Source organism: Piliocolobus tephrosceles, chromosome 15 (genome assembly GCF_002776525.5).
Source record: "Piliocolobus tephrosceles isolate RC106 chromosome 15, ASM277652v3, whole genome shotgun sequence".
Classification (NCBI taxonomy): domain Eukaryota; kingdom Metazoa; phylum Chordata; class Mammalia; order Primates; family Cercopithecidae; genus Piliocolobus; species Piliocolobus tephrosceles.
The window spans coordinates 79,723,838-79,791,816 of NC_045448.1; the positions used below are offsets into that span (position 1 = coordinate 79,723,838).

General features: G+C 40.1%; 1 protein-coding gene across 1 annotated transcript; it reads left to right on the top strand.

Annotated features, from left to right (window-relative positions):
• Positions 1-33,270: 33,270 nt before the first annotated feature.
• On the top strand, positions 33,271-45,288 carry LOC111523437 (regenerating islet-derived protein 3-gamma-like). The gene is made up of 6 exons (XM_023188037.1): positions 33,271-33,291; positions 42,460-42,642; positions 43,180-43,298; positions 43,501-43,639; positions 44,278-44,404; positions 44,993-45,288. Exons 1-5 carry the CDS (start codon positions 33,271-33,273, stop codon positions 44,302-44,304), a joined length of 489 nt encoding a protein of 162 aa, XP_023043805.1. The 3' UTR covers positions 44,305-44,404; positions 44,993-45,288.
• The last annotated feature ends 22,691 nt before the right edge of the window (positions 45,289-67,979 follow it).

The window sequence follows — 67,979 nt, forward strand, 5'->3', positions numbered from 1 at the left end:
AAGAAAGAAAGAAAGAAAGAAAGAAAGAAAGAAAGAAAGAAAGAAAGGAAGGAAGGAAGGAAGGAAGGAAGGAAGGAAGGAAGGAAGGAAGGAAGGAAGGAAGGAAGGACTGTGGCTTCAGCTACGTCTGCTGCAGAAGCCAGCTGATGAAAATTAACCCACCTCTTTAATCACAATCTTGCATCCCAGAATTTTCAGCTGACAGAAATGATAATCATTTGGTTCATTGATTCTGGGATTAATCACTGAAGTTAATCTTGGCATGTATTGATTCCATTTCTGCTGGCTGTAACTAAAGTGTTCAAATTACTTATTCCAGCTCTGACAAGAATAGGTTCCCAAAACAAAGGAAGTCAAAGATGAGCTATTACACCTGACAACTCTGCACAGCACCTAGTGACAGCACTGACTACCCACCCTTCGGCAAGATGGGCCCCTAATAGGGAAGAATCAAGCACCTGTTCTTGCTACTATACACTGGTGTTTTATAAAGTTGATCCATCAATGTCTAGAAGAAATGCAAGTAGTTTTATCTCAAAGAATCTGAACTCAAAATCTGGCTGCACAGACAAGCAAATTATGTAGGCAACACAGTAGAACAGGCCGATTTCACCAACTTGACTTTTATCAGAAAACACCAGCATTTGTTACCTTGCAATCCTCCAGAGTTTCATGGTGCTGACCATTCGCCAGCATAAGCTTCATAGCAAAAGCAAAATTTACAAAATAACATTTTGCATTCACCCCTTCCTTAACCTGTGAACTTCTGGCATGATAGTTACAATGAAATATCTTTTATTGAGCATACTTTTGTATGGCATGCTAAAAGAGACAGAGGAGACTCCTACCTTGGTGTTATAGCTGACTAGGTGTTCTAAGTGGCCCTGTCACTATAGTACACCTAAAGCTTAGGAAGGATAACGACTGGATTTGTAGCATGGCTGGTTTTACAGAATGTAGGGAAAGCTTCAAAGCCTGTAAATAGTAAACAGGGACTAGGAGGGTAAAAACATTGGGTGTGTGAGTGGGGGATTTAACAATACAGGACAGGACTGAAATACTGGCAAGAAGACTATGTAAATAAGGAAGGAGAAACATTCTAAGTGACTGATATTAATACAAATGGGGGATTCAGTTCTTGTTTAACTTACATTTTCTCAACCTTGCACTAATGAAATTTGGAGCTTGCCCACTCTTTGTTGTGAGGGACTGCCCTGCGCACTGTAGGATGTTTAACAGGATTTCTGTCCTCTATCCACTACATGGAAGTTGCAGAAAAATGTTTCCATACATTACCCAACATACCTTGGGGACAAAATCACCACCCCCAGTTAAGATGACTAATTTAATTTGACACTTTTTAAGCTAAACATATATGGTAACATTTCAAAGATAATCAATCAAAGAAATATCCTATACACATTCCATACAAATTGAGAGAAAATGATATAAAGTAAGAAACGAAAAAACAACAAAAACAAATCTTAACCCAAATAAGGCAAAATGCATACAAAAATGGAACAATTATGTATCAGAAAGATGGCAGAAAGCAAGTTCAAATATATCCAGCATAATAATCGAGTTCCACTTCCAAAAAGGTGACATGCAGACCTCTATGGACTCACTTTCCAGCAAAGCAGTCATAGCTGGGGAAATTTACATAATGAAAAACATTTTAAGTCTCTGAAAACTGCACTATGAGCATACAGCAAATAAGAACCACTTTAAACAAAATCTACTAAATCAGAGTAAAAATAAAAATAAGATCTGTGGCACTTGAATCATGATCTGCTTCCTCCCTCACCCCCACGCTACAGCTCAGCATGATGGAATCAGAGGGAACTGGAAAATGTGTCATATAACACCTTGAGGATGCAATTGGCCAAATCAAGAATAGCAGAAATTTACAGAACAAATGGCTTTATTTCTTCAACATATAAATGGCAAGAAAAAAAGAGGAAGGAAACACCCTGATTTCCCTTCCTTGCCAATATTGTTGCAAGAAATGTGATTCCATTCTCAACTGCCAGGAAAGAATACTGAACTTTGGCTAAGCCAGTCCACCCAATCCTTTCTCCTCGCCCCTATGAGGGGTCCACAGGTGATCATATGATCCAAGGCTTCCAAACAAATAGAACAAAAATCAATTTCAAATCTTCTTCTGGAAAATGTAAGTCAATGGTACACTCTATTCAGTCGGACATTTCAGCACACACATGTAAGAGTTCAAACTGCTGAAAACGTTTTAACCATAATAAAAATAAACCTGAGAGATAAGCTAATAAGCATAGAAAAGCGGACAGAGCAACAGCTTCACAAAATAAAGGAGCTAAGATTTTGAACAAACTGTTCCAAAGCCCTATAACATAACTCTTTATAGCTCAGTTAGCTAATATTTTCCTTTTATTTCAAAGCCAATTTGACTGGAGTTGTTCTATAACTTGCAGAAATCTCACCACAGCATTTTAACATAGCTAGTTTCTGGAAGCAAAGGCAGTGGGCTTTAAATTGTTAGGCAATGCCACCTCTTCAAGAAATAGATCAAGAATGAAAGGTCTCTGTCAGAATCTGCTTCATAGAAAAAAAAGAAAAGAATGAAGAGTCAAGTACACCACTTATCAGACACCAGTGTTCCTAACTGATTAAGTCACCCATTATTTTTAAGGGAGAAGAAAATAACAAGCATTCAAAGGCATGAAAACATAACTAAGAGTTAAAACAGTTGTCAGGTGAATTTCATTTAATTTTAACAAATGTACGTGTTTGATAACTTTTAGGTCTTTTGTACTCCTTATGACTGTTAAGTTATTGTTCACACTTTTCTGGTAGGTTTTTATTCCTGTTTTCAGATTAATTCAACTCTTCGAGTCAGTGAATAGATATTGCTTTCCTATTGTGAGGAAGTCAGCACTGCTCAAAAGTGCTGATGGCTCAAAAACAAACATGACTGGTCTCTTCCCTAAGGAACTCATGGGTTAGAAGAGCACACAGACACCATATCAAAATCACCCTCAAACTGTATTCTAACTTCCATGAAAGAGTTACATACAGAGCAGAAGAGTTGGAGATCCTGACTATGATACATCACTCAAGACTCATAGTTTACGCAATTATTTTTCCATAAATTGAGCCATCAGCCTATCCCAACAAAAAGCAGTAGGAAAAAAATATGACACAGATTACATGCCACTTTCCATTTGGACAAGGGAAGCCTGCCTGTACTTCTCGTGTTAGACATTAATTTGTCAAAACATTTATTTTAAAAGAGGGGAGTAAAAGAAGAGACAGCAACACAAAAATTTGCCTGCATGTCCAAGTTTCCTCTTATCAATAGCCTCTGACAATTTGGACCCAATTTTTATGCTTGCCTCAAACCCTGCCATATTTTCAGTTTCTAAGTCTTGGTTTTGGTTTCTAGTCTCCTCAGATCAGAAGATATCTCATTCTTATATTTTCATGTGCTCTAGTAATAATACTAAACCCCATGCCATCTTCTGACAAAGAGCTGGACTTGGTATGTATTTCAATTCCTCTTATTTGCCTCTTCAAGATATTTCTCAACGATCAATTAATAATCTATTTTGCAGAGTGTATTAGTCCATTTTCACGCTGCTGATGAAGATATACCTGAGACTGGGAAGAAAAAGAGGTTTAATTGGACTTACAGTTCCACATGACAGGGGAGACCTCAGAATCATGGCGTGAGGGGAAAGACACTTCTTACATGGTGGCAGCAAGAGAAAACTGAGGAAGCAGCAAAACCGGAAACCCCTGATAAACCCATCAGATCTCGCGAGGCTTATTCAGTACCACCAGAATAGCATGGGAAAGACCTGTCGGGTCCCCATGATTCAATTACCTCCCCCGGGTCCCTCCCACAACACGTGGGAATTCTGGGAGATACAATTCAAGTTGAGATTTAACTGGGGACACAGCCAAACTATATCACAGAGCTTGATCAGTTGATTCATTGTTAAGATTTGCTAATAATTCGATTTTGTGTGTACTTTATACTTTCCTATTCCACCTAAGTGTTCTCTCCCTAATATATTCTAAAATATATTTGCCGCCTTATTCAATGTTTTAAAATTCTGGTTGCAAACCACCAAACTGATTTCTCCACCCATAATGTTCGAACAACACAGCTCTAAAGAGTTTAATGAACTATCTAATTGTGGAAATCTCTTCCAAGATTTTAGTTTCCAATTTCAACTTGGTTATTTCTATTCTTTAATTTTTTCTGTTATCAATAGGTATATGAGACATCCTCGAGTATTATCTAAGACCTCTCTCAAATAAAAGAATGATGTGATGCCATAGTATTGGGTCTTCCTTACGGTAAAACATTTAGATATACCCTATGCATATAACAAAATTTAGTTAATTCTATTAATTTTCTAGAAATGATTTTGATAATTTCCAGTTATTTGTTATTCCCAGTTTGTCACAATATTAATTCACTGCTCTTTGCTTTTTAATAATTAACATTGTTAGTTTTCTACTTGCTTTTCCTCAATGCCCACACATCTTTACTGATACGGATTTGGAATCCAGAGAGTGATCTTCATTTTCATAATTATCACCTGCAATCATAAAACATTGCTATCATAAATTTAATTTAAAAATATTTTAGAAATTCTCTAATCAACAAAGTAGCTGCCATTTTCTTTATAGTTTCATCAAATTAGATGTATATAGAGTCAATAAATCTGACAAAGTGCACACAATGAAATATTCATTAGAGACCCAAGTAGTATGCCAGGCTTTGGTTTGTAACCATATGGTCCATGATCTCTAAATTCTTTAGCATTGTAACCTTCATGCAAATTCTAATATTCTATCCAAAGAAATCTGCCAATCCATATCTAAACTAAATTTAAAAATGAATAAAATGCTTTCAGCCTTATTCCTGGCTCCTAGGCCTGCAAAATAAGCATCAGTCAAGCTGGCTTGCAGTGGATTGGCTAAGTACTGGTTCAAAGGCCTCTAGTAATCACTAGGAGTCTAACAGATCCTGACACCCTGGTGCCTAGAGAAGGCAGGAGAGCATGGAGCCTTTAGGAGCAGATTCAGGTAGCTCCATGTCAGTACTTCAGTAGTCCTTCCAGGGGTTGCTCTTTAGTTCTCAATAGCATCTTCCCAAAGATTTACCTTTTCCTTCCAGTCCCACCTGCCTTCTTTCAAAAATTCTCAGCAGATGATCTAGTTATAGATTTTACCACCTCTGCCGCCAGTAGCATGTATTAAGGGTTTCTTACAGAACCATGGACTGAATATTTGTGTCCCTCTGAAATTTGCATGCCAAAACCTAGTCTGTAATGTGATGATATTTGGAGACATGGACTTTGGGACATAATTATGTCATAAGGATGGAGCCCTCATGACAGGATTCATGCCTTAATAAGAAGAGACAAAACGGCCTGTTCCTCTCTCTATATACCATCTGAAAATACAACAAGAAGACAGCAATCTGCAGGCCAGGAAGAGTGCTCTCACCAGGCACTGGATCTGTCGGTGCCCCAATCTTAGACTTCTCAGCCTCCAGATCTGTGAAAAATAAATATTGCTTAAGCCACAAAACCTACGGTAATCAGTCATAGTAGCACAAATGGAAGAAGCATATGGCTAGGCTCAATTTTAATTAATTTACATGTATGAATTCACTTAGCATTCCTGACAATCCCAGGAAGTAGGAACTGTCAGTATCTCACCTTTAAAGATGAAGGTACTGAGTCACCTTAACGTTAAGCTGACTACTCACGATCACGCAGTCGTTTTGTGGAAAAACAAAGATATTAATCAGAAAATGTGACTCCGAAGGTGGAATTCTTGACAATTACATTAAAGTACAGGCTCTTGGGGAAAGGCTTCCTCGGTCTCTCTCTTCTTCACACCTACAGATATGTACACTGTACCACTGACCACATCCCACCTATGTGCCTAGCTAAGGTGACCTTTCAACTCGTGTTCTAGACTTGCCCCCCTCCTAGAGGCAACCATCCCCTTTGTCTAAACCTTTCCAATGATGTCTTCCTAGTCCTTCAGTGTAAAAACTAAAGCTAAAATTAACAAAACCTACATTCAACGCTATTTAGTCCTGAACTTAGAGATACGTCTTTCTTCCCTTTAGAGCTGAGCTTCTTGAAAAAGTGATCTATTCCTCAATCCTTAATGATTACCTTTATTTGTCTCAAATTTACTCAGTAATTTACTGAAAGCAATTTTGAAAGGCCCTTAAAGATCTCGCCATGTGGAATTCAGGGTTTGTTGTCCTGTTCTAACTTTTCCATATGGTCAGCAGAATCTGGCAGAGTTGAGTGCTTTCTTCTAGAGGCAGTTCCTTTCATTTCTACAGTCCTCTCCTGTTATTCCCTTCCTATCTCCCAGTGAGCTCATTATTGAGAGATTCCCATTGGGCTTTTTATTCTACCAGTTCCTTAACTGTATCAGTGGCCTCAACATCTTTACCTCGAGCTCTTCTCTTCTTCATTTGGATACTGCCCCATGGTCTCAATGATCACTCTTAGGCTTCTAACTGCAAGACATGCATTTTGCCCTGATTATTCATCTGAGCTCCAGCCTAAACTGCCTCAAATACCTCTGAAACAAATTCAAATGGATATGTTGCAGGCCGCTCAATCTCAAAGCTAAAATGAATCCCCCACCCCCACCATAGCTCTTTCTCCTAATTTTTCTATCTTGACAATGGGACCGCCATCCATCACTATCTACCTTAAGCCTGTAACCTCAGACTCTTCTACTTCTTTCTTTCCCTCATTTTCCCTCTTTTCTAGACAGACTTCACCTAACACTGTCTCTTCAATCAATCTCCTTTTCACCAGGAAACAAGTAAGCCAAAGTAAAGGAAGATGCTAAGAAAGACACTAGGTTTCCAACTCCAACTCTTAAGATCTTCCCCAACTCTACAACCTAGCATGGAGGTTCTTACCATGTGCCAAGCACTGCACTGACCACTTTATATATTTTATCTCATTCAATAATCCCAACTATTATTAACCTCATCTTAAAAAACAGAAGACTCAGGATAAAAGAAGTTAAATAAGTTGTCCAAAATCACACAGAATTAGAATTCCTACTGGGAGTTTATCTGACACCAAAACCATTCTCACAGTGACTCTCTCTCACAATGCTTGTTACAGCTTTCAGCCACTCTATCTGAAGCAGCATCCAAATGGCCCCCCTTCTGCCAGCCCCTGCTCTACCTGATCCTCAAATCCATTTTCATAGTGCCCTAAGATTTCACAAAAGAAATAAGTAACAAAGCCTAGCTGATTATGTCTTCCTAAAAAATCAACTGGTGTCCCCTGCCTTATAGAACAAAATGGAAACTCTGAGCCTGCAGTACAAAACCCCATGCATCTTTTGAACATTATCTCTCCATCTTTTGCTCCTGTCTTCTCTCTCACATTCCAAGTTCTAGCTCTAGTTAAATACATCCCATTATTGTACCTGTACCAACTACATTTTTTTTTTCTTTACTTTTCTGTGCTGCTCCCTTTCCCCTAACCTTTGCCCTGGCTCTAGTTGTTGTATTTACCCTTTAAACCCAATTAAAAGTGTCACTGCCTCTTTAAGACCAAGTTATACCTGCAAAGGTCAAATTATAATTCCCAGACAAACTAAAGTATCCATTTACACAGCTCCCACGACACCTGGCTTTATTTGTACATACCTTTACTCATTCATGTGTCACAACTTACTGCAATTGGTTTATAGATCTCTCTTCCTCATCGCCTTCAGTAGTTTTCTGATCTCAGCCCCTAATTCATGAGGAATAGAGAGTCTCCATGTTTTAAAAGTTAAAGAACAAATAACTGAAGTGATCCTAACTGAAGGAATTAGAATAGAAGGACCAAGATATTAAGCTGACACTAAAGCCTTCAAGGAAGACTGTCCTGATTCAAACTTTACAGAAAGTGAGAGAGAGAATAGAAACATGGCATTTGGCCAGTACAACACTATCTTATCTCTGCAGAGTGGATCTTTGCTTTCAGATTCTAAGGGGATGGATGTAGATAGGGAAAGAACTAACATTCAGAAAATTAGGAGTCTGTCCCATAGAGCATCACTGATAATGTGTATCTCCCTAAGAAAAAATCATTCATGGTAGGGATAGGCAATGATACCATCACCCACAGTCATTTTCACGTGCACCTGAGACGGCTACAGCTGGGGAACAGTCCAAGGGTCCCACATCATTAAAATGAGTAGAGCACCACCTTGCAAAGGAAGATAAACAACTACTGGATCAACACAAAAAGAGGATGTAGACCCAACTGGATCCCTTTCCTCCTCTCAGGGCTGAGTTTTCTCCAGTATCCCTTCTCATTTCAGTGCTGTGTTTTCAGTTGCAAGGGATGCTCCAGGGTCCAGGGATGAACTTCATTTTTTGTTTTTTTCATTTTCTTTTTCTTTTTCTTTTTTTTTTTGTTAGAGTCTCGCTCTGTCACCCAGGCTGGAGTGCAGTGGTGAAATCTCGGCTGACTGCAACCTCTGCCTCCTGGGTTCAAGCGATTCTCCTGCCTCACCCTCCTGAGTGGCTGGGATTACAGGCGTGCGACAGCACACTCGGCTAATTTTTGTATTTTTAGTAGAGATGGGGTTTCACTATGTTGGCCAGGTTGGTCTCGAACTTCTGACCTCAAATGATTCACCCACCTCGGCCTCCCAAACTACTGGGATCACAGGTGTGAGCCACCGCGCCTGGGCTGAACTTCATTTACAAAGTGTGCTAGAGAAAGGATGCACGTGCAGCCGTGGACTGCACTCCCCTTTGTATATTACATGTGATTTGGCCAAAGTTATTTGAGTGAAAGTGGTTGGTTAACCCTAGAAATTTAGTTAAAATGGCATTTGGGTAAGAAATAAAAGTCCTCACTCACTCGTTTTACAGATATGCAATTTGGGTGTAGATGGCGGTTTGGAGGTGGGATAGTTTTTGCAACTCATTCTACATATTTGGCTATTTTTCAACATGAATAAATCTTCTTTTTCTCATTTTGCTTGTCTTTCTTAAATTTCTAAATCATTTCAGCCAATATTCTGTTCTGCACAGTGCAAGATAGTTACAAGTGGGAACAGCTCATCCGAGCATGTTCCTGCAGTCCTGGAAACTGCTGGCGTTGTGGCAGGGGCGGTGGGCGGTTGTTGGGCAGGGCGGGCCTCTCCTGGCCCCTGGCCTTTCAACCTTGGGGGCAGGCAGGATGGTTGCCCTGGATCCTGCTTCAGACCAGCTTCCCTCTGCTATTTCCTTTCTCAGGTCTGCCTCTTTAGTCTTCTTTTTTTTTTTTTTTTTTCTTGAGAGAGTCTTGCTATGTCGCCCAGGCTGGAGTGCAGTGGTGTGATCTCAGCTTGCTGTAACCTCCATCTCCCGGGTTCAGGCGATTCTCCTGCCTCAGCCTCCTGATAGCTGGGATTACAGGCGCAAGCCCCCATGCCCGGCTTTTTGTATTTTTAGTAGAGACGGGGTTTCAACATGTTGGCCAGGCTAGTTTCGAACTCCTGACCTCAGGTGATCCACCCATCTCAGCCTCCCAAAATGCCGGGATTACAGGCGTGAGTCACCACTCCCAGCCAGTCTTCATCTCTTTAGTACTGTATCGTTGTTCTTTTTTCCATGTGCCTCCCAATCTCTTTCTAAAAAAGTTATTTGACTCTTTTAACATTTGAGCATTGGAATTACTTCTGCGCTTTACCAAACGGCCACCAGAGGGGGCCCTGAAACCCGGCGGTCCATTCTGTGGCTCTAAGTGCCCTGGAAGGACTCTGCTGCGCTTGACCAATTCTCTTCTGAATTCCCAAAGTTTCCATTCTCCGAGCCCCAAGAGTCTACCCTGTGCTTCTCCAAGCCCCGCCCCATATTCTGCTCCCCAGGTCCCCACTCTAAAGACCCTTTGTTTCCTTTCCGGCCCCATAGAACCCGCACCTCCGCAGGGCCAAAGGCACTGGTTTCCCCACTCTTCTTAGCCGCCGAGTCTAGCTAGCCTCTCGGTGTCAGCCACTACCTGCCGCAACTCACTAAGAAATGTCCCTGATGACTGTCAAGTCCATATCGGAGACTCCGAGGAGCCGAGTCTCCGCCCCGCAGCCCTCCACACCTTGTCACTTGAGCAAAATGCCTGCCCATCCCTTCCCAGGGAAGGCGGCCAAGGACCCACCTGCCTCCCCTCAGACGCGCTGCTGTTTACGCTGCCTTCCAGCTCACAGCCCTCCGCCGCCAGCTGTCACTCGAGACACCTGAGACAAGGGTCTCGGGTCCGCTCTCTGTCCTTCCGCAGAGGCGTGCGCTCCCCTCTGAGCTCCCTGCGCCCTTCTCCGCGCCTCGGGGCTCCGGAACACCACCATCTCGTATGCCCAACACCGGCTCCAAAACTCCCTGTGATGTCGCATCTGTCCTAGGCCCCCTCGCGTACCGCCCGCTCTGCGTCTAGGTCCCTGGACAGGTCCGGTTGCTGGTCCGGAGCCCATGCTGCTAGGGGCTCATGGGGTGCGCTCCGCCTCCAGCCAACGTCTCCCCATCGGTGCCTTTTGCCATCGCCGGGGGATAGAGGAGCCTTGCTTTATCGGGTTCCAAGATCTACCTTTCCTCTCGTCCCTGACTCACACTGTGACCTATCTCAGGTGCACTCAGATGCTGTTCCCCAGCCCCATTCTCCCCTCTTCTCCGTAGTTTCAAGAACCCGGCTTCTCCCTGCTGCTTGCTCTCCCTGCTGTCTTCCAACTTTCTATTCTAAACCCCTCAGGGATGCTCTAACCTGCCCTTCCCAGGAGCCCTAATCCTGCTGTAGACGTCCGAGGGTCCTCAGTCTCTTGCCCTAGAGGAAAGTGTTATAGAGTCCTGTCTCTAATACAACGGGGTGAGCTGTTCTTGACCCCTGCCCGGCTCGCCCGCTTCTGGGGCTCCCCAGGGTTCCCTCTTGTCGACTCTTCTCGGGTGCTGGCGCCCGCGCCCTGAGCCCAGTCCCCACTGTAGCGCCCTCATTTGGGCCCTCCCTAGTTCTCTGGTAGCGCCAGCACAGGTCCCGGCCATCGTCGTCTGTCCCCAAACTTCGCTTTCTGACCCCATCCTGGAGGCGCCATCCTGAACTGCTGTTTCGACATCGTCACCTCTAGGAAGTCAATCCACTGACATCCTGGGATATCCGTGCGCTCACCTGTAAAATGCTATGCTAGTGCCTCCTTCCTTACAGGGCTGCTGGGAAGATGAAATGTAATTTTCATGAAAAGTTTACAACAACGCCTGACACATGAGAGGTGTGTGGCATGCGTTAGTCATTAGGATATATATCTTACCGTCCTAAAAACCTGAGTGACATACTTCTCTCATTCTCCTCTTCCAGCCTCAGGGGATGCCCTTCTCTGTCCACTTCCAGTTTTCGCCAAAGATACCAGCTCTTTTGGTCAATGCCTCCCTTGGCTTATAACATCCTAAATGCCCACCTGCAAGAACTCTTAATCCTCAGAACCAACTCCAGGGAAAATTGTGTGCTTCACTGAAAAACTAGAGCATGCCCTTCTGGTTCTCATTGAGAATCTAAGAGGGGTCTGTCTGCTCCTTCATAATCTTGGAGCCATTTTATAAATCTGTAAATAACCCTGTTTTTTTTTTCTTTCTTTCTTCTTTAAACCTCTTGTAATATCTTCCTCTCTCCCTTACTTAATGAGCTAGGTAAAATGTGAGACAAATTCATTTTGTGTCTGTACTCATGATTTTACCTGCTTAAAAAATATTCATTGACTAAACCTATGAGTCTATTACTATTGTTTTCCCCTTCTTGTGGAAGAGAAAATGAAAGCTACGATTTGATTTGAAAGGAAGCTCTACTTGGCTTATCCTACGGAGGTGCATGTCCTCTTAGCCTAGTTATGGCTAAAGAACCTCCAGTGAGGCCCCATGGAGCTGCTCTCCCAGCCACCAGGGGAAGGAAAGAGGCTGCAGGAGTCTCTTGTGCCTCACCCAGCCCCACAGAGCCTTGTCCATATCCCACAGGCTACTGTGCACCCTGGCTTCCTGGAATAAACTGTCTTTCTTTCCAGCGGCTTCTGTCCCAAGCCAAGCACCTCCAGCCCTTAGAGGACTGGGGATCTGGCCTCCAGAAGAGGGCCACCTAGACCACTGCTGTGAGGAGCCACCAACTGTTACAGCGTTCTCTTCTGTGGAAGCGCCCTGTCTGCAGTTCTGGGTCTCCCTCCTCCTTCCCAGCTGCTTTGACACCCACTCCACTTTCTGCTGTCATCTCAGAGCCAGTACCCTTCTCCTGGACATCATGTCTTGGTGCTTATCATTAAGCTCCATCTTCATTCTCTCCCCGCTTCCACTCCCATCTCCCAATTTGAAACCACATCTATTTGACTCCTCCTGTGTCCTTTTCTACTTGATGAAGTCTAAAACCTGGGGACTGATTAGTGGAATCCCTAAGATATTAAACAATAATGATAATGGTAATAGTAATAGAAAAATAAAGCTTAATGCTATCAGGGAGAGTGTAAAGGTAACACCAGAACACATTAATTGTTAGATAAAATCAAACAGTCTCAACTGTACAAATTTTACCGACATCCAAAAATTGTGTGCCTGTTTCACACTTTTGAACGGCGGTTGGTATTTCTCCCTCAATTAAAAAAATTTGAATATCTATTTTTGGAAAGTATAAGGAATCTATTCATAAGAATTATTCACATTTTAAAATATGTCTTAAGAAAACTATTCTTGCTGAGCACAGTGGCTCATGCCTGTAATCCCGCACTTTGGGAGTCTGAGACAGGTGGATCATGAGATCAGGACCAGCCTGGCTAACACGGTGAAACCCCATCTCTACTAAAAATGCAAAAAATTAGCCAGGCGTGGTGGCGGGCGCCTGTAGTCCCAGTGACTGGGGAGACTGAGGCAGGAGAATAGCTTGAACTGAGGAGGCAGAGGTTGCAGTGAGCTGAGATCGCGCTGCTGCACTCCAGCCTGGGCAACAGAGCGAGACTCTGTCAAAAAACAAACAAACAAAAAACGAAAACAACAACAAAACAACAACAACAACAACAAACTATTCTTATGTCCCTAGCCCTCTGCTGTCTCCACCCTTTGGTCTCTTAACTACACAAGGAGCTGGAATAGAGACAAATTCAACTTTCCTTTAGATTCTTTCATAAGGAAAAAAAAACTCAATCAAATAAATAGTTTAAAGAAGGCAGCACATTTGATGTATTTTGTTTTAGCAAATAGACCAGATGAATAGGCTTTGCTGCCACACAAAGGCACTTAGTGAACATTTGACTCTGAGCTATGTAAAAAATAACCATGTGAGGTAATGCTAGATTTAACTATTCCACAATATACAGTCTATATACTTCAAAACATCATGTTGTCCACAATAGATACATATAATTGTGTCTGTCAATTAAAAAATAGATTTGAAAAATGTTAAAGAGATTTTTTAAAGAAGGGCTGCTCCAAGGGTTGTTGAAGTCCAAAGCTTGTTGATTTGCTTATTTTGAATTCTTACATCAATAAGCTGCATTGATTTGGGGGCCTGAAGGGCAAGTTGCATTATTTTGCTGTAAAACACAGAAGAATCACAGCATCTTAAATTTGGGAGATTCTCTAAGTAGTAGTAAGTCCATCTGCACATCCTCCACCAGAGCCTCCCTCAGAAACTCCTCTAAGTGGTCATCCAAACACTCAAGGCACAGCGTCAGGGAGGTCCTCTCTGGACATCTGCCACAGCCTCGGATGTGAAGAGTATGAGTGGTTAATAATTTATGTTAGAGGTTTTGCTTTACCCTGAGCCAAATATGGACTATAATTCTCACAAACTGTCTCTGATAAATCAATAAAACCACTAGTAAATGTAGAACAAAGATTTATCATTGTATTAAAAAATATATGTGTGTAAAAGGAAATTAAAGGCCCAAGGAGACAAGTCAATAAAACCATCTCCTTCATTCCTGGCCAGGTCCTCCCCTTGGATAACAATTACGTTATTACCATCACCCATGTGTCCCAGGCATCACCAGAATATCACAGCCTCTATCTAAAGTGGAGTAAACAAATGTCACTGTAATTAATCTGAACTGCAAGCCTTCGGCCTGCTGCTCCTTTCTCCTTTCTTGGGTAATTAAAGAAACAGAAGATAAGGTGCATGAGTATAGACTGGCATTGTGCTAAATCTGAGTTGCAGGAATCCTTTGGGAGCACCATGCAATGTCTTATTTTCTCTTCACTGCATCGCTGAATCTTTTTTCTTTTTTTTTCTTGAGACAGGTCTCACCCTGTTGCCCAGGCTGTAGTATAGTGGCATGGTCTTGACTCTCTGCAACCTCTGCTTCCCAGGCTCAAGTGATGCTCCTACTTCAGCCTCCCTAGTAGCTGGGATTATGAACATGGGCACCACACCTGGCTATTTTTGTATTTTTTTGTAGACATGGGGTTTCGCCATGGTCTCGAACTTTTTTGCTAGTCTTGAACTCCTGGACCCAAGTGATCCACTCGCCTCAGCCTCCCAAAGTGGTGGGATTACACTGTGAGCCACCATGCCAGCCCTCACTGCATCTTCTAATCCTTCCTGAGGTTTTGACTCCACCTACAGCTTCTTTCCTTGGAAATGGTAGTTCACACATCCTAGTTGAAAAACAAATCATGGAAATTTGGCAAGAGTTTCACCAGACACCAAAAGGTAACTCTGTAGGAAGATGGCTATGTTAATTTGTTTGACTGTGATAATAACTTCGCTAGGTCTATGTATACCAAAACATTATGTTGTACACCTTCAATATATACAATCTAAACATTTTTAAACCATAAAATAAAGAGAAAGCATGCCCTATTCTTCAGCCTTCAGGTGCTTGAGAATAACACCTGGCAGATATGGCCACCTTGGCATAAGAGGAGAGACACTGGCCACACTACAGGGAAGGGGATAGACATCAGGAGGCGGTATGCAGCATGATAAAACACAAGCTACGTGCGCACACACCCTCCTCACTCACTTGCAGAAGCCCCAAATGCTTTCAGAGTTGGGGCCAACTTCCTTTCTTGGAAAACATGATACTTGTCATTCAAATACATGCGGGAGATGAGATGTGTCCAGCAGGCAAGAGTGAGGCAGGAGCATAAAGACACAGCACTCTCCGGGTGACCCGAGGTCTACCTCATCTCTGTTTTCTTCTGGCCTGGCCCCTTCACTGCTCTGAGAATCAATATCCTCATCCTAAAAGGGAGATCTAGCCTACACCATGGGGTAGAATATTTTTTCCATAAAGGACCAGATATTAATATTTTCGATCACACACCATATCATCCCTGTTGCAACTACTGAACTCCGTGGCAGAAAAAAGCAGCTACAGACAATACATAATAAAAGAAGGGAGGCTGTGTTTGCAGCTCATAGGTTGCCATGCTGTGAGCTCCATTCTCTTGGTTCTGTTCAGCCATTATAACCCAGGGTTCAAATTGAGGCCCAACAGAACTTGTTGGTCTTCAGTTCTGTGAGCTCAGTCCTCTTGCCCTATTTTTCTGCTCTGATAACTTGCCTGGACTCAGATTTCCTCCCAAGAATGGGAACTTGCTATCGTCCTGCTAGGCTCCCCAGCCTAATTGGAAGCCAGGGCACTGTAACTTACTGATGCCGTTACTGTATACCTGATGCCATTAGCAAGTAGAACTGATAGCAACAGCCTGTTCACTCTAGACTTGCCTCCACCCCGAATCCAAGTCCACCTTGGCTCCTACCTCCATCAGGACAGCTGGGACCATTTGCTGCTGTCTTGGTTCCTCTGTGTGGAAGGAAAATCTGGCCTATACTGCACAACCTCAGCTTCAATTGCCCAAACCTGGCCATCTCTCAGTACTGCCGATGTTCTATCTTCCAGTTTCTGACCTGCCACCACCACAGGGCTTGATTCTAGATCTTGAATCCTTCTCTCTCCCCTGTCCTGTGTAAGTCATGAGACCTCGTTCAGCAAAGTTTTCTGACAATTATCAGATGGACAGAGATTCAGGTACATGAAGGAAAACAGGGATCTCAGATTTAGAAGTGGAAAGAAGTCTTCAGCCCACTTCTTAGAAGTATGGCACAAGGTCAGAATCAGACTGAGTCCAGATGATACTCCTCTAATAAACTTGACCTTGTGAACCCTTACTTGGAAATCATCAGTAAAGCAGGGTGCCACAGAAATCTAAGCTAGCATTAAAATGAGAAAGGGGCCGGGCGCGGTGGCTCACGCCTGTAATCCCAGCACTTTGGGAGGGTGAGGCGGGTGGACCACCTGAGGTCAGGAGTTCGAGACCAGCCTGGCCAACGTGGTGAAACCCCATGTCTACAGAAAATACAAAAATTAGCCAGGCGTGGTGGCTCGTGCCTATAATCCCAGCTACTCAGGAGGCTGAGGCAGGAGAATCGCTTGAACCTGGGAGGCAGAGGTTTCAGTGGGCCGAGATCACACCATTGCACTCCAGCCTGGGTGACAGAGCGAGACTCCCTCTCAAAAAAAAACAAGAAAAAAAAAAATCAGAAAGTCCTAGGCCTGCACTAGCTTTATGACAGGCTTATAGCACCCTCTTGTGTTGACTTCTGAGAAATACAGGATTCTATCCGAACTGGACTGTTTTTTTTTTTTTTCCCCCAGAAATCTCTTATATTCTCATTTTTATTTGAACTGACTTAATCTCTAACCAAATTATGAAGAAGGAGAACCTGTGTAACCCCAAATCTCAATCCCAGATCTGTCTTAAGTCTACATGTTATCTCATTCCATTTTCAAAATATCCCTCTGAAGGAGATAAGGTAGGTTCTGACTCTCTTGGGAGCAGGTGGAGGTAGAGACTGAAAGTCTTGTCCGAGGTCACAAAAAGGATCCACAGCAGAACAGCCTGTGCCATCACCCAGGGCTCCTGGCTGCAACAGGCCTAATATTCTTAACTGGTTATTTCACAGGACTTCTCAGGTTGAGCACAAATATCTAAGGTTTCCATCTCTGCCAGGGTCAGGTCATCACCAAAGCACACAGGGGTCAGCTGTGTCACAGAGTGTGGGGCAATAGGACAAGAAGTAGGAGACCAGTGTCAGAAACAAGGCTGGGCTACAATTGGGTGCCAGGCAGACGAACTATTGAATCCTTGCCTTCCTGCCTTTCTTACCAGTGCTGTGTAGCTAAGTAACAGTGTCCTCCAGGGGACAGAGGCAAAGCGGGGCCAGTACCTGTGCTTTGTGCAATTGAAGGGCTGGGAGTGTGGATCAGGGATCCCACACCAGGAAGGCGAGTAGCCTGCAACCCTGTGAACTTCATCCCCAGGTCTTCTTCCGAACTCACTGTGTCCCAGACCCTCTGCTTCTCCACCACAACTACACAGGTGTGTCCACACTTCCGCATTTTTTTCTTCCACTGTTTATGCTGCCTGGACGTTTTCCCTGCCCTGGCCTTCAAAATGTCACTTGTCTTCAAGGCCATGACGAAATGTCATCTCTTCCCTCTGCTTTTCCCTGATCTTCTCATCTCCTCTCACTACCCACTTCCCACCACGTATACCCCTCTCACTGCAGACTCGTGTTTTGCACTGATTTACCAGATGCATGATGTTTTCTAGTTATTCATCTTCCCATAGTCGTTGAGCATTTTTCAGTCATAGACCACTCCTTCATTTTATTTGTTTCTATAGAAAGGCACAGGAAAGCATAGTAGAAACATACGTGAGCTTTGAACCAGACAGACGTGATCCGCATCTTGGCCCAACCACCTCACGTAAGTCATGTTAATTTTTATGGTAGATTCTTATGTCTGTAAAATGTGATAAAATAACCTGTCGTTTTGAAAAAATAAATGCAGTAACATTCATAAAGCTCTTACACACAGGAAGCAGTAGCTTTAATAACATCCAGTTGAATCTCTTTGTTATAACAATAAATAAATAAATCTAAGAGGGAGGAAGTGACTTGCCCAAGGTCTTAAACAACTTTTAGGAACCAAACCCACAGCTCTTAATTCCAAGACAGTACTTTTTAAGCCAACCAAAGTCCTTTCCAACCCATTTGCTATTCTCCTACCATCAGCCAATAAAATTGCTACCAACACACTCTGCATATTGACACGCACTATACTGTATTTCTGCCTGCTGTCAATTTCTTTTTCCAAATAAGGCCTCGTTCTTCAAAAACAGAGATTGACTCTTCCTCTTCCCTATCTTTTCCAAGGCATGACCTAACTTAGGAAGGGGCACGTGGTAAGAATTCAAAACATACTTGCAAATTCTGAGTAATCCTTAACTTCCTCAGTTTCCCTCAGCCTCAGTATCCAAGTCATCATCCCATCCTGCCAATCCTAAATTTGACATGCACCCCATATTTCCTCCCCTCTTCTCTTCATTCCTGTTGGCACTCTTGGAGTTCATGCTGACTGACTTCCCACCGGCACCTGTGTGGTTCCCTGAGGGTGACAATGTGACGAGGCAGACACACAGGCGTGGTTCCCAAGAGCAGAGTAGGACTGAAAGGTACTTTCCTCAGCGGCCAGGTATTGGAAGCCAGGTTCTGAGGCCAGGTAAAAGGGATCATAACATGGTGAAAAAGAAAAACATAGGCAATAGAGCTAGAAGCCAAGTTGACATAGAACAGAGGTGGAAGTAAGAGGGGTAGGAATGGGGTGAGGCCAGGAAATTGCTACAACTGAGTCTAGGGACACAGAGGCACATTTATTTATTTATTTAATGCCATCCACATGGGAAATGAGTAGGCTAAACAGAAGGTAGCACAAAAATGTCTCTGTCCTCAACATTGCCTGCTGACTCCAGGCAAAATCCTGTCTGCACACTTGGACTTCCAGAAAACAAAGCCCCTACCTTCCTCTGGTTATTAGAGCAGAAATTAGCCCAGAACCCACATCCTTCCGATGACTTCAAATCATTTCTGAGTCAGGGCTCTTAGGGTGCACCTTGCAGGTGGTATAGCTAGATCCTCTTTTTCTAACCAGTCTCCTTAGTTTTTCTGACTTATGAGCCAGGAATTTTTCTGGAAGGGCTGCCTCTAAGCCACCTATCTGGGTACCAAGCACAATCCTATACAGGCAGCGAGGGGGTTTCCCAACCTAAATCACAATTCCATCCACGGTCCAGGCTCAGAACACAGGCCTCTTCATGCCTAAGACAAAAATTCCTGCTTCTCAGGTGTATTAGGCCATTCTTGCATTGCTGTAAAGAAATACTTCAGTCTGGTTACCTTTTAAAGAAAAGAGGTTTAATTGGCTTACAGTTCTGCAGGCTTTACAGGAAGCATGGTGCTGACATTTGCTTGGCTTCGGTGGAGGCCTCAGGAAGCTTACAATCATGGCATAAGGAAAAGGGGAAGCAGGCACATCACATGGCCAGAGGAGGAGCAAGAGAGAGACAGTAGCGGAAGGAGGTGCCACATACTTTTAAATGACTAGATCTTACAAGAGTTCACTGACTGTCGGCTGGGCGCGGTGGCTCACGCCTGTAATCCCAGCACTTTGGGAGGCCAAGGGGGGTGGATCACGAGGTCAGGACATGGAGACCATCCTGGCTAACACGGTGAAACCCTGTCTCTACTAAAAATACAAAAAAATTAGTGGGGTGTGGTGGTGGGTGCCTGCAGTCCCAGCTACTCCTGAGGCTGAGGCAGGAGAATGGCGTGAACCCAGGAGGCGGAGCTTGCGGTGAGCCGAGTTGGCGCCACTGCACTCCAGCCTGGGCGACAGAGCCAGACTCCATCTCAAAAAAAAAATGAAGTAAAATAAAGATAGAATTCACTCACTGTCATGAAGACAGCACCAATCCATGAGGGATCCAACCCCATGATCTAAACACCTCCCACTAGGCCCTACCTCCAGCATTGGGGATCGCAATTCAACATGTGGTTTGGATGGGGACAAATATCCAAATTATATCACAAGGACTTTAAGTTATTCTAGTCACCAAAGGGATAGCAGGAAAGGAGTGATCTGGAGAAGACTTCCTCAGCTGGTAGTTCCTCCCTGCTGCAAACACTATGTGTGCATGACCCGGAAGTTGACATGTCAGGGCCGTCTCATGGGCCTCTCATGTCAGCAGCCCAGAGGGTGATCCCTTCTCTGCCTTCCCTGCTGTAAGTGCCTAGATTCCTGCTGCTCTGTCTCTCAGGGCCTGGCCTCCTCTAGCCCCTGAGATGAGCAAGCCTGTGACTTAATTATAAGATAAGACTCTGCTGTAGTTCATCCAAACTTTCCTTCAGCTCTTTATGCTTTTTTTTTTTTTTTTTTTTTTGACGTTCTAATTACTTTTACTGGATACTTATTAAATAATCACAAAAAAGCAATCAGAGCTATTAAAAAGACTGAAGTTTCTTTTCAAAGACTACCTACTCCTGAAAACATTTCCTGATTGTCTCAGAACATACACTCAAAATATTTTGTAGAGATCGCTCTCAGAGCAGTTCACATAGCATGGGGGTTCAGTACTTAAATGATAGTCTTCTGATGTGGCAGCCCCTGGCATCCACTGGCGAGGGAACAGGAGATCAACAGAGAGCAAATGACTGGAGCCAGTGGCCAGTCATCACTCTAGCATCTTGTCCAGTTTGAGAGGTCATAACTAGAATGGCAGAAATATTGATCATCCAGACCCTGTGCTTGAAGCACGACCTTTGAAGAATGCCAAAGAGATGAAGACTTTTTTTTGCAATAATAGTAACAAGCATTTACTGAGGTGTGTTATATAGCAGGCACTCTACTAAAAATATGATCTTATTGAGGAATGTCCATCTCTTACCTAATAAAAGACAGAGCTAGTGTGCAAACATCAATCTGACAGATTGCAAAGCTTGTACTTTTAAACAACATGCTGTATTGTCTCTTGTAAAACAGCATTTATATAAGAAAGGGCTAAGCCAGCATTAAACCCAAATATACACACACACAGACACCACGGACTCACCTACTCATTGGATGAATACATGATAAATAGATCACCCTAACTTATGCTTTAGGCTTCACTGAATCCTTGCCAACTATTAACCATTCCAGTTGGGCTTCAATTTTGAAAATTCATGTTAAAATATTAATTATAAAGGTGAACCCTTCTAGAAGCATTTGCTATTTAACATCTGATAAAACCTACTGGTAGGCCACAGGCCTAATGGTTGACTGTCAGGGAGGGCTGGATGATGCACCCTTTTTTGGACAGCACACTTCTTAGCTATAGAAGCAGGCAAAAACATCAGGATCCTAAAATAAAGAGCAGCATTGCAAATCTTTTTCCTAGTTTATATGATTCATCTACACTGTGCTTTGAACTCCTCTAACATCAAAGTTTTCCAATATACAAGGAACTCTCTCTCTATAATTGAATTTCACAGACAAAGGCTATCAATGGAAAGCTCTGTTTTACATTTTGAAAATGTCGTTTGTCATTGTACTGAAACAATATTTTTTGTTCTAAAATATTTTAAAAATTGTCCATTTGATTACAAACAAGTAATTCTCTCTTTACAAATAACAACCAAGCCATGAATCAGATGAGTATTGCATTTTTCCCTTCCATTCTTGCTTTGTCTTCATTAAAGGAAACACATTGTCAAATGTATAATTTTCCCTCTTTGCTCCTCATACTTAATTGATTTCCAGCATAAAAAAAAGAGTATTAGCCAGAAAAATGGAAACCAAGTGATGCCCTCGAATCTCATGAGCTCCTCTTAATAACTGTTTAATCTAAAACTGTGTTCACAAATGCTAATTATAAGCATCCTTAATTGTGCATGTCACCCACCACGGTTGAGTGCAATTCAATTTCTTGGACTTTGACATGATGTTCTACTACTACATCACCAGCCAAGGAACTGTCGGGAGCTGAGCCTTTTTACTTTCCACTCAGGGAAGTAAAATAGGTCAGCGGTCCCAGCATGGTAAATCTGTATTCATCAGCTGGGAATGTGTCTTGGGATGTAAGAGCCCTTACCAGAGCATAGGATGTGACCTCTTGTAGCAACAGCTGCATATGGATTAATAAATCAATTGAATTAATTAATTTAATTACCCTGTGCAGGCAGCTACTTGTGGTTCTGGAGCTTTGGAGATGAGTTAAGATACAGTTTCTGCCTTCAGATAAATTTACAACAGACAGAGAGACATTTTCCAGTTTACTGCTATGCAAGCTATTCCAAGAGTTGTGATACTGGCCCTTGCAAGAGTGATAGACAGCAGAGAATTTTACAGGTGGAAAAGGGCAGGAAGAGATGGAGAAATGCATTCTAGACAAAGAAAGCAATATGACCAGAATTTCAGAGGCATCACCTTGTTCTGGGGTTTTGGGAAGGGCCGGTAGCCCTGTGGGGCTGTTGAGAGGATTGTGCCAGGGAAAATGGCTGCAAAGTCAGAGTGAGATCATATTAGAGAAGACCAGCTGTGTTCTCATTAGGGATCTGGATTTTGTCCCTTAGACAGGGGGTCACTGAAGTGCTCTGAAGCGAATTGATCTTACCTGCAATTTAATATGATCATACTCCCACTCACAGACAGTTCAGACTGGCCTTTGGTGCAATTGTGCAGGCAATGCTTGACATTGAAGGGTAAAGTCTACTTTTCTCTGCTTTATGTGTTACTTCTCCCCAGACCTGGCACTCTTGCCTCCTTGCAGAAATCCAGCTTGAGCCCCTTTCAGAATAAGCATTCTCTCCACAGATCCTGGCTCATCACCCCCAATACAGTAGCAGAAAACTGTTCCAGGGCTTCTCACCTTTTCCCTTGACAGAATGTTTTCATTTCTTCATTCTGGAAGGAGGCAGCCCAATACATGAGCAATGTGAGGAGGTAGTTGCCTCTGCATGTAAGATCAGAGAGCCTCAGTCCACCCTCCAAATGCAGGGGAGAGTGTTTCCTTGCATAGTTAGAGGCAAAGCTAGAACAGCTGATATGTCTAGAGCTGGGATTGACTGTCACCACCAAGTGGGGGAAAGGGGCAAGATTTGAAAGAGATAAATGCAATAGAGTGAGTAAAAACACCATTGAGCTCTGCAAAGTGCTCTGTTGACTCTATACTACAGCTCAGAAGCAGAAAATCGGGTGGTTTTTGTTGTCTATGAAAGTTCTCACCCATCTCTTGGCCTCTCATTCCCAGGAGAAAAGACAAAGGAAATCTTAAACTTGTCAATCAGAGATATTTTATTTACTTCTAATGTAAAAATTATCTTCCAAGTAAATAGGCTATCAAGTTGTAATGAACATTTGCTTTTAGAGAACATTCATTTCTATTGCTGAAGATGAGTTGTAAGACTCACTCATCTTTGATAACAGAAATATTTTCAGTTATGTTAAGTATAGATAACAGGTGAGTTTGTAGGGCATGTGTGTGCTGAACACAGGAGGGGATGGAAGAAGCCAACGGTACCTAGTAATCATGAAGTGCCTGAGTGCTAAGAGTTTGTTGCATAGTAAGTATTCAGGAGGTGCTAACTGTACAGAAGCACTAAACACACATGAAAACTTCAAGAATATGAGGCCTTAATTTGGCTGCCTATTGGAGACATTCCTTCTGACTCTAAGTGTCCTTTGCCCAAGAAACAAATAAAGTAGAAATTAGTCAGCTATCATCTGGCAAGCTGTGACTGTTGACAAGGTGTACTTGTCTCTGAATCTTTTCCATAGAGCCAGTGTGTGTTGTTGGCCCAAGGTGTCTTCCATCTGTGGGCCTCTTGCTTGCACTTCAACTCTGGTGCTCCTAAGTCCATCATCAGCGGGGAAGCCAATCCTTAGAGACAGGCAGGACATGTGAACATCATGGATCCCAAGATTCAGATATTGCTGTCCTTGTCTCTCCTGCAGCCTCTCCAAAGTCACTTTGAAGTGCTAACCTACCCAGTCATTCTCTCCTTGCTTTGTTCTGTGTGCTTTCATCTATTAAATGAAGAGTGTGATTGGATCTGTGAGTCTTTCTGTTCAATGGCCTCTGGAATAGGCTGGCAGTGTATTGCCTGGTCTTGAAGTTTATGGCAACATCATGTTAATTTCCCACTCAGTACCAGTCAAAGTTTAAACTAACCAAGCTATCTCTACTGTCTCAGGAGTCACTTTTTATCTACCATCTCATTATATGCTCTGGGTACAGGCAAAGATTGAGGAGCTTTATGGCTGTTGGGGAAGGGTGTTGTCCATACACCGTTTCTGGGTCTGCTCTGCCCACCTTATCTGGACATGGAGTGTTCTAGTGGCTGAAGAGCCATGACTGCCCCTGCTCAGTCCCTCTGGGGTTAGCTTTGCTTCTACCAATGGCAAACATGTTCCAAGTTAACCATTTGCCTCCAGTCACTAGGTTGCTACATGCCGCAGCAGGCTTAGCTCAGCCCCAGGCCTCCTCCAGTCCACCCAGGCCTCTTGTCTATCCTTATCCTGCCAAAACACACAGAGGTGCCCCTACGTGGATCACTGTTTGACCCCACAGGCCAAAGGCATCTGGACAACCATGTGAGGTGCATTCCCGCCTGGACACCTCCTTTTTAAACGGGAATATGCAACTTCTGCACCATGCAGAGTGTGGCAGGAAAGAAGCACCACACTGGAAAATCACATTACCTCTCATCTTCCTGGGTTTATCATCAGATATTTTATAATATTATCCCTAAAAACAGCACAGTGTAAGGCCTAGGGGAGTGCGGTGCTGAGCTCCTTCTCAGGGATCAGACATAATGCCTTAGTCCCTGCCTAAAGATTTAGTTCCCTTTTCAGTTTTGGAGACTCTGTTTTGATGTTATTTCCTGTACCTAACTATGCTATTTTTAGAGTAAAAATCATCACTAATACTTCAAGGCATTGCTTTTAAAATTTTAAATTTAGAAAATCCTTTTCCCTTACAACTAATCTTGGACTTGAGGATGATTGACTTGTCATGGACTTTAAGCCTCAACATAGAGCAGAGATGTCCCTAGTTCTAGACCAGGAGATGCTATCGATTGACCTAAGTAGACACCGATGCAAAACAAGGGATAATCAGGAATGTAAATGTATTGATTTTAAAATCTCATTAATATTAGCCCTATTTACAAGGCGCCCTTCTGTTGGCATTTCAGATACTATATCATTCAGTTCAATCCATTTAACAAATATTCCTTGAGGAGGGTCTGCTACATTCCAGGAAATGAGATAAATATAAAACAGTGAAAAAAAAAAATGGTCAGGGTTACTACCCTAATGGGGCTAACATTCTAGTAGGAGAGAGTGACAACAACCAGGTTAGCATATAAATAAACAAGTATTAAGTGTTAGGAGAAATAAGCAAATTTTTTCTACAGATAACCTCAGAGGCTCATTCCTAATAACCTGGCATGCATTTATCTAAGGGTAGGGTCTCCCTCTTTAGTGACAGAGGCTGCTCCCAAACTGTTGAAAATTCCCATGGGGCAAGGAACCTCTGGGCAGGTACAGTTTCCCACCACCTGACAAAGAACCCACACCTCAGTTCAGAATGCCTGGTGCCTCATAAATAGCCCAAAGAGTGCATCTCACACTGTAAAGTCACTCTTGTGCCAATTTCACATAGGAGAAAAAAATAGCATGGGAGAATTCCTTTAAAGGGGGAAATAACCAGGGGTTATCCACAGGGACTGAGAGAACAAAGGACCCATGAACTTGCGGACCCTTCTGCCTTTGAATGCCAGCCTGCACTAAGCATTTTCACTAGTATCATTTCCAGCCTTTTACATGATAGCTTTGAGATAACGAGTGTAACGCGATAGACAGTAACTGAGGACAGAGACTATGTGCCAAGAGGAGAAAACTCCAAGCAGACTTCATTGAGTGAGCCACATTTAAGCGCAGACCTGAACGATAAGAAGGAGCAAGTCATGCAAAGAGCAAGGGAAAAGGCATGCCAGCCCAAGAGATGAGCAAGTGGTGAAGCCTGGAGGTGAGAACAATCTTGACTTCTTCAGGATCCAGAGCAAGTAGACAATCAGGAGTAAGGGGGTGTGAGGTGAGGTTATAGCCTCAGGTAGAAGCAAACTAAATCAGGCAAGGAGTTTGTTCATGTGTTTGCTTTTCCCAAGGGCAACCAGAAGCCATAGAAAAAAAGGGTAGGCAGAGTGGACCTATGTCATTTATTTCTTTCCAAGGTAATCTCAGCTTCTGTGTAAAGAACACAGGGAGTATGAATGGAAGCCAAAAACCTGATAGGCTGTTACTGTCAGGTTCCAGGTGATGCTGACCTGGACCAGGAGATGTTGGAGATGGAGAGCAGTAGACTGATGCTAGATCCATTTGAGAAGTGGATTGACCATGATGGAAATGAGAGGCATCAAAGAGCCCTCCCAGGGTTTGTCCTGGCATCTAATAAGTAGATGGTAATGCCACTTATGGAAATGAGGAAGACTGGGGAGGGAAGGGATTAAATGTGTTGGTGGGTCATAGGGAAAAAATATGCTTTGGTACACTATCTTTAAATGACTTTTGGAAATTCCTATGCTGGGGAAAAATTGTGTGGGAAAGTCCTTCTTGGCTCATACTCCTACAGATGCCCTGCACGTAAGCAACATACCACTCCATCTGACCATTCGTGGTCCCTTTTATCACAACATTCTGTATTTCCTCTGAGGGCAAGTCAGTCAGCAGTTTGCAAAGATGCATTTCCTCCCATGATCTGTCCTGAGCTTGACCACCACTTCCATATTATGTCAGATATTTTCCCTGAGTGCGCCTGAAAGAGTGGTTCATCATCCAGCTGCCAACCTGGCAAGCAGAGAGACCCTGCATCTTCAGGATTGCACCTGAAGCAAAGCAAAACAGCAGAAATGTAGAAATCCAGGTTGAATCCAGAAGCCAGCTGTCCTGCCCTGCCTGAGAAGAGTTGCCAGCAGATGACTGAGTTAACATTTCTCATTGAGGGCTGCTTTCTTTGTCTCCTTCCAGAGGAGGAGGAAGGAGACAAGGAAGAGGAGAGGGAGAGATTCCATGGTGGGAAGTGATAAAGAAGAATTGTCACACACCCTGTTATTAGGTTCCTCCCAGGAATTTTCTAAGAATGCTCTCTCCTCCCTTTATATGAGCCCCTCTTATGATCAGAGTGGCCCAACTGGTGCCATTCAGCTGTGGCAGGAAATTGTTATTAATTACTCTTTGATTATTTCCTAGGCAATTGCTTTCTCTTTTGAAATATATTTATTGAGAGTCAGCAGGTTCAAGGCACAACATTCCGTACTGAGGAAATGACACTCAACTAGAGAGACTAGACCCCTGTTTTCTTGGAGCTCAGACGGTAGTAGGGTGCAGGCAATAAACAAACCAGCAAACAACCCCATAAAGTTAGTCACAGATAGTGATGAGTGCTGTAAAGAAAATAAGACAGCAAAACATAGTAAACAGAGGGTGGGGTAGGGGCAAATTATATTAAACATTTAAAGGAAGGTCTGCTGAGGAGGTGACATTTGGGTTGAGAAGGAATTAGCAAGCACAATTTTGGGTGAATGGTTTTTCAAGTCATGGAATGCAGGGACAAAACTTCTCAGGTGAGGTTAAACTTGGACATTGGTCAGCGGGGCTTCAGGCTGCTGCACGGTAGAGAGAGTAGTCTGAGGTCTGGTCACAGAGCTGGGCTGGCCCCATTGCATCCTGACTCTCTGCTTGTGCTCAGGGTACCTGAAACCAGAAATCACCTCTCACATATGTGCCATTTTCCCCACAGGCTATAGTGCAAGATTAGGCAAATAGGAGATATATGAGACGCAACTCATATATGAGGAGATATATGAGATATATGAGATGGGATTGAACCAGATTTAAATGAAATTGGAGAGGACTGATTTAGGAATTGAGTGGCACTTGATTTGATTGCTCTTCCTTGCTTCATATTTTATACATCAGCTACACCACACAGCTTGTTGCCACCTGCATCCACCTGCCTATGCTCTTGATGCCTGTCTGCTTGGAAAAATCTTCCTATCCCCCTCTGGGTAGTTAGTTCCTCCTCACCATTTAAAGCTTCTCTCAATATTGCTATATCCAGGAAATACCAGTACCATCCTTACTTGATTCCTGACAACCGCAAATGTCTCTAGATATTGCCAAATGTCTTGACACTGGGATGTTGACAATCTTTTCATGGAATCCCTCAGCCTGTCTTTTTTGCCTGCTTATTCCACCTCCAGGCTTTACTTTTCTCTAAGATTTTAAGGTTATTTTACTGTTCCTCTACCTTTCTGTAGCTTAAAACCCAATTTCAGGAAGAGCTCTGAGAGGTCTATTCCCTAAATAATTAAGAGCTGCTAATAACTTAACTATACCGTCCTTCTCAAGTGAACTCACAAATTATTCTTCAATAGTTGAATTTATCATCTTGGGGAAAAAAGGAATGTTTCCTTTTCTCTTAATTATTAAAATATCTATATGATATTGATAACTTTTTATCTCTTTTCCGGGCCCTGATGTATATTTTCTTAAAGCATAATAATTACGTAGAGCTGGACTGTCTAATACTATAGCTACTATTCATGTGTGCTTATTGAGCAACTGAATGTGACTAGTCTGAATTGATTTGGGTGGTAAGTATAAAACACAAACTAGCTTTCCAAGATGTAGGGTGAACAAGCTATAAAATATCTCATTCATAATTTTCCTATCAATTATATGTTAAAATGATATTTTGGATATATTAGGTTAAATAAAATGTACTATTAAAATTAATTTTACCAGTTTCCTTTCACTTTTTATGTTGTTGCTAGAACATTTTAATTTATATACATGGTTTTCATTTTATTTCTATTTGGCGGTACCTCATCAATGTACTCTTACAGCCGTTCGACATCCAAGAGATTGATGCTTACCCCCTCTTACAAAAAAAAAACGCAGTGGAAACTAGCAGTTTGCTCATGATTACACAGCTAGCAGCAGAAATAGACCCTGACTCTGCTAAGCAGAAAAACTGGCCTTTATGTAAAAATCCAAGTCTGACAGCAAACTTCAACACAAAGCTTTTTTTCTTAAGAACTCATATTGCACTGAAAGCAATTTTTCACTTTTTGAGTTGAAATGACAGACAGCTAGAAGGATAAGGAAATCTCATCCTTCTGGGAGCTCAGCAGTTCCTCAGGCCTGGTAAATTGTACTGTGAGGCAATGAAACAAAAAGCATTAGTAAAGAAAGTTCTGGGGCCGGGCGCGGTGGCTCAAGCCTGTAATCTCAGCACTTTGGGAGGCCGAGACGGGCGGATCACAAGGTCAGGAGATCGAGACCATCCTGGCTAACCTGGTGAAACCCCGTCTCTACTAAAAAAAAAAAAAAAAAAAAAAACTAGCCGGGTGAGGTGGCGGGCGCCTGTGGTCCCAGTTATTCGGGAGGCTGAGGCAGGAGAATGGCGTAAACCCGGGAGGCGGAGCTTGCAGTGAGCTGAGATCCGGCCACTGCACTCCAGCCTGGGCGACAGAGCGAGACTCCGTCTCAAAAAAAAAAAAAAAAAGAAAGTTCTGTTGTAACAAACCAAAAAGAAAGAAAGAAGGAAGGAAGGCAGGCAAGAAAGGAAGGAAGGAAGGAAGGAAGGAAGGAAGGAAGGAAGGAAGGAAGGAAGGAAGGAAGGAGAAAGAAAAGGAAGGAAGGAAGGAAGGAAAAGAGAGAAAGAAAAAGAAAGAAAGAGAGAGAGAGAAAGGAAGGAAGGAAGGAAGGAAAGAAAGAAAGAAAGAAAGAAAGAAAGAAAGAAAGAAAGAAAGAAAGAAAGAAATGTTAAGTCATTTTTTTCAAGGGAAACAGATTAACTGAATTGCCTGGTTACTTTGCCCCAGTTTCTACTCCACTCTCCAAACTCAACAGAGATTAATTGCTCACATCTTGGGTTTTGCTGTTACAGTCTCTGAGCAGAGACACACTTTGCTTTCCTTCTCCAGAACACCTGCCACATCCTCCCTGCATCAACAGTGATGAATATAAGATTAGGCTCTTGCCATCTCATCCCAAAAGTCATCCTTGTACGTCCTTCAGCACTGGCCAGAACCTGTTACACTGTAATAGGTGATCCCAGAGTGTGATGCAGCAAAAAGTCTGGGGCTGGGGAAGAAAACACCTGACTCAGGTGAGTAAGCATCTCATCACTGGACGTATTTAGGTTTAGGCAGAGTTGACTTGGATGAAATGTAGGGTATCTTCAAACCCTAACGAAGAGTCAGTAGATGGATAGCAAAGGGATCCTGCAAAGGAATAACCCGTCTAGAACTTTGTCTCTATTATTGGCCCCTGCCCATCCCCTAATTTTAACTTTGGCCATTCCTGTTGGGACATCACCTCCACTTGTGCTGAGGTATCTCTTCTTGGTTCCAGGATAATTGAGTCTCAAAGGCTGAAGAAAAAATGCAGTAACTCAGGTGGATATACTGGCAGCCCTGATAATGGAGCTCAGTCAAGACAGCTGTGCCGGGAATTACTTAGGTGTTGAATGTAACTTCAAAGGCCAATAAACATGCCAGGGAAGTTCAGCCTGAAGCTGAACACACACTGATACCAGTGTGAGGGACCTGGGGTTGTTTCTCCTTCTCCTTTGCTAAAAGAATTCTAACAGTCTACTTTCAGGTTAACACAGTATTTCTGTATCTTTGCTGCAGGGTCACATTTTTTGTATATATATTTTTTAATAATTAGAGGTTTTCTTTGCAACCTGGCAAGAGCAATAAATCACATAGCCTTTATATTTATTTCTGTTATTTTACACGCTGCAGACAGTTTGATTTAGAGAAAATTTGCAGAGACTAAGGAATTGTCTGATGTCTATTTCCCCCTCAATTTAGAGACCTCTGTACCTAGCCCCATGTTAGGCACTGTAATATTTTAAAAAGATAAACATATAGTCCCTGGACTTTACAAGTGTTAATGTACTTGGAGAGACATGAATGGGTGAAATTATGAACAATACAATATCAATGTAAGAAATAGGGGTATAAACATTGCTTCTGCAGGTAGGACTGTATTCTATGACTTCTCACTGAGTATAAGGCTCTGTCCATTTTACTATGCCCATTTATTCCTCTTGAAATTCTTATCAAAACTTAAGCTAAAATATCCCAAACCAAAATCTCCACTTCTCATAATTGAAATTGTCCTGCAGGTGCACATATTACTGTTACTTAGATTGTAACAGGGCTTTATATCCCATCAGATGTTTGCACTTAGACAGGTCATGTCTCCTTTCTGAGATTCAATTTCTTCATATGTAAGTTTAGATTACTAACATCCATATGACTCTAGCTTTCTTTGATCCATATTATAATTTTTTTAAAAAAACACATTTTTTAAATGAATTGCAAATATCAAGCATCACTAATCTTGTGATGGTGGTTTGGATACACATTCTCTCTTATCTGCATAGCATTTTCACCTCCTAACTGGTCTCTCCATTTCTGGCAGCTCTCTTTACATTTTAATTTGTATTCACGTCACTTCTCTACCAAGGTGAGCACACAAAATTTATCCTAGGTTTTGGTTTTGGCTTTATTCCATAAGCATCAAACTGTGTCTGTATCTGAAGTTTAAACTTGCCTCAGCATCCATTTGGGACTGTTCCAGCCTATTCCAATATTACTTTTAGGGGGCTGAGGAGTCTTTTTGGAGATAACTTATAAAGAAAACAAGGTCAGGCAGAAAAGTTTGACTCCGTTACAAAGTGTGGGCCATGAGAGAAAAGGAGTGGCTATGAGTACAGTGTGGTGACATCACACAAAACCTGTCCCAGCCCCATTGTTGAGATCCACATCTTCTCCTCAGATGAGAAAGAGATGGTGTTTAACCAGAAGTGGAAACAGCTGTTTCAATAAAATGCACTAAAATAGTGGGGTTCAGTCATAATGGATGCCAAAACAGCAAGAGACCTTTGTACTCCTTTGGGAGTTCTCTAACCAGGTGTAACGTGAGATGGGGAGATCCATCTTCCCCTCCTCCACTCTGCATGGACGTTTTCATAGTCCACAACTGGATACCATGGGCGCTTTATGTGAGCATCGGTGGTGCCATTGCCTGTGTGTAAACTATACATCAGTGGTGGTGTCTGGTAGGAGACCTCAGTGGACAATCTATTGGGAATTGAAAATGCAGTGTCAGAAGACTTGCCCAGAAACCCATATCAGATAACCCAGCGAATCTGCAGAAATTGTTGAGGTGGCAGGAAGCAAGATTTTTCAGCAAACCCTGCATTAGCAAGGTGGTCAAACAGTCCATGAAATTCAAGCTTTTATTTCTAATGGAACCCTATTTGAATCCACACTTAGAGAAATTCAGATTACATTTATATGTCCTGCCACCACTTCCTACCCCAAAATCCCCACATACATACAAATATAGCTTGAATAGGATGACCTACCCCTTTTGTTAGCTAAATAAATGTTGAATGATCTCCAGATCTCTGCTGTCACGGCATCATTTTGTGTGGCCAGTTTTGAATGTCTACAAAAAATATTCCCCTTCAAAAATGTGTAAATAACCAAACACACACACACACGGAAGAAACAAAAATATCTCCATGTAGTTTTATCATGGTGAAATAAATAAACACACTTGGAAACTGTCCTTGCTTAAAGAATAATAACCCATAAAGATCTCTATATTTTTCTAGTTTTTGCTCATTGGCACGTAGTTTGCAAGATTACTTGAATTTTACCCCAAAGAAATAAAAAAGGGGTCTAGAGTTATGGAGCAAAGAATAAACAAAATAGTCCCAGGCACAGATTATAGATGGAGAAGGTTGGACTAGATGGAGGAATGTGATGGATGGCTACAGTCCTCAAGGATGAAGCCCCAGCACCTCACACTCAAGGCAAAGTGGCGTGGGAAGTAAAAGTGAGTGTCCAATGCGGGACAATGGGTCAAGATTCAGAAGCTGTTAGGTTGTAGCAAATATTAAGTTATCCCCCCCCCAAAAAAATTCCTAGATAGTAGATATTATCATCACCATTTTATGGCAAAAAAATTTTACAAACTAGAGTTTGAGATGACATAAGCAGAATTCATAGGTACAATCAGTAGGAGAGTGAGCTAGAACGTGAACTTTGGAATGACCAGATGTAAAAGGCCCATGTCTTTTACCTCATGCTGTGCTACGAAGGTCAATGCTTGCCTTTGATTCTCGGAAGAATCTTGAAATATTTTATCACCAACGAACTAGAGAAAAGTTAAATGACTTGTCCGGTCTTGCGTAACCAGAAACTCTTAGAGCTAATATTTAAAACCATTTATGACCTCAAAGCTCAGTTATTTGTTCTTCTCCAAAACTGTGCTATGGGTATGAATGAGGCTGCTCTCTGAGAAAACAGCATCATACCCATGGCGTCCCGTCATTTGCTGGTGAGAAGTGTTTGTGAATATACTGTTAAATAGAAGACCCATGGCCATTCTGTTGCTGCATTCCTGACTTTATATAGTGAAAGAAAGGGACTTACCACTTTGTTTAAAACGTATATAAAGTATATAACCAGGGGGATAAAAACCACTTAGTTTATCACAAACCACCCCCATGTGAGAGGATTAAAACCCAGTTTAGAGTATCGTCAAGATATTGCTTATGGTGGAGACAGGGGTGATTAATGATTAGAGTCTATGATTTGAGGATCTCTATTTTTGCTTTGAGCTTAAGCCAAGAACACCACAGTAAGCACATTCTGCTAAATAATTCAAACACTTGGAGCTTTTCCTGCTGCCTTCTGTACTTGAAGGCAATATCCCTGACCGCCTCTCAGTCCCCATTAGTAGCGATAAACTGTGAGTCATATCCTCTGCAGAGAAGAAAGCTTTATTGATTCGTGCAACCCCCTGAATGTTGAGTACCTGCATTTAAGAGCCAGGTGGGGTAAAAAGTCAGATTCTTGACTGTCCTCAAACCAGATGTGTTAAGCTGTAGGAGGCTAGGGAACAAATGTACAAGGACACAAGGTTCTATTGCTATTTCCCCTTAATACAACAGAGCAAGTGGAGCTGTCCACTGCCTTTCATTTAATGGGAAAACATAAATGTTCAACACAACAAGCTTCACTTAAAATTTTATATAGAAAAAATTGTTTTGAAGGAGGTAGAAGGTAATTTCAGTTTTCTTGCTGACCTTGAATATGTCAAGAGTTTTTTAAAGTAATATGTGTATTAAAAGGTATAAAACTCCCAGCCCAAGAGGTCTAATAAGAATACAATGAAACTTGAGATATAAGCATGTTGAAGAGAGAGATGTTACTATCAGCCATATGCATGTTCATGGATACATCATAGTCTCCCCCAAAGTATTTCTACATCATTGGTCTCACCAGATTCTCCTATTATACCCTTAAACTAGAAAGGGTAAATATTTAGTTGAAGTAAATCCTCAGATCCCTCATGACCTAAGAAGAAATTATTCTTACCATACCGTTGGCCTATTCAGCTTGCCTGAGTTTCAGTCTTGGTTTTAGGATTTTCAGTTGAGTTTTGCAGGGGAACGTAGGCTAGTTTTGAAAATCTCTGACAACAAGACTGCTGATATTTCCTTGTATTGTCTCAGATCCCCAAACACAACACAAATTTCTGAGCACCACTGTAGCTCCCAAGCTTGACATGCATCCTCAGTCCATCCCCTTGGAGAAAGACAGCTGTATTTGATGGATTTGGGTTTGTACCCATTCCTTGGATTTACTGTCATGAATTTGAGTTTGTTCTGTGCCCTTTAGGCATGCTGATTTTCTCACCTCCCCACTTCAGAGAATTTCCTAGGATATACTGCAATCAGGCTCTTGTATTACCTAGAGCTAGTACAACTGAGATAAAAGATACCACCTAAAAAACACTTGAAACATGTTAATTGTTACAGAGAAAAAACACCGTTCTAAACCTATGTCCCCATACACATGCACCTAAATTCACACATGTGGGTATATACATATACCCAAGAAATCACAACCACATTTTCAAGGCTCATGGTTCAACTACAGACAAAAATGACTTGGAGCAATTCTTATTTGCTCTCAAAAATTAATTAGACCAACATACCATGCAGTAAATATATTTGTATAAAATGACATTTAAACTTTACATGAGGCTTAGAGAAGGTAACCAACAAATCACCTTCTAAGAATTCCATTAGTGGAAGGCAAATAAGATGTCCTAAAATTAATGAATCTATCAACTGGAGTGAAACATTCAAAAAACCTACCAAGTCAAAGAGCAATTAATTGGGTCCTTTCAGAATTTAATTCGTTCCTGCTGAATGCCTGAAGAATGTTACTCAAAATGAAATAATGTGGAGTTGAGTATCAAGAACAAAGAATTCAGGAATAGAATACAGTTCTCATCCTGACTTGGTCACTGACGTAAACTAAGTCCACTTTCTGAATTTCTTCCTTGTAATGTGGAATGAATTAACACTACGGGATAATTTTGAGAGTAAAATGATATAATGGATGATACTGACAATATAGACATTGTATAAGTTAGAGGGAAGTTGGAGCTCACAGTATCTGAAAAACTTATAGAGAAAACAGGAACAATATCAGTCATTTTCTAGAAACAAGGAATTGATGGTATTGTACTTTGAGTAAGTAAAGAGGATTTGATAACTTCACTGAGCACATTATTTTTCTTAGTATGCATTAGGTTAATGTAGCTTAGCAAATAACTACTCTTCACTATTGGTTATAGAATTTCCCTGGTATTTTCAATACCCTCCATGTAAAACAGAAATGTGATTCTCTGGGCTTAGGTCTTCTAAATGTCAGATTTATCCTAATGGTAAATTAAATATCTTAGAAAAAAAAATTTCCTCTCTTATGATATCAAAGTAAACAGCCTTGCAGCAAAGGCCAAAACACTATTTCTTTTTTATTCCCCAATCTCTTCCCTCCAGAAGAAGCCAGTAGCAGTGATTACGAGCACAGCTTTGGTGTTGGGGTTTTAAGTTCCATTCTGTTACTTTTATAGAACCATGACCAAGTTATCCTATTTCTTCAAATTTTCATTTCTTTGTATGAAATATGAGGGTAAGCATAGCTGTCTCATAATGATGAGATAATTTATGTAGAACTCTTAGCACAATGCCTCACACAAAATTAGTGCTGAATAAATAGTGGTTATAATTGGATGAGCTCCTGAAAATATTAGTCTGACAATTCTCTGGTAACACTTTCTTTATGATTAAAGTGATTTCCTAAATTTGTAACAACTGAATACCTTCTTAAAAAGAAACATATTGCACTTAAGTATATATAGACAATGGAAAAGGCTGGACAAGTATTGTTTGCTTGATGTCCCCCAGGGAACACTGTTGAAGGTTAAGGTTAAGAAACAGAACAAAATGATTGTAACTAATAGGGAAGCTACAGAAATGATTCAGAGGAGTCACTTCACTGTAACTTTCATCTGCAGATCTGTTGTTCTGTTGTTCCACTGAAAATTATTGTCTATTTTGGAGCTACCAGGCACTGCATATAGTATTATTATTCGCTGTTACTTACTGTGTGATCATATGTGCTAGGCACGATGCTTAATGATATCTATGCACTATTTTATTTAATTTCTACCACAACCCTGTGAAATAGGGCTATTTGATTTGAGAGCCCAAATCCGTAGTCACTATTGCCTTCCACTGACTGACTGTGTAGGTTGGCATGAGGCCTGGTGTACATGAGAATGGGTATCAGAAGGCCCAGTGGAACATCACGAATAGAGTAAAGACAGCACCACAACCTTAAAGCATTCCTATTATCTCAGATAATTTATGACCTGGGAATCTTACTGGCAAGCCCAACCCAGTACTCCCCTCCACCCCACCTACCTGGGTTCCCTGCCTTGGCTGAGTCACCTAACTCCAAGTATTTCTGAGTGCTGGAACCGGCGCTTTCCCCTATATCCCCAGAGAGCATTGGCCCCTTGAATCTGTCTTAGGAGCATTCTGTCTCCTGATGAGACACACTGCTCTACCTTGGCACTCACCAGTTGTCTTGGATCAACCCCAGCTTGAGACATACCACTTCTTTTCTGCCTACAGCTGATTTTAACAAGTCTTGTTGCTTTACTTCCCTTGCCTAATTTTCACACTAGCGTCCCCATTTTGCTCTGGCCTTGACTCCTGGTCTTCCCTTCAATTACAATGAGATTTTGTTGATGTCTTCACTCACCCCTAAGCAATGACAATTGATCTACGAAACATAAAGGGAAGAGGAGAAGGGACGTGAGTAGAGGAACGCCTTCAATGTGACATGTTGTGTTTTGAGAAGTATTTTCTATAAAATTCCCTCTTTTTTCTTGTTGTTCTTACTTCAGGTCATGAAATGTGAGGCTCAAGGAGCAAAGTGTCTTTACTCTAAGTTCCTAACTTCAGCTAACCCACAATATCCAGTATCTTGAGAGACCTCAGATTATATGTCCTGTCTTCCTCCTGCTCTTGATTCTATTTTTTCTTTTACTGTTAGTAAACTGGTCTCTCAAGATTAGCCATGAGAGCACTCTCCTTCATAGAACATATTTCTGCATTGACTTGTGGTCTCTATTCTGCTCCTTGATTTAAATCAAATTCCAGTGTCTTAAGTATATAAGTTCCAACTGGACTCAAATTAGTCCCTAAATTTAAAAGAAGTTAGAAACAGAAAACAGCCCTCAAATTCTACTAATTTTGAAAGATTTTCTGAAGGAACGTGTTTTTTTAGTGAACAGATTCTTCCTTGGTAACTTATCATATATATGCCAATTGCCACATTAAGTCCTTTCTGCGAAGTGCTCTTTCTTCTAAAGACTCATAGGGAATAAGCTCACAGAGCTTAACAAATAATCATTCTTTGAATAAAGTTATTTAATCTAAAATGTTAGGTTATGATTCTTTAAGCATTTATGCACATATGCAAAGAGAGCTTAGTCAATGTGTTTCCATTTCAGAAACAAGTTGTTTCTAATAGCTAATACAGAAGAATAAGAATGAAAAATTCTCTGTAATGGCTCATTTTCCAGACTGTTTTATAATAGTTTACTTTTTCCAAAGCTTGCTCACGAATAAACTGTCTGATATATATATAATAAGAAGATGGCCTTCCCAAAGGTTGTCTGAGATTTAAATATGGAAGCAGTAACTGTTTTCCAGGAAATCTCTTAACCCACATTCATAATATTCCAGCATTCTGATCAATAATAGGAAAATTATAGAATATATCTCAGTGTTCTCTTTGTCCAACATCATCACTGGAAAACTAAGAGACACAGGTCCAGGGGGAATAAAGTCACCTGCTCAAAATAACAGATTTAATGAAAGAAAGAAAATTAAAAGTGAAGTCTTATCAGCCTGTAACATTTTGAGGTTAGAAGCAGCTAATTGCTAAAATCATTGTGAATGAACATATTCATTTATTAAATAAGTATTATTGAGGGTTTAATGTGCTAGGTCCTGAGAATACAAACTCATGCTTGATCAACAGAGTATAACGGAAATAGCATTATAGTGTTTCATGACCTAGCCCAAAAGGACCAGCAGCTTCCGCTTTGCCCTCTTTGAGCCCTGACCAACAATAAAAGAAGTTCTACTATCCTGACACCTCCATGCTGTAAGAATTTCAAGGCACAGGGCCACTGCATTGTAATTCTCTTTAGCAGTCCCAGCTCAGCTCTCAGCCAATAACCAGATCAACCGATGTGCATGTGTGTAATCATCTTTGAAGACCAGTCCATTTGATGCTTCATATGACTCCAGTTCCAGCCATTATATGCAACTGCATGATTCCCAAGGGAGAACCACCCAGACAATCCTAATCACCTCACAGAACCATGAGAAGTAATAACAAACTGTTTTATGCCACTAACCTTGGGATAGTTTTTTTGCACCAATATGAAATCAGAAGAGTAGATAATGGAGAAATCATCAGTAAAGTTTGAAGGGGAACGTAATGATAAATTCATATTCATTACTGATCATTTTGGATAGGTAGGGCCATAGAGTTAGTAACAGAAGATAAACAATCTGTCTTCTGTTCCCACTATCTATTCAAGTTTATCTGAAATTTGAGGACTGCTGGACAAAATTGAGTGAAGTTCCTCCTCCTGTGTACAAATGGCATTATGGAGATTCAAAACGGTCTACTAGGAGGAAGGAATAAAGGGCCAAGCCCTTGACTATTAAAGTACCAGTTTTGAATTCTGATAGCCAGCTATTAAGATAGCCCCCAAGCAAACCTCCTGCACTCACGGTTGGGCAGAATCATCTGAAAACACAGTACACTGTGGAGTATCAGCTGTTTACTTTCAAGATGGTATTGCCACCAGGGCAGTGCTTGCTGCCTATGCTGAGGTATCATGAGAGAGTACCGTACTGCATATTGCTAGCTCAGTAAAAGATCAATATTCAAAATCTGAAATAAGGTTTCTAGGAAATGCATATCACTTTCCCACCATAATACGGTAGAAAAATTGTAAGTAGAACTATCATAAATCAGAGACCATCTGTGTAGGGAAAAGTAACCTCTTCAGGGTATTGAATCTGTCTCTCCAAAACATGATATATTTCTTCATATATTAAATCCTTCTTTAAAGTTTAAAAAGTTTTATGTGGTCTTGACTATTTCTGTTGGATATATTTCCAGATCCTTCATATTTTTCTTCCTATTAAAAACAGTATCTTTCTTAAAAATACCTTTTCTAACTCTATTGTTGGAATATAAACATTCATTTGAGATTTATATGTTGATCTCACATTCTTCTTGTTTACTAAATTTATCCATTAATTCTAATAATTAATTTGAAGAGTCTCCTGGGTTTTCTATGGAGACAGCGTGTCATATGCACGTAGTGACAATTTAATTTACTCTTTCCCTGTTTAATTTTTTTTTTCTTTTCTAAGTGTACTTTCTATCGCACGGTATTGTTAAATAGAATCAATGAAGGTGGTACATTTGTACATTTCTGATATTTTAAGGAAGTCTTTTCAGTATTTTACTTTTCAGTCTCTATAGATTTCTTTACTGTGTTAAAGCTATTCCCATCTCTTGTTTCTAAGACTTCTTATCAGTTACTAATAGGTTTTGAATTCCACTTAATGATTTTGTTCTTTTAAAATGACTGTATTTTTTTCTCTTTTAATTTCTGAACTTGGAAATTGCATTAATAGTTCATCATAATAAACTATCATTACATTTCCAAGATTAACTCTTCTTTCTCTTCATTTATTATATACAACAATGAATATTCAATTTGTTTTGTGTTTTGTGCAGGAACTTTGCATCTTTGTTCTTGAGTCAGATTGTCTTTCAAATTTCTTTCTCACGATGGCCCTGGATTTTTCTTTTTCTCAAAATTTTCCCCCAATATTTTAGATAAAAATCCAAAGACAATAGTGTTATGATTCATTATGTACCTATCACCAAGCAGCAACTATCATGACCTCAAGGCCTCTCTTGTTTTATCTGTCTCTCTCTTTCTTTATCTCTATCATGGTAGATTATTTTGAAGTAAATCTTGAATAACCATTTCATCTGTAAGTATTGTGCTATGTATCTTAAATGATAAGGATATTTCAAATAATATTATTTCAGTATTATAATTACATCTGAACATGATATAGTCCCTTAACATTATCAAATGCTCACTTTTACCCAATTGTTTTATAATTATATTTTTTATTTAATTTGTTCAAATCAAGATCCAAACATGGTTCACACATTTTATTTGATTGATATACTTTTCACATGTTAAGAGTGATGTGTTCTTTTATTTCCTTAAATTCACTTGCTGGGGAAATGTACTTATTTGTCCTGTACAATTTCCCACCTTCTAAATTTTGCTAATGGTATTCCTATGTTGTAATATAATACTGTCTCCATGTCCTGTAGTTTCTGGAAATTGCCAGCTAGATGTTAACCAGAGGTCTCAAACTGTTTTGATCTCAGGACACTTTTACACCCTTAAAAAATATTGAGGATGCTCGAAAAAAAGTTTTGTTCATATGAGCTATTGATATTTATAATAATACATATTAAAAGAGAAAAGTTAAAAATATTCATTTACTAACTCACTTTGATCTTTTCTGAAAACACGTTAACAAAGTACCTATATGTCAATAAGTAAAGTTTGCCTTGGTTTATTTTTCAAGTAAAAATGGTGTTCCATGAAATAGTGAATTAAAACTCAGTGTTACAAATTATTTCCCTCAAGACAACCATTATACTTTAGCATATCAGCTTTTCATTTAGTCATACAGAATATTCCCTCTAGATGTATTCAAGAGTTGAGATTTACTGAAGCCAGTTCACTACTCTGATTCATCAAGTTCAAGGGCATTTTCAAGTAAAAATGCTTGTATTTTGTTTCTTGCAAGTACGTGGATATGAGCAATACAATTTGGTGCCACTGCCTTGATTAATGTTAAGGCACCAGAACTTCTATCCACCATTTCTTTTGCCTCATCAGTGCAAATGTCAACATAGCAAAAATGGCAAACAACACTTTAGTATAACTATGAAAACTATAATTTCACAGCCACTCCAAACAGGCCCTGAAGACCCCTATTGGTGTGTAGATCACAGTCTAAGAATGCTACTCTGAGGTATCAAACTGTCAGTTCAGAAATACAATAAACCAAGGAACTATCTCTTGGTCTTCTCACACAAAGGTAGCTGGAAGGCAAATATATTTAACTGCTGTTCCATAAGACCCTGGCTTGCCTAATGACTCACAAGATTATTTCAAGCTTCTTTTACATCTTGCTGCAAAGTTGAAGTAGCAACTCTGAATCAGTGCTGCTTTTCTTCTGGTTTCTATTCTTTCTTTATTTCGACTAATACATTGTCTTTGCCAACACATATAATTTTAATGCCCACCCAATTTTTGTTTATTAATTTATTTTAAATGTTACTAGATAAGGTATAAAGAAATTCATATGTATGCCTGTAGAAGTGAGTTCCTGGCAGGTTGATCCAAAGCAAACTTTTGACATTTCTCATAACTATGTAATATCATAATATTTTCTAAACTATGTAATATCAGACTCACAAGACTGCCTTTATTCCCTTAAGTTTCTCAGAAGAAGATATTTGGAAGAGGGTGGAAAAAGTGCAAACTTCAACTGTTTGTGAGGAAAGTGCTGGCCTGCTACAGAGAAAAAGGCAACATCTCTGACAATTCGCAGACTTTGCCAGGAAGTCTCCTCCCCTCGGCATTATCTTTTGAACCAATGCCAAGCCCTCCCCATGACCCCTGTCCCGCCTACATATTGCTGTTATTCACTCCAGTGACCATCCCTGAGATCCTCTTATTAAAAAACCCAGTCTTTCCTGATCAGACAAACCATACCATATCCTGCCAGAGAGGTAAGTGGGAGCTGAGAGAAGATGAGACCCAGGGAGGGGCTACTGCACATGATACAGGAGAATGCATGGGAGGGTCCCTTCCTCAGGGAGCACAGGAGCTCTGAGACTCAGCAAAGCTGTCCTGGGAGGTCTCGGGGATGGGAGAGTACACAGATTCCAACTCATTCAGAACTGTAGAAGATGATGGATGTGACCAAGATCACTTTAGTCCTAGGGGACTAGAGAAGGAAAAAGACATGAGGCCGTAGGGTATCTGTGTGTTCTCCCACTGACCACGCTTCCTTTAGGGACTCCTGACTACCTCCTCAAGTTGCAGACACCATGTTGCCTCCCATGGCCCTGCCCAGCGTATCTTGGATGCTGCTTTCCTGCTTCATGCTTCTGTCTCAGGTTCAAGGTGAGATTGCTCTGCCTCTAGCACAGGGTTTCCTATGAATCCTCAGAGCCAAGAAGAGCAGGAAGGCTCCTGTGTGTCACATGGGTAATGACGTAGTGTCTAATGAACCTGCCTGCAGTTCCTGCATCATCACTCCTTCCTTCAGGTTAACTTGCAGTGGGAGGCTCCACGGTGGTCCACTAACAGTGGAAGGAGATGGCTTCCATTTAGTCAGTGGACTCTAATATAGACTGGTGGGAAAGTGTGGAGGGTCAGTAATGAGATGTGGGGAGGGACAATGATTGGAGGACCCAATGTAGAGACAGCCCAGAGTGAGGACAGTGTTGAATGGTTGAATAAGGGGAAAGGGTAATGAGAGACTAGAGGGTGCCCCATTTACTATTTTGAGATAAAGAACTTCTGAAAACACAAGGGAAGGTGAAGGGATATCAGGAATGTGGTCTTCCTCCCCAAGGACAGGCCTAGATATTCCCCGAGGTCATCTCCCACCCCAACCCCCACTCTTCATTTTACCCTCTCCCTCTTCTTCCACCCCAGGTGAAGAACCCCAGAAGGAACTGCCCTCTGCGTGGATCTGCTGTCCCAAAGGCTCCAAGGCCTATGGCTCCCACTGCTATGCCTTGTTTTTGTCACCACAATCCTGGATGGATGCAGATGTGAGTGGTTAGATGTAGGGTAGGAGGTGACAGGGGAAAATCCATGCAGGTCTGGGGAGAGGAGGGTCTCCATTTGGAAGAGTTCATTGGGAATGAGGGTGAACACGCGTATCTTTCACATAGTCCTCCTCCCACCTACCTTTGTCCTGCTCTCCCCCAGCGGGTCTCAAGCTCCCTCTCATTCTCTTTGTCTCCTTCAAAGCTGGCCTGCCAGAAACGGCCCTCTGGAAACCTGGTGTCTGTGCTCAGTGGGGCTGAGGGGATCCTTCGTGTCCTTCCTGGTGAGGAGCATTAGTAACCGCTACTCATATGTCTGGATTGGGCTCCATGACCCCACACAGGTGCGGGTATATCCTCCCCTCTCTGTTACATCTCAAGGTGCTATTGTTGCTCAGATCCACTCCCTGGCCCCTGGCCCTGCCAGGAAGTACTTCAGGGAGCACTGGAGCTCAGATTCTGGGGGATATTTGGGAGAATAGGAAGCCCATGAGGCAGCTGAAGGTCTGAATTCTGTGGAGGTCCTTAGTCTTTAAATAAAATTAATGGGACTCTTGTAAAACTTTTACATATTTCTCACGTGAATCCTTACAAATCAATTAGCTGAGCTTAAGGGAGTCTGCATCTATTATTCTAAGGGAATTCTCAATTAAGATAGGATCAATTTTTGTCCCCCCCCATACAGAATAGACATTATCTTTGAGGTTCACAGGCTAATCACAAATGCTACACCAATTATTGTTCTGCAAGTAACATATTACCTTGAGTGATTCCAAAGGTCTTGTGTTTATTGGCTGGAATTTTCCAATAGCAATGAGGAGTTAAGGAAGAGGTTCCAGTGCAGAGGACTCTAGGGCAGCATCTGGAAGAGCAGACCAAAATCCCTGATGCTGGGGAGGAATCAGGTGTTACAGCTCACGAGCAATGCAAAGAGAGCTGCAATGGCCATTTTCTTCACCTGGCTGCCTCCTCTTCTTTATAGGGTTCAGAGCCTGATGGAGATGGATGAGAGTGGAGTAGCACTGATGTGATGAATTACTTTGCATGGGAGAAAAATCCCTCCACCATCTTAAACCCTGGCCACTGTGGGAGCCTGTCAAGAAGCACAGGTAAGGCCGGGCGCGGTGGCTCAAGCCTGTAATCCCAGCACTTTGGGAGGCCGAGGCGGGCGGATCACGAGGTCAGGAGATCGAGACCATCCTGGCTAACACGGTGAAACCCCGTCTCTACTAAAAAATACAAAAAACTAGCTGGGTGAGGTCGCGGGCACCTGTAGTCCCAGCTACTCGGGAGGCTGAGGCAGGAGAATGGCCTAAACCCGAGAGGCAGAGCTTGCAGTGAGCTGAGATCCGGCCACTGCACTCCAGCCTGGGCAGCAGCGCGAGACTCCGTCTCAAAAAAAAGAAAAGAAGCACAGGTAAGAAACAGAAGAGCTGCCTCTTCCCAGCACTTTCCACTCCTCATCCCCAATTTCTAGGCCCGACCTTCAGGAAATCCTTTTCAGCTAGGAAATATAGTGTTGATGTGTCTTCTCCCATCTCCTCTCATCTCTGCTTTCTTTGAGTCTCATTCTCCTGGATTGAGAAACTAGTGAAGATGAGAAAGAAGCTTTAAATCCTAGGCTAAAACCTGGGATGCCTCTTCATTGGGTTCACAAGTTCCCCCAGCCCCATGCCTTTTATATTCTGTCTCCCTAGGATTTCTGAAGTGGAAAGATTATAACTGTGATGCAAAGTTACCCAATGTCTGCAAGTTCAAGGACTAGGGCAGATGGGAAGTCAGCAGCCTGAGCTTGGTGTGCAGCTCATCATGCACGTGAGACCAGTGTGAAGACTCACCCTGGAAGAGAATATTCTCCCCAAACTGCCCTACCTGACCACCTGGTCATGATCCTCCTTCTTTTTCCTTTTTTCTCACCTTCGTTTCAGGCTCCTCTCTGTCTTCCATGTCCTGAGATCTCAGAGAATAATAATAATAATGTTACTTTATACTTGTATGCTTTTGTTTCATTCTTATAATAAGAGCCTTTGGAAGAGGAGGGAGAAGTTGGGGGACAAAACACTGAGTCTTGGCTTCTCCCAATTTCACCCAGCCCTAAGAGGAAATTACTACATGAATGTCCCCATCAGTGTATTTGTGATGAAGGTGTGGGCCCTGCTTAGGCAGGGTTTGTATGATGAAGAAATGAAGACAGTGCTTCTCCACACACTCACCGCCCACACATTGTCCCTGATGTTGTGACACAATCAGTCCTAGGGGAGTCTCACATTACTTCTCAAATAATTTTCTGTGAAGGATCTTTTTTTTTTTTTTTTTCATTAATTTGCAATCTGCGTTGCATGGCGACTTTTGTAAAATACAGTAAAAAATGAATTACTTAAACTTCTGGTTGCGATGTTGACATAAAGAGCTTTGGAGGCTGCTACTCTTTTCTTTAAAAATAAGAAAATCTGAATAAACTCAAAATCAACAACTTTCCTTTGGGCTAATGAGAGAACTGAGGTAGCAGGGCAAGTTGGTACCCCAATATCTGGAAAAGCACCTACATACGCAGACTTGTTTACATTTCTGCTTACCTGGAGCAAAAGCTTCTAGAGCTACAAGCTGTTAGGAACACTTAAATGGTGATTTTGAAAAACTGCTGGATGTTGAGTGCAGCTTGGCATTAAGAGTGAGAAACTCATGGATATTGCACTCCTAGGAAAGCCCTCATGCCTTCATGGATTTTACCTTCAGGAATCCCAACAGGTTCTCTTGGTGGAGTCAAGAATAATTTTCTCATGGCTTTGGCAGGAGGAGGAGAAAAGAAACCATTTCTAAATCAGCCCAGAGCATTCTGAATAACAAAGACCTACTTCCAGGTAAAAAGACCTAATGAGCATCTTATCAGGCCTAAGCACCAGTGCATTGAAGTCCACTCCATCTAGCCTTTCATCTTACCTAACAGAAAAAGAGCTAAGAAACATTTTTGAAAGTCATGACCCTGGGGCATAGACTCACACAAATACTGAGATTTAATCATAAAATTATATGATACTTCCCCTTGCTCAGACACTACCGCATCAATAGAGATGTAGTTTAATGACAATAGATCACAACTGAGGAGCTGCAAGGTACACTATTTAAGAAAGAATTATTAGGAAATGACAAAGGCAATAGGAAACACAAAAACAGGGACACGAGAGAAATTTTAAGCCTTTTGCACCTACAGCTATAGCAAACATTAAACACAAACTAAATCCTAGTGAGATTAATGAAAAGTCTTACACTAAAGGTCTTTCACTTCAGTTATTACTACTCAATACATCAAGTGAAGCTTTCAAGAGAAACTAAAAATTTTGCTGAACAATAAGAAAAAACATGGTCTGAAGAGATAAATCAAACATCAAAACGAGACTCAAATATGGCACAGATTTTGGAACTATTAGGAAACTTAAAATAACTATGATTGATGTGATAAGGGCCGTGATGAAGAAAATGGACCATGGGAAAGAAAAGATGCATAATCTATGCAGAAAAATACAAATTGTGTAAAAGAATCAAAAGACAATGCTACACATCAAAAGCAATATAATAAAAACAAAGGAATTTTTTTTTTTGGAGACGTTGTCTCAGTCTGTCCCCCAGGCTAGAGTGCAGGGGCACAATCTCAGCTCACTGCAACCTCCACCTCCTGAGTTCAAGTAATTTTCCTGCCTCAGCCTCCTGAGTCGCTGGGAGTACAGCCACCAGTCACCACACCTAGCTAATTTTTGTATTTTTAGTAGAGACCAGGTTTCACCAGAGACCAGAGGCCAGGCTGGTCTCGAACTCCTGACTTCAGGTGATTCACTCACCTCAGTCTCCCAACCAGGATGTTTTTGAAGGGCTTATCTGTAGACTGGACCTGGCCAAGTAAAGAATCAGTAAGCTTGAAAATAAGTCAACAGAAACTTCCCAAACTAAAATGCAAAGAGAAAATAGAGTGAATAAGTAGAACAGAATATCCAAGAACTGTGGGATAATTTTTAAACTCTAATATATATATAATTGCAATATAAAAAGAAGAAAAAAAGAAGCAAAAGAAAAATTTTAAGTAATAATGATCATGCATTTTCCAAAACTAATGACAGACACCAAACCCTGGATCCAAGAAGCTCAGAGAACAGCAAGTAGAATAAATACCAAAAACCAATCCTAGGCATATTATATTCAATTTTCAGTAAACCAAAGACTAAGAGAAAATCTTGAAAGAATCCAGAGAGTCTGGGGGACAGTTTACCATAGAGGATCAAGGACAAGAATTAGAACAGATTTCTCATCAGAAACCATTAGTGGAATAGACTACTTAACGAATTAGAAGGCATAACAACCAAACTAGAATTTTATAGCCAGCAAAATTATCCTTCAAAAGTGAATGAGGAATAAAAGACTTTCTCTGACAAACAAAAAAGGGAATTTATTTTCAGCAGAACTGCTTTGGAAGAAATATTAAAAGAAGTTTTTTGGGGGGGAGAAAAGGGAAATGATATAGGTCTGAAACTCAGATCTACTTAAAGAAGAGTGTTAAAGGCATAAAAAAGTTAAATGAAATATTTTGTTTACCTCATTTTTCATCAAGCTAATAGATAACCATTAGCTTAAAGGAAATACAGTAACTGTTTCCTGTGAGTGCAGCACATGAACAAGTGAGATGAATGACAGCAGTGTCATAAAGGATGAGAGGGAGAAATTTGGAGTGCTTTGTTCTAAGTTTCTGCACTACAAGTGAAGCACTATATATTATTTGACAGTGGACTTGCATTAGTTGTAAATGTATATTGCAAACTCTATAGCAACTGCTATAAAAATTTTAAATAAAATACTATTAAGATACAAGAGAGTGAATAAAATAGAATAATATAAATTGTTCAATTAAAACCAGTGAATGCATAAAAAGAAAAGAAAAAAACTGAACAGAGTAAATGATCTTATAGAAAACAGTTATAAACATGATAAATGCTATTCCAACTATATCAATAATCACTTTAAATCTGGGAGATCTAAATGTGTCAATTGAAAGAAAGAGATTATCAGAGGGATTTTTTTAAGAAAGACCCTACTGTACATTGTCTATCAGAAAACCACTTGCAACACACATCCTCAGGTGTGATCAAAGTAAAGGGATGGAGGAAGATATACCATGCCAACATTAATCAAAAGAAAGCTTGAGTAGTATGTTAACTTCAGACAAATCAGATTTCAGAAAAGTATGTAAATATTATTTGGAATCAAGAGGGGCATTACAAAATGATAAAAGGGGTCAATTCTCCAAAAGGACCTAACAATGTTTGACATGTATGTACCTAACAAGAGAACAAGATGCATGAGACAATTACTTATACAATTACAAGGAGAACTAGAGAAATCTTTTTTTTGTACTCAGAGACTTCAACAGTTCTCTTTTTGTAACTAATAGAACAAGTAAGCAGAAAATTAGAAACAGGGTTGACCTGAATAGCATTATCATTCAACTTGTTCTAATTGACACTTAAAGAATATTGCATACAACAGCACAATACACATTTTTCTCACAGTCACATGGAGCATTTATCTAAATAGACCACATTCCCAGGCATGAATTACACTTTAACAAATTTAAAAGTATAGAAATCATAGAAAGTATGCTGTCAGATCCCAGCGGAATTAAACTGGAAATCAAAAACAGGAACATAGATGAGAGATTCCAAAATACTTGAAGTTAAAACAACACATTTCTAAATAATACATGGAAAAATAGAAGTCACAGAGAAATTTTAAAAAAGTAGTTTTCTTAAAGTATTTAACTATTTAACTAGTTAAATAGTTATTTAAACTATTTCTATTTTTTAAATAGAAATTTTAAAAAATTTAAAAAAGATGAACTAAATGAAAATGAAAATACAACTTATTAAAATTTGTGGTATACAATGAAAGCAGTGCTTAGAAGAAAATATATAATATTAGTTGAATATATTAGAAAAGAAAAAATGATCTAAAATAAATAATCCAAGTGTACTCTTTAGGAAGCTGGAGAAATAAAGGCTATTTAATTGTGAAGCAAGCAGAAGAAGAAATATAATAACAGAATAGAAACCAATGAATTTAAAAAGAGAAAAACAATGGAAAAAATAATAAAATAAAAAACTGATTTAAAAGATCAAGATCAATAAAATTTAGGCATCTATAGGCAGACTAACCATGAATAAAATAAGGTGGTGCAATTTAGTAATGTCAGAAATGAAAACGAGATCAAGGGAGGCTGAAAAATGGCCTCCCTCCAAAGACCTTCTTCCTGGAATTCATGAATTTGTTACCTTAAATGGCAAAACGGACTTTGCAGATGTGATTGCATTAAGAATCTTAAGATAGGGTGATTATTCTGGATGCATGAGTATAATCACAAGGTCTTTATGAGAGGAAGGCAGAAAGCCAGAGGGGAGACAAAAGATTATGCAGCTTTATTTGAAGATGGCTGAAAGGGCCACCTGCAGCCTCTAAAACCCAGAATAGGCAAGAATGGGTTTTCTTCTCGTGCCTCCAGAAGGAAACAGTCATGCCAACATCTTGATTTGAGACCTGTAAATGTCTTAACCACTTCTGTTCTTCAGGACTGAAAGAAAATAAATCTATGCTGTTTAAGCAGCTGTATTTCAGGGAATTTGCTACAGTAGCAATAGGAACATAATACAGAGGTCATCACTACTGAATCCACTGATGAAAAAAAGATAGTAGGTTGCCTGTTCACTCTGATGATAGTTTCTTTTGCTGTGCAGAAGCTCTTTAGTTTAATTAGATCCCATTTGTCAATTTGCAACCTATAGAATGGGAGAAAATTTTTGCAATCTATCCATCTGACCAAGGGCTAATATCCAGAATCTACAAAGAACTTAAACAAATTTACAAGAAAAAACAAACAACCCCATCAAAAATTGAGCAAAGGATATTAACAGACGCTTGTGAAAAGAAGACATTCATGCAGCCAACAAACATATGAAAAAAAGCTCATCATCACTGGTCATTAGCGAAATGCAAATCAAAACCACAAAACTACAATGAGATACCTCATGCCAGTATCTTACACCAGTTGGAATACCGGAAATACCATTTGATCCAGCAATCCCATTACTGGGTATATACCCAAAGGAATATAAATCATTCTACTATAAAGGCACATACACATGTTTGTTTATTGCAGCGCTATTCACCACAGCAAAGACTTGGAACCAACCCAAATGGCCATCAATAATAGACTGGATAAAGCAAATATGGCACATATACAACATGGAATACTATGTAGTCGTAAAAAAGAATGAGTTCGTTGTCCTTTGCAGGGACATGGATAAAGCTGGAAACCAACATTCTCAGCAAACTAACTCAGTAACAGAAAACCAAACACTGCATGTTCTCACTCATAAGTGGGAGTTGAACAGTGAAAACACATGGACACAGGTAGGAAAACATCACACACCAGGGCCTGTTGGCAGGTGGGGGGCTAGGGGAGGAATAGCATTAGGAGAAAATACCTAATGTAGATGATGGGTTGATGGATGCAGCAAACAACCATAGCATGTGTATACCTATGTAACAAACCTGCACATTCTGCACATGTATCCCAGAACTTAAAGTATAATAATAATTTTTAAAAGATAGTAAAGGAATACTACAAACAACTCTATGTCCCAAAATTTGTAATTTAGATAAAACAAATTAGTTTCTTGAAAGATACAAATCATTAAAACTCAAGTAGAAATAGATAAACTCAATAGGCCTATATTTGTTAAATAAATTTAATCAGTAATTTAAATCCTTCCACAAGAGAAAACACGGGTGAACATCATTTTACTGGTGAATTCTACTAGACATTTAAAAAAGAAATGATACCAATTGTTTATAATTTCTTTCAGAAAATAGAAGCAAGTACATCTACACAATAACTTTGTAAATCTAAAACTATTCTAGGAATTAAATTTTAAAAAACAAATTAATAAAAATGAAATATAAAACAAAACACATGTAAGACCTTTTTGTTTTTTAATTTTTTGATTCAATAAAAATTAATTGTCATGTTGGTATACATTTTTCTAAAATCCTTCTTTCAATTTTTGTGCCTACCTTGCCATGAACAAGGAACACACCGGTTTGAGAGCCACGATCACTCCACGGACTACATGGTTAGTTACCTTGTTCCTACAGGACTGAATAGACTCACTTTCTTAAGTTAGTGTCATGAAACGCCCCAGTGGGTTTTTTATCCTGTGGCCTAGAAACATATTCTTGCCTCAGTCAGGACTGGAGTTGGTAAGACAATATTTGACATGATTTCTGTTAATATTTATTGAATAAATAAAAAATGGAATAAATAATGCTTTATTTGAAAAGCACCACTTGGATGAATAAAGAAGACCAGATTTTCAATGAATCTAAATATATTTAGATCATGTTATTACTCACCACATCACTGACATCACATTCCTAGCTTTATATCTTGTGTAAAAATGGCGTAATTGGCTAAAAGCCCTCATTTGAATAGGCATGGAATGCTAGCAGATATCTACAGGAACCTGGGGCAACTCAGCATTGCTGCATATGTAGGTTTGCAAGATAAAACAAAAGCACAGTCCCAGTTAAACTTAAATGTAGGTGACCAGCAAATAGTTTCTTAGTATAAGTGTGTCCCAAATATTACATATTTGCTTAATCTGGCAATGTTTATGCAGAGATTTTCATTCTCAAATAAATAGATAAGAAGAATGGGCAGTGTATTAATTGATGTTTGGCAAGTTCCCTATATCTGTTCCAAGACAGGTGGCCATCTACAATAAAAGAGGAACCCTAACCCACCTGAAAATTGACTATAGGTCCATTTAGTACTTTTGGTGGAGATTTTTTCTATTATCTGTCACATAATGAGTTAGGGTTTGGTTTTTCTTTGTTCCCTAAAACAGCTTGTATATGATTAGAGACATCCGTTTCTTGGTAGTTTGTAGAACTCTTGAAAACTCTGGACCTAAAGCTTTCTTTGTGAGAATATTTTAAGATACAAATGGAATTTGTTTAATAGGTGTAGTAGGACTTTCAAAATTTTCTTAATGTTCCCCTGGAAGAAATAAGAACTTTTGAACCCACAGCTGGGCTCAGTGGCTCACATCTGTAATCCCAGCACTTTGGGAGGTTGAGGCAGGCGGATTACTTGAGGTCAGGGGTTCGAGACCAGCCTGGTCAACAGGGTGAAACCCCATCTCTGTTAATAATGCAAAAATTAGCTGGGCGTGGTGGCATGTGCCTATAATCCCAGTTACTTGTGAGGCTGAGGTAGGAGAATTGCTTGAACCCAGGAGGCAGAAGTTGCAGTGAGTCAAGATTGTGCAGCTCAGCCTGGCTACAGAGTGAGACTCTGTCTCATAAAAAAAAAAAAAAAAAGAAGAAGAAGAAGAAGAAGAAAGAAAAAGAGAACTTTTTAAATCCCATGCTTTAAAAAAGGAAAATAAGCCTATTTGAAGGTAGCATGATTAAAAAACAAATAATGACAATGGCCCCTGGTATTCCGTCCTCCAACGCCTTCATTGGTTTTAAAGTGGATGACAGAGCAGTCCAACCCACCATTTGCCTAATATATAGCTGTGCCTTACAAAGATAGTGTGTTAATAGCTCCTCCAGGACTCTAGGCTGTATGGGTGACCATGTTCTCCATCCTGTGAAAGTAGTGAAGATAGATCTATGGTGTATTGTCCTAATTAGAAAAATGCAGTGCTAACTGCAGTAGTCTCAGGTCATTTTGATAGCTCAGCAAGTATATGTTTCTTGCTTCTTCTGTCAATCATGAAAAAAAACATGTTTTCATAGGTTGTTCTCTTTAAAGTCCCTTACATTGGTGGGGAAGGCTGGATGCATTTATTTAGAAGGAATGAGAGGAGAGCACATCTCCCATTGGTATAGTTGTTTATAAATACAATAAAAAGAAAATAAAATCAAACTACACTAAGGTCAATTACTTTTTCTTAATTTAAAAGTTATAGCATTCCCTAGGAGAGGGTCACATCCATGGGAAACCTGTAGACAAAAAGAGGAAGTGTTAAGTATCACAGGTAAAATTGTCGCATGTATAAAAGTTTTCTTTGCTGTAATTTCATTGCTGTCAAATCAGGAATGAAAAAATAATATTATACGCAAGAATAGGAAGTCAGTGACTTGACAAGCAATAGTATTTACTCAAGAAAAATAAGGTCTATTTGTGTATGTAAACTGACAGCTCTCAGTACTTTCTGCCAGGAGGGCTGATGCCTTTAACATGGGTAGAAACACATGGCTTTTAGCTTCGAGGTGGTTTAAAAGGGAAGTGAAACAGATGGAATTTTGAACACATCAGGAAGTTTGTTATAAGAAGCCTTGGGGTCTTTCCAGTGCTAGTTCTCATTTTGGGAACTCACTTATTTATCCCAATTATTATCCATGTCTATAGCTTCAGCTCAGCAGTAAGGGTGAATTGCAAAGGGAATTGGACTGGAAGTCAGTAAATTAGGCTTAGATTTCTACTCTACCTCTTCTGACTTACGGATACGTGTTGTCCCTTGTTCTTTAAGAAAGACAAACCCAGAATGTTCATTTCAGTCCAAGAAGATTTGCAAACACCAGCAGGTATTGAAGCAACTTCCTTGAACCATTCGCTCTCGACCAGGTTTTCTCATTCCAGCTTTGCTAATGATGTGTTCTTATTTTTCACTACCTCTAAGATCTTTGCCCTGAAATAAAACTTTGAACTCTATTTCTGGTATCTCCAGACTTAGTGCTTGTAGGTTCTTTTCCAGTCAAATTAAATATATGTAATGACACTCTTAGATCTAACAATCTGTAACATATGATATAAAACATGTTATATACATGTTATGTACATATATACAGTTATTTACAAAGCATTAAACATTAACATACCAAGTTATAGACCAGGAACTTCTCAATTGAGTGACAATTTGTCTAATACCATCAGACTAGTACTATGGCCACAAAAGACTTGCCCCTCATTGGTGTATATAAGCAGATTTAGGGTACATGTTAGATTCAGTGTACTATGCCTTTGACATGAATCAAAAGCCACTAGTACCTTCAAGAACAACACATGAACACCAGCACTCCCACCCAAGTTAGAACATTTCCCTGTCTCCTTCCTTTGCATACACATATTGTAGGCTCTGATTTTGAGCCGACAATGCTCACACAATAGGAATTTATTTTTATTTTTATTTTTTATTTTTGAGACAGGGTCTCTCTCTGTCACCCAGACTGAAGTGCAAGTGGTGCGGCCTCAACTCACTGCAGCCTTGACCTCCCGAGCTGAAGAGATCCTCCCTCCTGAGCCTCCCAAGTGGCTGGGACCACAGGAGTGCACCATCACGCCCAGCTAATTTTTGTATTTTTTGGAGAGATGCAGTTTCACCATGTTGTCCAGGCTGGTCTCAAACTTCTGAGCTCAAGTGATCCAACTGCCTCAACCTCCTAAAGTGCTGAGATTACAAGTGTGAGCCACTGCACCCAGGCAGGAGTGTCATTTTTACAGTGGGACCTTCACGACTAACATCTTCTGCTCTTTTGCTTAATATAGGGCTTTGGCCTTTTTGTCCTTCCCTCCACTGCTTCCCTTCACCTATTATACCAATTTTGATGCTTTTGTCTGTGACAGAATATCCAACCATAAGCAGCTTAAATAACATAGAGATGTTTTGATTCACTTAAGAAATCTGACAACAGGGTTTCCTAGGGTTTGACAAAAGCTCAATAATATCAGGGCTTGAGGTTAACCTCTCTATGATAATCTTGGTCTTTCCCTCATTGATGCAAAATAGGCACAGAAGCCTAGGTATCATATCCTAATATGACAATTTTCAATGCAATAAAGAAGCAAAGAAGAGAGAAAAATAAGACTTCCTTCTCATACATTCCTTCTTATTAGGGAGAAGCATTTTTTCTCATAAAACCCTAGCAGACATAATCTCACATTTCACTGGCCAAAGATGGATTGCAGTTCTCAAATCAACTACCAGAAAAGGGATTGGGATCACCAAGATTTACTTTGACCAATCAGGATTTATCCTATGTGACTGGACATAACGGTTTTCCTATAAAATTAGGATCTTGTTATCAAAATTAGAGGCAAATAGCTATTATTAAATCAATTAACGATGTCTACTACACCTAGATCAACATGTAAATACCTGAGATATCAATCACAGAGAATATTTTGCTTAATTCATAGTCTTTATTCATGAACATTTTGTTTCCTGCGCGATTTTATAAATTTTCTTTCTCTGGTGAAATTTCATAAGCCTTTCTGTCTAGAAGTCCAGAACAGAGTTAGGCAGGCAATTTCTGTCTCTTCTTCCTCTGTATCCAGTCTGTCCCATTGAACCCTCTGTAATTTAATTCCTTCCAGCCAGTCCAGACCTGTACTTTTCCAGACATAGTTAATAAAAACGTCCCTCTCCCTAACATTTCTGATTTCTTATTTTCTATCTCTAAAAATGACTCCTCCAGGATTCCTGGAAAAGAAGGTAGGAGTGACCCAGCTTGTGTGTTAGCCCCTGATGCTTATCATTTGCGTGAGATACTTTGTGTTACATCTAGTATTTGAATTCTCCACAATTCCCTTCTTAAATCCATACACTCTCTGGAGTACAGATAGCTCAAAGGTGTCTTGCCTGAGAAAGGACACAGGCTTCTTCAGGCTGATTTAGTTAAGGTTATTTGGATATAAGACACTGACATGCATTCTAACTTATTGACGTAAAAGAAGATGATTTTGGAAGGACAAGGGTTTATCTCAACACACCCAAGATTAAGCATATAGCTAAGTTTCACAAGGAACTAGGGGGAAAAAGAGTGAAGTTAGGAAATGAAGTTATTCTCTTCTTCCTTTTCTCTCCTGTCTCTGCTAATTTCACTGGGTATGGTTTGTACTATTTCAGCCAATCTGTTTACTTGCTTTTGCAGTACAAGCAGAGTAATAAAACATGGATAACCCATTACCAGGTTTTCACTTCAGGGATTCAAAACCTTAATTATATTCTCGGTGAACAAATTGTTTTTCAGAAAAATATCTGTTTAGTCCAGCTAGGACTGGATATTCACCACAGTCCAATCCCCTGGATCAAAAATTTGAGTCTCGTTATTATTATGGATGCTACACCTGCCTCTTAAGCAGGACTTGTAGGTGAGAGCCACCTCTCAGAGAAGGGGAGCAGCAAGGTACTTCGGGAAGTGTTTGCTGCAGAGGGCACAACTGTTGTCCGAGTCAGCCTCTCCTGCTGGCTTTAGCTGGCTTTCTGATCTAGATTTCCTTCCTTAGATACTGCTATATTGCCCCAGGGATCATATCACCTTGGACTGTTCTTCACATTTCCAAAAGTTGTCCACCTGGCTTCTCTGCTCACTACTCTCACTGCATTTACCCCAATCCTAATCTGTGTTTAAAATTATGTATTTAACATGTTGAGATTTGGGTTTCTACCAGTCACTGTCTGTGAGTTAATGAACTGAACAAAATCGTTTTCCCATTTGGATCAGCAAATCCTCCCTCATAGGCCCCTGGGCCTCTGATGGTGCCCTCTACCGCTGAGTTTACTCTCCATCTGAACTGCAGGAGACAAAATCACATGATAGCAATACCAGGCCCAAAGAGCATCTGGATAAGAGTTAGCTAAACCAAGCTACTCTATTTCCTCACATCCCTGGGTATAACTTCATAAGTCACCCCTTTTAGCTTTAACAGAGTTATTTCCTCTTTACCTCCAAAACTCCTGCCATCAAACATATTTGTCTATTCTTCCTAAGTAGCTTTTAAAGTACACCTCCAGGATGCCATTGCCTACCTGTATAAATCTTTGTTAAGTTTTGTGTGTATATTTGGCATTTAGACTTATTTATGAATTTTCTTCTCATGTATGAAGCAGAATTTCTCGAAATCTCATCCCTTGGTATAGTCCTTTCATGAGTTTCATTAGCTACTCCTAGATTTGTTTAATTTTGTTGTTATGTGTATATTTTGGAAATATTCCTTCCATGGTTAAATTCAGCAAACACTGAATTATGCAAACTTAGGTTGGTTTCTTCACTGCAAGATTTTTCCAAGTCATTATATGCAAATGTGTTAGGAAAATAAAGGTAATAAAAGACTAATAAAAGAAGATTTGCTAGTATTCATGTATTTGGTCATAGGAGGTTTTTGTGTGCTTGTCGGTGGTCCTCCATTTTGGAGAAACACCAATTTGTAGAACACAAGGTTAATACAATTTTAATTATAGTCTAAAGCATGGTTTTTCAAAGCATGGGTTGCAGTTTGTTGATGGTTGAATTCAGTGGGTAATAACTAGCATAATTTTCTAAAGGAAAGTAGAGTAGAATCGAATAGAAAATGCCACAGGATACTCCACAAATTTAGGGCAAATACTGTTTTGTGAAATTTTTATTTTAGTTACATATGCATGTATGAGTGGTGTGGTGATATAAAATTTATTTTTTTATTATGAATAGCAGTCAAACTTTTGAATGCCAACAATCTAAAGCATACACTTTTAGGTAACTGTGGGAAGATGAAACAAATTACCACTAGAGGGCGAGTTGGACCAGCACTGAGCATAGTAGCTGGGAAAATGAGAAGCATGAGCTGGATGCTTCCAAGAATAGAAGGGCTTAGATAAAAAGACATAAGGAAAAGAAAGTTTAATCTACTCCTACGCTCTCTAAGATTACATATCTACTACAGTAGCACATTACAGGGAACTGAAGGAGAAAATCTTGCAAATGAAAATACACAGTGTGTAAATAACAGAGGGGTTAGAACTGGGTAAATCATCTGTGTCACTAGCTAACTAGAGTCAAGAGTCTGGGCTGCAGAAAGCTATATATGCAGGAATAAGTCAGAGAGACCTAAGACTCGAAGACTTCTTATGGCTTCTGAAATTATGAGTCATGTGATTGCCTAGAGAGTCATTTGTCTTTTGTTTTTTCTTTTATCTCCTCTTGGCTACTCAGAATGAAAACGTTTCCTATGTGTTGAGAAATGCCCCTTGGTGTAGTTCATAGTGAGAGGTAGGCTCACAACTCCCACTACAGAAGCAAAGGTAGCAGATATTCTCCATTTCCCAACTGTCTGGAGGCTAGAGCCCTGAGATATGATTGTGGCATGCCAATGGGATGCCCCAGCCAGGGGGTGACACAGAGCTTATTAGATAATTCATAATGACTGTGAGCTGGGGCCCCACAGTGGTGATAATAAGAGCTCAATGGCTGTGGTTTGCTTTAAGCTTTATAATCAAATGGCTCTAACTACATGATCTCACTTGTATTTTTAGCTGCCAAACTTTCCTGGTTCCTTCTTGTTTTCCAGACCTGGCTCCCCCGCATCCCAATGAGTCTTTTGTATTCTGTTTATTTTTATTTTAGAGCCTTATATAGTTATATTTGAGATACTTTAAACTATATATATTTAAAGTATACAAAGCCTTGACATATGTATGCACCCATGAAATCATAAAAATAATACAATAAACATATCTATCAACATTAAAGGCTTCCTCCCCCATCCCCACCTCCCACCTTCAACTTCCACAAACTCCTCAATGCAAGTCAATAATTGATCTCTTTTCTGACACTGTAGGTAGGTTTAATTTGCATTTTCTAGAATTTTATATAAATGGAGTAATTTATATACTTCTTTCTCTTATTTCTTATATTTGGCATAATCATCTTGAAATTCATTCCTATTATTCCATGTATCAATAGCTCACTTAGTTTTATGTTGAGTAATAAATATTGTGTGGATATAACACAATTTGTCTATTCTCTTTTGATGGACATTTGGGTAGTTTTCAGTTTTTTTTTTTTTTTTTTTTTTTTTTGAGACGGAGTCTCGCTCTGTCGCCTGGGCTGGAGTGCAGTGGCCGGATCTCAGCTCACTGCAAGCTCCGCCTCCCGGGTTTAGCCATTCTCTTGCCTCAGCCTCCCGAGTAGCTGGGACTACAGACGCCCGCCACCTCGCCCGGCTAGTTTTTTGTATTTTTGTCTACTATAAATAAAGCTGCTATGAACATTCGTGTACAAGTTATGTAGAGACAAATGCTTTTATTTATTTCACATAAATATCTTGGAGCAAAATCCTTGGATTGTGCACTAGGTATACACTTAACTTTTAAGAAACTGCTATAAGTTTTCTAAAGAAATTTTATAATTTATAGTAACACCAGCAGTGTATGAGCATTCTAGTTGTTCTGCATGCAGTCTTTCTAATTTAAGCTGTTCATAAGGCATCCCATTGTGACACTAATTTGCCTTTCTCACCAAATACTGCATGTTGTCACTTATAATTGGAAGCTAAACATCGAGTAAACAGGGACACAAAGAAGGGAACAGTAGACATGGGAACCTAGAAGAGCATGAGGACACAAAAACTACCTGTTGGGGACTATGCTTATTCCCTGGGTGATGAAATAATCTCTACACCAAACTTCTATGACACACAATTTAACCATGTAACAAACCTGCCCCTATACCCCCTGAACCTAAAACAAAAGTTAAAATTTAAAAAAAAACCTTTTTCTAATAATAAATGATGTTGATAAATTGTTCATGTGCCAAGTTAACATGTAAAGATCTTTTCCAGTAAAATGTCTGTTCAAATGTTTTGCCCATTTTGTATTGGGTTGTTTTATTATTATTGAGATGCAAGAGGTCTTTAAATATTTTAGATTTACTTTGATCAAAATATGTTTTGGAAACATTTTCTCCCAGTTTATGGGAGAAAAGTTTACGCTTTTTTATATTCTTAACAATTTCTCAGGAAGAGCAAAATATTTTTGTTTTCATTGGGTCTAACTTAATAACTTTTTCTTGTGTGGTTGGTACATAGTTAATTTTTTTTCATGTATTAAAGTTTTATATTTATATTTAGAGCTACTATCCATTCTGACTTAATTTTTGTATAAGTTGTGAAATCTATGTCAAGGTTCATTATTTTGTATATAGACATCAAATTGCTCCAGCACTGTTTCTTGAGGAGACTATTCATTGCCTTTGACACCTTTGTCAAAAATCAGTTGACTTGGCCAAGTGTGGTGGCACATGCCTATAATCCCAGCACTTTGGAAGGCTGAGTCAGAAAGATTGCTTGAGCCCAGGAGTTCCAGATCAGCCTATGCAAAATGGTGAAAACCTGTCCATACCAAAGAATACAAAAATTAGCCAGACATGGCGGTGTGCACCTGTAGTCCCAGCTACTAAGAAGGCTGAGATGGGAAGATGGGTTGAGCCCATGAGTCAGAGGTTGCAGTCAGCTGAGATCACACTATCACACTGCAGCCTGGGTGACAGAACCAGACACTGTCTCAAAAGAAAAAACAAAAAATCAATTGACTCTATTTTGTAGGTCTGTGACTAGCCATCTTTGTTCTGTTCATTGAGCTATATGTCTATCCTTTCATCAGTACCATACTGCCTTAATTACAGTAGTTTTATAGGAAGTTTTGAAGTTGGGTAATATGTTTTTCCAGCTTTGTTACTTTGTTGTTGTTTTCCAAAATTGTTTTGGCTATTTCAGCTCATTTGATTTTGATATAAATTTTTAAATCAAAAGTTTACTGGGATTTTGAAAAGGATAGCATTGAATCTATAGATCAAATTTAGGAGGGAAGAAGCAAAGTGAGATGGTGGAATAGAAGGTTCCACTGATTGTCCTCCCTGCAAGGACACCAATTTAACAACTATCTACATGAAAAAAGCACCTTCATAAGAACCAAAAACCAACTGTGTACTCACAGTACCCAGTTTTAACTTTATATTGTTAAAAAAGGCACTGAAGCGGTAGAAAAAACTGTCTTGAATTAGCAACACCAAACTTCCCAGACTTCCCCCATCCCACATCCCAACAGCAGTGGTGGGGTACAGAGAGCATTTCTGGGCCCTGGGGAAAGGAGCACAGCAATTGAGACATTGAACTCAGTGCTGACCTGTTACAGCAGAAAGAAAAACCAGACCAAACTCTGCTGATTCTCACCCACGAAGGGAGCATTTAAACCAGCCCTAGCCAGAGGGGAATCACAGATCCCACCGATGGGAACTTGAGTTCCCACAAACCTCATCACCAAGAGCGAAAGTGCTCTTGGGCTCTAAATAAACCCAAAAGACCGTCTAGGCCACAAGGACTGCAAATCGTAAGAGAGTCCCATTGCTGAACTGATCCCAGAGACAGTGGACTGGGGAGCACATGACCTACTGAAACACCAGCAAGGATCCTAAGACAGTACTGGCATCAGTCCTCCCCTAACCCCAGGCTGCAGAACTTGCAGGTCCAAAAGAGACCCCTTCCTTCTGCTTGAAGAGAAGAGAGGGAAGAGTAGGGAGGACTTGATCTTGCATCTTGGATACCAGCTCAGCCACAGCAGGACAGAGAATGAGTCAGAGTCGTGAGGCCCCCTTTCCAGGCCCTAGTTCGAGGAGGATATTTCTAGACACACCCTGGGCCAAAAGGGAACCTGCTGCCTTGAAGGGAATTACTCAGTCCTGGCAGCATTCATCATCTGCTAAGTGAAAAGCCCTTGGGCCCTGAATAATCAGCAGTGACAACCAGGTACTATATCCAGGGCCTTGGGTGAGTCTCAGACTTGCTGGCTTCGGGTGAGACTCAGCACATAATCAGCTGCAGCAGCTACATGGCAAGACTCCCTCTGCTTGAGAAAAGCAGAGGGAAAAGTAAAAGGGACTTTGTCTTCCATATTCATACAAGCTTGGCCACAGAGCAGTAGTGCACCAAGCAGATTTTTGAGATCCCTGATTCCAGAACTTGGCTCTTGGATTACATTTCTTGACGCCCCACCCCCACCCCCACTCCCCCGGGCTGGAGACGAGTGCACTGTTCTGAAGATGGATTCCTAGGCCAGACAGAATTCACCACAAGTTAACTTAAGAGCCCTTGAGCCTTAAGGGAATATCAGGTAGAACACTCCTTATGGGCCTGTGGTGGTGGTGGCCATAGGGTAAGGCTCCTCTGCTTTTGGAAAGGGGAGGAAATGGTGAGAAGGACAGCATCTTATGGTTTGAGTGCCAGTTCAGGCACAGTACAGTAAAACACTAGGTAGACTTCTAAGATTTCTAACTCTAGTCTCTGGTTACTGGACAGCATATGTGGATCTGCCTGGAGTCTGGGAGAACTCACCATCCTGAAGTGAAGGACACAGTCCTGTCTGGTTTTGCCACCTGCTTATTGTAGAGCCCCAGAGCCTTGAGTGAACATAGGCTGTAGCCAAGGAGTGATTACAGAAGGCCTTGGGTGAGACCCAATGTTGTGCTGGCTTTGGGTCGGACCCAGCACAATCGTAGTGGTAGTGGCTACAGGGGTGCTTGTGTCACTCCACCCTCAGTTTCATGTGACTCAGAAAGAGAGAGATTCTGTTTGCTTGGGAGAAAGTAAGGGAAAAGAACAACAGCTGCTGCCTGGTAATACAGAAAATTCTTCCAGGTCCTATCAAAGACCATCAAGCAGCACCTCTATGAGTCTGCAAGAACCACAGTGTTACTGGGCTTGGGTGCCTCCTAAAGCAGATACAGCTTAGATTGCAACATCCAATTCCTTTTGAGTAACTGGGAAGTTTTCCTAAGAAAAGCAGGTACAAATAAGCCCAGACTTTCAAGGCCATAATAAACACCTATCTCTTCAATGCTTGGACACACAAGAACATCTACAGGTATCAAGACAATTCAGGAAACTTTTCAGTGGAAGCATTACATGCCAACAGAGAGTGGCATGACATATTTAAAGTGTTGAAGGAAAACAAAAAAAAAACAGTAAAACTTTTATCCTAGAATAGTATATCCACTTAAAATATTTTTCAAATATGAAGGAGAAATATTTAGCCGGATAACAAAAGCTGAGGGATTTCATCAACACTAGACCTTTTCTGCAAGAAATGCTAGAGGGAGTATCTTAATCAGAAAGAGAAGGATGTTGATGAGCAATAAGTAATGACCTGAAGGTGCAAAAGTCACTGATAATAGTAAGCACACAGAAAAACAGCAGAATATTATAATACTCTAACTGTGGTGTGTAAACCACTCTTATTCTTCTTAGAAAGACTAAATGATGAACCAATAAAAAATAATAGCTACAACAGCTTTTCAAGACATAGGAAATACAATAAGGTAAAAATAGAAACAACAAAATGTTAAAAAGTCAGGGGACAAAGGTAAGGTGTAGAGTCTTTATTTTCTTTTTGCTTCTTTGTTTATGCAAACAGTGTTAAGTTGTTATTAGCTTAAAATAATGGGTTATAAGATAGTATTTGCAAGCCTCATGTTAACTTCAAACCAAAAAACATACAATGGATACACACACACAAAAAAAGAAAGAAATGAAATTGCATCACCAGAGAAAATCAGCGTCACTAAAAAGAAGACAGGAAGGAAATAAAGAAGGAAAAGAAGATCACAAAATAACCAGAAAATAAATAACAAAATGAAGAGTCAGTCCTCACCTATCAATAATAACATTGGATGTAAATAGACTTAACTCTACAATCAAAAGACAAAGAGTGACAAAATGGATAAAATAAAAAGACCCATTGATCTGTTGCCTAAAATACACACTTCAACTATAAAGACACACATAGATTGCAAATAAAGGCATGGAAAAAAGATATTCCATACTGATGGAAACCAAAAAAGAGCCGAAGTAGCTATACCTACATCAGACAAAATAGATTTCAAGACAAAAACTATGGGAAGAGAGAAAGAATGCCACTGTATAATGATAAGTCAATCCAACAAGAGAATACAGCAATTTTAAATATATATCCACCCAACACTGGAGCACCCAGATATATAAAGCAAATTGCCTTGATACTAAAACCAGACAAAGACATATCAAAAAACAAACAAACAAAAAACCACAAGCCAATACCTCTGAAGAATATTGATGCAAAAATTCTCGACAAAATACTGCCAAATCAAATTCGCATTAGATTTAAAACATTACTTATTATGACCAAGTAGGATTTATTCCTAGATCCAAGGATGGTTCAACATATGCAAATCAATTGATGTGATACTTCATATCAACCAAATAAAGGATAAAAACCATAGAATCATTTCAATTGATGCTGAAAAAGCATTTGATAAAATTCAACATTTTTTATGATAAAAAGTCTCAAACGACTAGCAATACAAGGAACATACCTCGAAGTAACAAAAGCCATTATGACAGATCCACAGCAAGTATCATACTAAATGGAGAAAAACTGAAAGCCTTTCCTCTAAGATCTGGAACACGGCAAAGATCCACTGTGAACAGAAGTCAGTACTGTTGTTCAACACAGTACTGGAAGTCCTAGCTAGAGCAACTAGACAAGGAAAAAAATTAAAGTGCATCCAATTTGAAATGCAAGAAGTCAAATTATCCTGGTTTGCAGATGATATGATCTTATATTTGGAAAAACCTAAAGAATCCATAAAAAAAACCTATTATGGTAAAACCTAAAGATTCCATTAAAAAAAACTATTAGTACTGATAAACAAATTCAGTAAAGTTGCAAAATACAAAAACAAAATACAAAAGTTAGTAGCATTTCTATATGTCAACAACAAACAATATGCAAAAGAAATCTAGAATTTAATCCCATTTACAATAGCCACAAATAAAATTAAATACCTAGGAATTAGCCCAATAAGTGAAAGATTTCTATAATAAAAACTGTAAAACATTGATGAATGAAATTGAAGAGGTGATCAAAAAAATGTTTAAACTTCTATGTTCATGGATTGGAAGACTCAGTATTGTTAAAATGCTCATGCTACCCAAAGTGATCTTCAGTTTCAATGCAATCCCTATCAATATCAAAATATTAATGACATTCTTCATAGAAACAGAAAATAAACCAATGCTAAAGCTTATATGAAACCACATACACAAAAAATCAGAATAGCCAATGCTATTCCAAACAAAAAGAACAAAATTGGAGGAATTACATTACCTGACTTCAAACTATACTACAGAGTTGCAGTAATCAAAACAGCATGACACTGGCATAAAAACAGACACATCAACCAATGGCATGGAATACAGAACCCAGAAACAAATATACACATCTGCCCTGAATTCCTTTTTGACAAAGGTGCTAAGAACATACTTTAGAGGAAAGATACTCTCTTCAATAAATGGTGCTGAGCAAACTGAGATATCCCTGTGCAGAAGAATGAAACTAGACCCCTATCTCTCACCATATATACAAATCAAATAAAAATGCATTAAAGACTTAAATATAAGACCTCAAACCGACCAGGCATGATGGCTCATGCCTGTGATCCCAGCACTTTGGGAGGCCAAGACAGGTGAATCACGAGGTCAGGAGCTCGAGACCATCCTGGCTAACACGGAGAAATCCCGTCTCTACTAAAAAATACAAAATAAGAGCCAGGTGTGGTGGCGGGCACCTGTAGTCCCAGCTATTCGGAAGGCTGAGGCAGAAGAATGGTGGGAACCCGGGAGGCAGAGCTTGAAGTGAGCCGAGATTGCACCACTGCACTCCAGTCTGGGTGACAGAGCAAGACTCCATCTCCAAAAAAAAAAAAAAAACCGACCTCAAACCACAAAACTACTACAAGAACAAGAAAACATTGGAGAAAACCTCCAGGATACTGGTCTGGGCAAAAGTTTCTGAAATTTCTGTTTTTCCTTTTTTTTTCTTTTTTTTTTTTTAAGACAGAGTCTTACTCTCTCTCCAAGTCTAGAGTGTAGTGACTCAATCTCAGCTCACTGCAATCTCTGCCTCCTGGGTTCGAGACATTTCACTGCCTCAGCCTCCTGAGTAGCTGGGACTACAGGAGCATGCCACCATGCCCAACTAACTTTTGTATTTTTAGTAAAGACAGGGTTTCACCATGGTGGCCAGGCTGGTCTTGAACTCCTGATCTTAAGTGATCAGCCTGCCTCAGCCTCCCAAATTGCTGGGATTAGAGGCTGGGCAAAAATTTATTGGGTAATATTTCAGAAGCACAGACAACCAAAGCAAAAATGAACAAATGAGATCACATCAAGTTAAAAAGCTTCTGCACAGCAAAGGAAACAATTGACAAAGTGAAGAAACAATCCACAGAATGGGAGGAAACATTTGCAAAGTACCCATCTGACAAGGGATTAATAACCAGAATATATAAGGATGTCAAACAACTCTATAGAAAAAAATGTAATGATCTGATCCAAAAAATGAGCAAAATATAAAATGAACAAAATATAAAATGAGCAAAATACATGAATAGATATTCCACTGCTGGGCATATACCCAAAAGAAAGGAAATCAATGTATTGAAGAGATATCTGTACTCCAAAGTTGTTTCAGCACTGTTCACAATAGCCCAAATTTGGAAGCAACCTAAGTGTCCATCAACAAAATGGTAAAGAAAATATGGTACGTATACACATTGGAGTACTATGCAGCCATAAAAAAGAATGTAATTCTGTCATTTGCAACAACATGGATGGAGCTTGACATCATTATGCTATGTGAACAAAACAGGCACAGAAAGACATACATCATATGTTCTCACTTATTTTGGGGATCTAAAAATAGAAACAATTGAACATATGGAGATAGGTAGTAGAAGGATGGTTACCAGAGGCTGGGAAGTGTAGTGGGGGTGCGGAGACGGTTAATGGCTACAAAAATAACACTCAGAAAGAATGAATGACACCTACTATTTGATAACACAATAGGGCGACTATAGTCAGTAATAATTTAATTGTACATTTTAAAATTATTAAGAGTAGATTGTAACACAAAAGATAAAGGTTTGGGGGGGTAGATACCCCATTCTCCATGATGTGATTATTTCACATTGTCTACCAGTATCAAAATGTCTCAAGTGCCTCATAAATATATACACCTACTACGTACCTACAAAATTTAAAAAATACAAATTTAGGAGAATCCAAATTTTTATGAGAGAACAAAATTAAGAGGAACTCAAGATAGAATGCAAACTAAAATGAATGAATCTAACTCTTTTTCAAAGAATCATATAACTATACTATGGCTACATGTATATGGTGGAGAAAATGAGCTGACTTAAGTTGGATAACAGTATTTTGACTAGATACTTACAAAGACTAAAGACAAAAAATAATGTACATAAACATTGTATTATAATTCGTACATTTGCTTCTCGCAGTGCTATAGAATAACAATTTAAAACTACTTTATATATATAGAAGGGTTGGATCAATAGGTAAATACATTGTAAATAATGAAAACCATGTTTCTCTCTGTGGAAGATTAAAGTTACAAATAAGGAAAAGAGGAACTCCGTTCTTCTGGATTGCAGTTGAATTGCCAGAGAAAGAGATAGAAATAAAAATTGGTATGTCTGTATGCATGCATGAGTTTATTTCCTGTATCTGTCCCCTATAAACAGGGATGTCCCAAGAGCAATGAGCATAGCTAGGATAAGGATCTTGATTTTTAGAAATAATTCTCCTGTAAAAGGAATCAGGGCCTTATAGACAGGCAATTGATTTCACACTGGGCCAGAGAAAACACAAAATATAACTAAGGCATTGGTGATCCCATAATATAAAAACACACATACAGATGATAGATAGATAGATGAAAGATAGATAGATAGATAGATAGATAGATAGATAGATAGATAGATAGA

What these genes read in the sequence shown, in the direction of transcription:
- LOC111523437 (XM_023188037.1), top strand. Translation starts at nt 33,271, where the DNA reads ATGGCGTCCCGTCATTTGCTG. An exon ending in GCTTCTGTCTCAGGTTCAAG is followed by an intron (nt 42,643 to 43,179) that starts GTGAGATTGCTC and finishes CTTCCACCCCAG; the next exon opens with GTGAAGAACCCCAGAAGGAA. An exon ending in GGCTCCATGACCCCACACAG is followed by an intron (nt 43,640 to 44,277) that starts GTGCGGGTATAT and finishes TCTTCTTTATAG; the next exon opens with GGTTCAGAGCCTGATGGAGA.